The 72,089-nt window shown below is 36.2% G+C and overlaps 2 long non-coding RNA genes across 3 annotated transcripts; both read left to right on the plus strand.

Moving 5' to 3' along the window:
- Positions 1 to 7,542: 7,542 nt before the first annotated feature.
- LOC131146730 (uncharacterized) lies at positions 7,543 to 37,223 on the plus strand. Of its 2 annotated transcripts, none has more exons than XR_009134447.1 (2): positions 7,543 to 8,130; positions 36,605 to 37,223. It is a non-coding gene; the product is annotated as an uncharacterized LOC131146730 (long non-coding RNA). The 2 variants fall into 2 exon arrangements; XR_009134446.1 differs by having other exon boundaries at positions 7,559 to 8,130; positions 36,612 to 37,223.
- Positions 37,224 to 44,404: 7,181 nt separating this feature from the next.
- On the plus strand, positions 44,405 to 45,116 carry LOC131146731 (uncharacterized). The gene is made up of 2 exons (XR_009134448.1): positions 44,405 to 44,739; positions 44,870 to 45,116. It is a non-coding gene; the product is annotated as an uncharacterized LOC131146731 (long non-coding RNA).
- Positions 45,117 to 72,089: the final 26,973 nt, after the last annotated feature.

Raw genomic sequence — 72,089 nt, forward strand, 5'->3', positions numbered from 1 at the left:
AATTCATTACATGAGGCATGTTTAAGCTAACCCAAAAAAATATGTGAAATTTAATTAATTGACTAATTGAAAGTTGAAACATAGAAAAATATAAATTATATGTTCACAAATAGGAAGGGATCTTAAATATACCTCCTATTTAACACAAGAAAGAAACACATTCAAGCAAGTTTATACTAATAAAAAAAAAAAACATGTGTTCACAAATCTGTTGATTACAATGAAAATAAAAAATAAGTCACATTCAACTCACTCCATCTACACATTCAACAGACTCAACACATTCAAGTATTCAACTCGCTCCATCTACATCACATTTCATATGAGATTAACATGAACAAATTTACATAGCCCACTACATCCAAAAAGAAAACATATAAAACTTATATGTGCTCTGAAGACATGGGAGGGAGGTAGAGCCGCAGACGCCAGGTAGAGGTGGTGGCAGTGGCGCTAGACCGGCTGGTACAGCTCGAAGGCTGAGAGTCCGAAAGATACTGAGATCCTTAGAGAGGCAGAGTCAAAGTGAGAGAGACGACTATAGACAGAGAGTATATCAGACGAAGAGAGACCTACCTAAGCCTGAGATTAGATCCGAGAGGCAGAGAGGTCGATTCAGCGTGCTGCGTGGCTACTGCTCCTGGCTACTTGGCTAGCAACCTAGTAGGGGGTGGGCAATTGCAGAGTCACAGATGAGACCGAGAGAGTGATAATGAGATACGAGTAGACGACGATAGCGAAGAGGAGAGTGTCAACTACCGACCTGAGATGGAGATTCAACGTGGCTAGTGGCTACTAGTGCAGGTTGCTGACGTTGGGTGTTGGGCTCAGTGAGCTGGCTAGCTGGCTAGTAGAGTAGCGGAAGCAGTAAGCGAGTGAGAGTCTGAGAGACGACTTAGACGAGGTCGTATGGCAAATGCACGACGCAATGGAGATGAGAGAGTGAGACTGTGAGAGTGACGAGTGAGAGTCTGAGAGACGAATCAGACAAGGTCGGACAGCGGACGCACGGCGCAACGGAGTCACAGACTCACAGCGAGAGCTGAGAAGAGAAGAAGAGAAATGAGGAAGGTGGAAGTGGAGGCGGGTGGCACGCACGGCGGACGACGCAACGAAGTCACAGTGAAAAAGAGAAATGAGGAAGAAGGAGGAGGCAGGAGGCGGCGTGAAGGTGAAAACGTGAAAAGTGAAAACTAAAAAGTTAAAAGTTTAAAACCTTAAAGGTCCCTAATCCCGTAGGGCCGTAACCCGTGCCGCCATGCCACCTATATGGCTAATTGGTTATATTTCATGCTATATTTTTAGTAGCCATATTATATATATATATATATTATAAATCGATTTTTCAATTTTTTTGGTTTGGTTTCAACATAAAATCGAAACCAACCCCAAAACTGACCATTGTAATTTTTGAAAACCGAAACCGAAATTGAAAACTGAAAAATCAAATCGTTTATGCTTTTGGTTCGGTTTCGATCCGATTTTCGATTTTTTGGTAATTTTGGTACACCCCTAGTCACATCAATCCACATGAGTGTAAAATTAGCATATTTTAACACACAAAACCGATCAATACTTTTTATTTTTTTTTATATATTTCCAAATTTTCCAAATGTCCATGATTAGAGAAAGTATGTTGAAAATGTAACATTAGCCAGTTAAATTTCTGAAAAACCACCCCCCATCCTTTAAAAAAAAAAACAACATTTGTCATTGCAATTGAAGCATGACAAAATATATTGTAAAAATATCAACACTACTAATGATATATATAGTTGTTGCAGGATAAATGGTGATGACCTGCGACATTACTCTCTGACTTTTGATGACCTGACAAGGATGAAAGCAGAACAGGCTTGGAGGACCCAAGGTGTACTCCAGGGGATCACTCTAATGCCTAAGTAAGGGAACACTTTGAAGAGGTTAAATGCAACAGTAAGATGGGGTTCAAAATGACTTACCTTGGCCTCTTACCCAAGTCCATACTTATAGTGGCCGAAGTTGACCCAAGGGTGTATGGCCATTTATTGGTGAGTTATGGCGCGACCGTGAATTGCTCTGGCTTTTAAGGAGCCGATAACAACTGTTTGTGGCATGGGCGTGGATCACTCTGGCCTGTATAAGGTTGACCCCTTTAGAGCAGCTGTCTTTGAGCAATAATGTCCTTGATTGCTGCTACACCTTAATGCTCCTTTATGGCATATGAACTGTTTTGACCCTGATATATATTTAGGGTATATCAATTGTCCCCCCTTAGTTTCAAATTTTTGGAACTTGTTCTTGAAAGTTCAAGAGTTGTCCTATCTTTCCTTTTTTTTTTTTTTTGGGGGGGGGGGGGGGGGGGGGTACCCAGCCAAAGTGAAGGGAAATGGCTGATCTGAGCCGATGCTGAGCTAAGTTTGGCTAATCTGAGCCAATATTAAGATGCATTCGACTTTGACGAGCCGGATTAGAGGAATATGGTTGATCCGAGCCGATGCCGAGCCGAATTGGAGGAAAACGGCTTATCCGAGCCGATGTCGAGCTGGATTGGAGGGGTTGGATTCAGCGGATTCGAGCCGATATTAGGATGCATTTGGCTTCACTGAGCCGAATAGGGGGGATACGGCTTTTCCGAGCCGATGCCAAGCCGATGTAGAGCTGGATTCAACTGATCCAAGTCGATGTTGGAACGTGTTCGTCTTCACTGAGCAGCTTCTCTGGGGAACTTTGTTCCGAGTAGCTTTTCTTGAGTACTTTTTCCAAGCAGCTTCTCTTGGGAAACTTTGTTCCGACCGACTCTTCTCGATAATTTTGCCAAGAAGCTTCTCTTGGGGAACTTTGTTCCGACCAGCTCTTCTCGAGAATTTTTCCAAGCAGCTTCTTTTGGGGGACTTTTGTTCCGACCAGCTCTTCTCAAGAATTCTGCCGAGCAGCTTCTCTTGGGGAACTTTGTCCTGACCAACTCATTTTGAGAATTTTGTCGAGTAGCTTCATGGGGAACTTTGTTCCGACCAGCTCCTCTTGGGGAGCCTTGTTCCGACCAGCTCTTATCAAGAATTTTGCCAAGCATCTTCTCTTGGGGAACTTTGTTCCGACCAACTCATCTCAAGAATTTGCCGAGCAGGTTCTTTGGAACTTTGTCTAATGAGTCGTGCCCATCTTTTAGGCATTTGTTATGGCCTCATGAGCCTTAGCTCATTAGTTGGGCCGTTTGTCTTTTCCTAATGAGCCGTACTTATTTCCTTGGGCATCTTCTTTGGGCCTCATGAGCGTTGTTCATCAGTTCGGCCAATCTTCTTTGCCTAATGAGTCGTACTTAATTTTTGGGCATATTTTGTGGCCTTATGAGCCTTAGCTTATCAGTTGGGCCGGTCTTCTTTGCCTAATGAGTTGTACTCATTTTTTGGGCATCTTCTTTAGAGCCTCATGAGCGTTGCTCATCTGCTCGATCGGTTTCAAGATGAGTTTGCACGCAGTGGTATACTTTTGAAGTTCCAAGAGTCTCCATAATTTCGCTTTCACCTGCAAAGTTTCAAGATTTTTCATTAAGTGAGCCATACCTTTGGGGTAACACAATTTTCCTCGGGATTACACATCTCTTAGGTGTCCCATCTGATTGGGAGGTGTGCATGTAAGGAGCCATTGCCAGCACGCGGGTGTTGGGATGATATCTTCTTCGGACTGTGGGCTCATATGGGGACTTACAACCTTCTCCTCGAGACGTGGGATAATCAATGATCCTGAATCCTCTAGATTCACATTCTTATAGAGATTTAGGCCAACTTTTATCTATAAAAGGTGCTTGCTGGCTCATTTGCTCCCTGTCTTAGTGGAGAGAGGTTCCCTTGCTGCTAGGTACGCCCTCTTTCTACCCTTTTCCTTGCGTCTTTTCATTCTTTTTCTTGGCGTTGTGTGCTGATTTTTCTGCTATGTCCTCCATATATTCTTAATGTTCTTCACATATTATTTGAATGTTCTTCATGTTCTTCATTTCCCTTGGACGTGTTCTTAGCAAACTATTGGAAATATGCACATTTGATCCAAATCTTTGTATTGTGTAAGTTGTTTGTCCTTTTGACACTTTAAAGTTTTGGCTCCATGAATTCTTACGAGGCTCAGTCCATATCTCCCATAACCATTAGGAATACTTGGTCTGACCTTACCCTAGCAGAGCTGTAGATTGAACGCCGTTTATTCGTTATCCCTGACACCATCCACATTAGGCTACCCACTAACTCTGAGTCAGCTCAGCAACTCGGTCCAAATGAGATCAGTCTATATACTAACTACCTTGACCTAGGTCTTAGGCTTCCCTTCTTAGCTTTCTTTTCCAATGTGCTTCGTTTCTACAATGTTGTCCCTTCACAGTTGGCCCCCAATTCTTGTTTGACGTTGATGTGTTTCGCCATCTTTCTCCCAAAATGAGGTCACCAACCCACTGTGCCTCTATTTCGGAGCTGTTATCAAATGAGGAGGCATACTGTAGAGAAGGACTTGTACTATTTCAATGCCCTCCCTAACTACGAGTTGTTTATCCCTGGTAGCTCTTCCATTCAAGATTGGAATATTCGGTTCTTTTTTGCATCTGGGAAGTTAGATTATCATGGGCCCCGTGTGTGGTCCACTCCTTTAGATGGTGATGTTCTTCCCTTTATGTTTTATTTATTTTGAAGATGCCTAAGTTATATATATACATTATTGTATAACCATACCCTTTGTTTTAGCCCGATTGCGACACTTGGCTCCCACTTTGTCTCGGTTAGAGGAAGCTATCCTTCGAGAGCTGCGGGCCAGTGCTCAGCAGGGGCATATCCGGAGCGAGTCCTTGTGTAGTGGGCTGAGTCGCGTCTCTCCTGGTCTCTGCTTTTCTTGAGCTTTATGCATATTATATGTGTACAATGCTTTATTTAACTTTCCTTTACTTCTCTCTCTTTTCTTTTCATAGCTATAGACTTCAGAAAGTACGAAGTTGTAATGGCCTAGGCCAAAAAGCAGAGAGCAAGTAAGAAGAAGAAGAAAAGGCTAGACTTACAAGGTGACTCTTGTCAGATGGAGGAGGCCCCCGTTGCCCACAACGAGCCTCCACCTATTCAGCTGGCTCCTCCTGTGGCCACTTCTTCTGAAGGACCTATCTTTTATGATCCTACTTTGTCTGATCCTGCCCTTCGTCATGCAACGCACGTTGAAAACCTTGTGGAGGCGAAGCTAACCCTCCCCAAAAACCCACTCTCCAGTATTTGGCACACCACTTATCAGGTATCTTGGTTCATGAGATTTGATTTTACTGCTCATTACTGTGTGTTAACTTCAATTTTGCTTGTAGCTAGCTACTATGTCCCTAGCTGCCGAGGACAAGGTGGCTGAGATGTACCGACTCTCCACAGAGTTGCGTGAGAAATATGTTGCTGCCCAGAATGAGCTGTTTGAGGCTAAAGCTACTGTCGATCGTCGTGAGAAGGCTTTGCAAGAGGAGATAGCGAGGATTCAGAATGAGGAGATCCCTACTACTGCTACTGCTGCTGCTGCGGCTATCAGCGCTGCAGTATCCTACTACCGAAGCTCCAAGAAATTCATCCTTGACACTTCCAAATCTTATCGCACAATCTTTCGGAGATGCCGATAACAGGTTAAGACAATGCACCCTGACGTTTCTCTAGTCGGGGTATGCTCATACAACTACGACAATGAGAGCCTAGAGTTAGGGGATGAAATGGATGAGATTTAGGAGTATGTGGAGGAAGGTAGAAAAGGAAGCAATGCTGGTGATTAAAGATTCTGGGTTCGATATTTTATTGCTTTTGAAATTGTTCTATGGTTTTTGAAGCCTTTTTAAACTGATTGTACAACTTATGCAACGAAATTTTATGAATAGTACTTTTTCAACATATTAGAGTTTTATGTGTTTTTTATCTCCCCTCCCCCTAAGTTCTCCAAGGTGTATGTTCCCAGCTGGATTTCTTACGCCACTCAGTATGGTCCCTCTCAATTCGGCTTCAACTTGATGGGTCCAAGCTTTGTTGGGTTGGTTCGTATCTTCCCAAGGACCAGTTCTCCTAGGTGGAATGTTCGTGCTCTAACACGAGTGTTGTAGTACCTGGCCATTTTTTGTTGGTACGCGGCGATTCTCATTTGTGCTTGCTCTTGTCTCTCCTTAAGGAGGTCTAATCTCGCCCTTAGTTCTTCACTATTGTTCTTTTCGTCAAAAATGTTGCCTTCGTTAAGAAGGGATCCCGACCTCGGCAAGAATGACTGCCTCTACTCTGAAAGTGAGCATGAATGGGGTTTCATCTGTTGCTGCTCGTCGGGTCGTGTGGTAAGCCCAAATTATGGACGGGAGCTCTTCCACCCATATGCTTTGTGATGTTTTGAGCTGCGTCGTCAAATTGTGCAGTATCGTACAGTTCATGTTCTCCACTTGACCATTACTTCGGAGATGTGCAACTGATGCAAACAGAAGTTTTATGGACAGGTCATCACAAAATTTCTTGAAGCGCTCATCGTCGAATTGTCTCCCGTGGTCCATGACTATAGCCCACGGGATTCCAAATCGGCAAACAACTGAAGCCCACACGAATCAGGTAATGTTTCGCTCTGTTATGTGAGTTAGGGCTTCCACTTCTACCCACTTGGTGAAGTAGTCGATCGCCACCAACAAAAACTTCCTGTGTCTAGTCGCTTGAGGCAGTGGTCCCAAGATATCCAGTCCCCATTGGGTGAAGGGACAAGGACTGGTCAAGGAGGAGAGAAGGTTGGACGACATGTGTGGTGTTCCTGCGCACCGTTGGCACCTGTCGCACCATTTGGCTATTTCGATTACATCCTTCCTCATTGTGGGCTAGTAGAATCCCTAGAACTATCTTGATTTTAACGATTCTATCCCCTATTCCTTTAAAATTTATCACATTATCTTTTAGGTAATAATGATTCCCACTCCATTTTTCTTTTGCTATGTATCGAAGTTTAAATTTTGATTTTTCAATTTCTCTAACTTTCTTCCCTACTTGCTCAGTCTCTTGAAGGCAGATTATGTTAGTTTTTCTTCTAATCATCGTGTTCACATTCTCCGTACTTTTGCTCGTGAGTGTCCCTATATTCCAAGTTGGTAATATAATCCTAGTTTCCTATCCCGACTTCTTAATTATAGTAAAATCAAATATTTTTTCAACAGTCTAAAATCAAATTCTTAGTTAATTTTCTAAGCATAATGAACTTAGGAGACATCATCACCCAAGTTCCTAACATAACCTAGTTAGAATCCTTCGATGGTACCAATTACAAGAGATGGAGTTCCAAACTGCTTTATTTTGGAAACTATGAAAGGTGGTGGACTTTTTGCTTAGAGTGTCCATGCTTTGTGTTGAATTCTATCAACAAAACTTCTGTCCACTTGTGTGACAAAGCTAATCACCTATCCATTTCATATTCAATGGCATGGCCAATGAGTCCTATGATATTTATTTCACCCGCAAAACAACCAAAAAGCTATTTGGGACTGCATAGTGACAAAATGAGGATGTGGGGTCTTAAGAAATTCGCAATAGACAATTTCTTAGACCTTAATTTTCAATCTTGCAACAAATCAATGAGTGCTGGTACATGATGTACTGAAGGAAGGGATCAACACAAGTGAGAATTTCCAAGTTGAGGCCCTAATAAAAAAATTGCCCTGATAGTTGAAGGATTATAATAAGATGACTCTATACACAAGCGTACGTTAGGAGACGATGATCTAAACGTGTACATTAGGAGACAATGAAAACCTGAGAAGAGCAAGGACAAAACATCCAAGTGAAATTTGGTCGAGTCCAAGGCCAAGGAGGAAAAGTCCTACAAAATGGAAACGGCCCTAGAAAAGGTTTCTTGCAAGGGACCCCACAATAATTTCAAGGGTCTAGGCAACTAGGAGTTCAAGAATAAGAAAAGATACTGCTTTGTCTGCGGTAAGTATGGACACCATCTCAGCGAATGCAGATTCTGAATACCTAGAATTCAACCAAGCTGCATGACTACTTAACACAAGCCGAGGAAGTCCTGGTTTTGGGTGGAAAAGAGTGGGTGGCGGACAATAGAGCCACCAAGCATATCTGTAGTCAAAGAGAGATGTTCATTTCGTGTATGTCTACCTAGAAGACACAAGAACCTCTCCAGGTAAAGCTAAATGCATCTAAAACTTATATCCAGTAAAACATTACAATTGAATGATGTTTATCATGTCCTTGATATCGTATGCAACGTGGTGTTTGTATCTGTAATCAATAAAGTAGGGGTAAAACTAATCTTTGAGTTAGATAAGTTAATCCTCACCCGTAATGTGATTTTTGTTTGCAAATGGTACTGCAGCAAGTTTGTTTGTACTCAACATAGTATTTGTTCTTAGTGAGAATGCAAGCAGTTCTAATTCTGCTTATTTGATTCAATCTTTTAATTTATGGTATGGTAGAGTAGGTCATGTGGCATTGATTCTTTAAAAAATTGGAAAATTCAGGATTAATTCCAAAGCTTTTAGCAAAAGATGTTGAAAAATGTCAAATTTGCGTAGAGCAAAGTTTACAAGAAACCCTTTTTATGACAAAAAGCCGATAAAAAATATTGCGGTTGTAGATGATTTTTCAAGATTTATTAAATTATATCTTTTGAAGTCTAAGCACGAGGCATTTGATTATTTTGTAAAACTTAAAATTGAAGTTGAAAAATAATTGAGAAGATTAAAAGGTTAAGGACCAATAAAGGCAGTGAATATGATTCAACTATCTTCTATAAATTTTGTGAAGATAATTGTGTAGTCAATGAGGTGATGGAACCTTATCCACAATAACTAAATGGTGTTGTTGAAAGAACAAAAAATAGGACATTGAAGGACATGATGAATGTTTTGTTAATTAGTTCTTGGGGCACCCTAGGTGACATGGGAGGGAGCCATTTTATCTGAATGTCACATATTGGATTGTGTCTCAAATGGAAGGACCACTAAAACTCCATATGCATTGTGGGAAGGCTTTCTTCCAAGCTTAAAATTTTTCCAATGTGAGAGGTGTTTAGCTTAGGTGAGACTATCTGAAGTCAAAAGGAAGAAAATAGGTCCTGAAATGTCTGATTGTGTATTTATTGGTTTTGCTACTATTAGTGCATCTATCATTTCCTAATTCCTAGTAATTGAATCTGATGTGCATGATGCGAACAACATAGATGCTGAATTTTTTGAAAGTGTTACTCCTTTAAAACTGGTTTTGAAAGTAAAATTAAAAAAAAAAATCGTTTTATACTTGAGATAAATCCGTTAAACAAAAAGATGAACCTGAGTTAAGGAGAAGTAAGAAATCCAGGAGTTGGTTTGTCTTGGAAGCCATAGGACTGGTTTAAATAGCAGCCTTTAACCACTTTTCGGGAGTGTTTTTTTTTTGGGAAGATTTTTCTGCAGTGCTCAGCTTCAGACTAGCTAGGGTTTGAAGATTTAGAGGCTTGGGTTGAGGATTCGACCCTGAGGTGCCTATCAGTCCCTCCATTGCTGCGAAAGGTGTGAGAGGCTAGTAGAAAGCTGCTGTTCCTGTTCTGAAACAGTGCCAAAACATGAATTAATCTGAGGATTAACTTGCTGTTGTGCCTACAAAAAAATTGCCCTATCCTTTTCTTGTGCCTAAAAACTACTGTAATCTCATTATTATTTTGAGGATTCTGTAGTTACTTGAATCAAGAAAGGTTGCTAAAACATTATTCTGAAATCTTAGTCTTTATTTGTGATTTTTTTTTTTTTTCTATTCCTACACACTGCACCTGTTTGCATCACACTCTTCAACCATTGTAGTCCTCCAAAATGGGCTAAGGATTCAGAAGATTGAGAAAGAGCAACAAAAGTGTACTAACAAAACAATATTGCGAGGGTGACAAGAAATCATAGCAAAAAAATTTAGAGGTAGGATGTATGTACATATGCATTTACCTTTTTTGGACAACAATGGGAGGATCAACATTGTGGGAAATGGGATTATTAGATGAGGAAACGAAAGGCATAGCAGTGAAAGTTGGAGGGGATTCTCCTCCCTTGAGCAGCCATCGTGTATACACCTACTAATTAGGATGATTGACGCGACAAGGACTCAAACTATATGAAGATGGTGGTGAATGACTGCGTGGAGATAATAAGCTTGAATAAGGAAGATTAGGTAGAGGAAGAGACTTATTGAGGTTAGAAGCACAGAAGAACTCAACATAGTATCGTGTAGACTCAGAGAACTTAAGATGAACAAAGGACACACCTAAATATACAAGGATGTAAAGAGAAGGAGCATTTGGGAAGAGAAGAGAGTAAGGACTTTTACCATTGAGAATAGAGGATTTCATTATATTGATAAGGGAGCAAGCTATGAGCGCAACCGAAACATTTTAGGAACATGCATTTGATAAAGTGAGGGATGAGTGACTTCAACGATATGTCTATTTTTCCTCTTTGCAATCCCATTTTATTGTGGAGTGTGGGCACAGGATTACTATGAATAATACCAGATTTGGTAATTTAAGTAATGAATTGGGTATTGATGTATTCCTTAGCAATATGACTATGAAGTATTCAAATAGGTAAATTAAATTGAGTCTTTATTTCAAAGCAAAAGGTGCTAAATATATTAAATGAAACCAAGTCATCTTCGAATAATCATCAACAAAGTAACAAAATATTGGAAAGTGAAAATCCAACTTGGACACAACCCAATTAGGACCCCAAACATCATAATGGACTAACATGAACGGGCTTGGTGCCCATTTATTGACTTGGTAAGCAAATGGAACATGATGATGCTTTCACAACTAACAAGATACATTGAAGATTTGATATAGAAACTAGTTTAGATTTTTTTTTTTTTAATTTATTTTTCTAATGAAGGATGGCCAAGGCAACAACGGCTTTGGATTGGTGTAGTTATAGCAATGCAGGCGACAGAAGGAGGTAATGACTAAAAGTGGTAGAGTCCACTAGTTTCACGTTCTTCGCCAATTGTATTCCTCGTCTTCAAATCACGGATGACGACATAATCTGGGAAGAATGTGACTGAACAATTCACTGATTTTGTAATCTTGCTATTATATAAATTGAATGGGAATTTAGTATACAAAACAAAAGAAAGACAAATAGAGTAAGTGAGATTTAATGTCCCTATTCCCTTAATGGTAGTAGTGGACCTGCAAGGGTAACTTGAGGTAAGCTTTTAGAATATTGGGGTGGAAAAAGAAGTTGTACTTGTTATGTGATTAGTGGCAGCTAAATATCAAATCCGAGGACTAGTGCAAGAAAGACTGGATGAACAACAAGCTGTAGGGCTACTTGTTTGAGCAAGAGATGCAATAGGATGAGAAGCTTGTTGGGATTCTTGAGGTTGTTGGAACTTATAATACTCTTCCTTTGAAATAGATCTAGTATGGTGCACTCAATCCCAAAAGTGTGGAATCTATGGTGGTTATTTTAGTGATGCGTGGTGGTTTATTGTGAAGGTACCAACATTGCTCAATACCTCCGTGTCCTCAATGAATGCACTTGCGAGGGTGGCCATCCCTTCTAGCATGATTGAACTATCTTGAAAACTTCAACGACTGTTTGGTTGAAAACCAGAATCCCCTTGTGTAATCTCAAAGCCAGAGGTTGAAACACCAAAAGCAGGTGTTGAGCAATGTGTGCTGAAGGTAGCATGAAGAACGCAGGAATAAGCATTAGCAAAGCATGAGAACTCTGCACTACCTAGTATTTGGAGCCATATTGCCTCAAAGTAGGGCTTCAAACTTGCTAAGACTAAAAGAACTGTTATATGCTTTCTTTGCTTTTGCATCTCGCTAACATCAACCTTTAAGGGTGGCACGATACTAAGTTCCTCATGGAATGCACTTCTCCGCAAAGTACTAAGTCACTCTCTTTTCTCCTTGTTGCTTCTGAAAATGCTCTAGGAATAGATGTTGCATGCGTGTAATGTTATTAGAATATAAGAGCTTGACATAATCCCAAATGTCCTTTCATACATGAAATGCATGCAAATTTGGGCAATCTAGGGTTCCATTCATTTAGTTCCAAAGGGAGACAATTGATGCATTTTCTTGAATCCTTACTTCTTCTGTTTTGTCATCACGCGGCCTAGATTGGAGCAAGTGTTCAAATTTAGGTGAACTTGTCAAATAGATTTTGATATCTTTAGACTGCTGCATTATTCTTTTTGTTGAAACAGTAAGAATATTGTTTCGTATATTAATTTAAAAAACTGTACAATATGCCCTACTATATAACATGTAACCAATAGCTAAGTTAAGGAAATAAAATCCTAGAATAAAGGAATGTACAAGAATCATGGAAATCCCTATTGACCAGCACCCCTTCTGTACATGCCCAAAATAAGACAGTCAAGAATCATTTCTTAATTATAGAGATCACGCATGACTCCTAAACTCTAGGGATTTCTACACTCCCCCCCTCAAGTTGGATCATAGATGTTGATCATATCCAACTTACCAATGAAATCCTCAAAGAGTTGCCGAGGTAGTCCCTTGGTGAATGTGTCTGCGCTCCTTAGTAGGGACATATGTCATGCAAATAGTTCCTTCTTCCACTATTTCTTTAATGAAGTGTCTGTCAACTTCCATATGTTTGGTTCTGTCATGCTGGACAGGGTTGAAAGAGATACTGATAGCTACCTTATTATCACAGTACAACTTGATAGTTAACTCTAACTCAGCATGTAGTTCTTCCAATAGCCTCTGCAGCCATAATCCTTCACATATCCCCTGAGCAACAACTTTGAATTCTTCCTTTGCACTGCTCCTTGCTACAACATTTTGTTTTTTGCTTCTCTAAGTGACCAGATTTCCCCATACAAAGGTGCAATATCTAGTCGTGGATATTGCCACTTCCTTTTGTTCACTTCGCTTGAACAATAAGCCTTTCCCTAGAGATCCCTTTAGATATCTTAGGATCCTGAAGGCCGCTTCTTGGTGTGCCACTTTTGGAGATTGCATATGCTGACTTGCTACACTTACTGCAAAAGCTATGTCTGGTCTGGTATGTGATAGGTAGATTAGTGTGCCGGCTAATCTTTGATATTTCTCCCTATCTACTGGCTTCCCAGCATCTTCTGTTCTTTTTCCAGCTTTAATAGGCGTGTCGGTTGGTTTGCAACCTAGCATGCCTGTTTCGGTCAGGAGATCAAGGGTGTATTTTCGTTGGGAAACATTAATTCCCTTCTTTGATCTAGCTACTTCCATCCCTAGAAAGTATCGCATTTGCCCCAATCCTGCACTTCAAATTTTGTGGCTAGAACTTTCTTCAATCTTTCCATTTCCTCAATGTCATCTCCGGTGAGGATAATGTTGTCTACATACACAATCAAAATAGTCTTCTTCCCATTTTTTTGTTTGAAAAACATAGTATGGTCGGACTGTCCTTGACAATATCTCTCTCCTTTTATCACCTTTGTAAATCTATCAAACCATGCCCTGGGAGATTGTTTGAGTCCATATAAGGACTTTCTCAATTTACAGACTTTGTTTTCCTCGCCCCTTTTACTGAATCTAGGGGGTAATGTCATGTACACTTCTTCTTCTAGCTCACCATTTAGGAATGCATTTTTGATGTCGAGTTATTGAAGTGGCCAGTCTAGATTGGCTGCCAGGGATAGGAGCACTTGGATAGTGTTCAACTTTGCCACGGGTGCAAAGGTTGCTGTGTAATCGATGGCATAGGTCTGAGTAAATCCTTTTGCAACCAATCTGGCCTTGTATCTTTCAACTGTCCCATCTGCTCGGTATTTTATAGTGAATACCCATTTGCAGCCTACTGGTCTCTTTCCTTGTGGCAAATTCATAACCTCCCATGTTCCATTCTTTTCCAATGCCCTTACCTCCTCCATTATGGCCTCTCTCCATTCTGGAATTTCAAGTGCCTCCTTAATGTTCTTTGGAATTTTGACCCTGTCAAAGTTAAAAGTAAAGGCACAGTATCCCATGGACAAGGTATTATAGGACACAAAATTTTCAATTGGATGAAGGGTACATGAACGAGGATGTTTTCTGAGAGCAATGGGCAGATCAATATCATCAGATTTATTAGGAGTAGGTTCTATTACTTGTTCTGAGTTGTTGGGAGGTTCTTGGTTGGGCTCTTGGTTGCTTAGAGCTGCCACCAGTTCTGACTCTTTTGGTGCTTTGAGTATAAGTTTTTCATTACCACTTAGCTTCGGCCTTCGTGAGTAGACTAGTGTCTCCTTGTTATTCTATTGTTCTATCTCTCCCCTTGAGTTTAAGTTTCCTTCTGTGACTGGCAAGGAAGTGGAGGAGGATGGTAGATTGGTGAGAGGAAAGTCTAGGAAAAACATGTCACCATTGGAATTATTCCGAGTTTGAGATTCGCTCACATTCTCCCCCTTAATAGAAGACTCGGGATAGAATGGAGGTGGTCTTGAAAAAGGTGACATCAAGGCTGATAAAGAGATGACGAGAAATAGGTCATAGCACTTGTAACCTTTTTGGGATGGAGAATACCCAAGGAAGACACACTTCGTGGCCCGAGGATCTAGCTTGGTGCGCTGGTGAGGATGGACATGCACAAAGGTAGTGCAACCAAATAAATGAAGAGGGAGATTGGAGTCCAGCTGAGAGGTAGGGAAAAATTCGAGAAGAGTGTCAAGGGGTGTAGCATAGGACAGAACACGATTGGGCATTCTATTGATAAGGTAAGAGGCTGTTAGAACAGCATCACCCCAAAACATTGTAGGCATGTGTGTAGTGAGCATTAAGGCTCGTGCTATCTCAAGAATGTGTCTATTTTTGCGTTCGACAACCCCATTTTGTTGAGGGGTGTCAACGCATGAGCTTTGATGAATTATCCCTTTTTCTTGAAGGAAGACACCCAAGATGTGGTTGAAATATTCGGTGCCATTGTCAATACACAAGATTTGAATCTTGGTGTGAAATTGTGTTTGGACCATGGCATAAAAGTTAATAAACACCGAACGTACTTCAGACTTATCTTTTAAAAAGTACACCCAACAAGTACGAGTATGATGATCAATGAATGTCACAAACCATTTTGTGCGAGTGCGATTAGAAATCTGGGAAGGTCCCCATACATCACTATGAATGATTGTGAAAGGTTTTCTGGGTTTGTATTTGGATTTTGGGAATGAAGTTCTTCGGTGTTTTGCGAGTTCACACACTTCACATTAAACATCAAGAGACATTTTATTCGAACATAGCGAAGGAAATAAATGACACATGTACTGAAAATTGGGGTGACGCAACGGAGAATGCCATAACATTAGGTCACTATTCTTGGGGATAGAGACAGAATTACAAATAACACTATGACACTTTTCACTCATTTTGGCTTCCTTGAAGTAGTAGATTCCCTCATACTCCTTAGCACTGCCAATCATCATCCCCGATGACAGGTATTGAAAAACACAATGGGATGAAATAAATTTAGTAGAGCAATTGGAGTGTTTAGTGAGTTGGTTGATAGACAAAAGATTACAAGATAATTTTGGAACATGAAGAACAAACTCTAAAGTAATCGAGTCAGAAATCCGAATACTCCCTTTGCCAGCAACAGGAGCAATAGATCCGTCAACAATTTTGACTCTTAGATTAGCAGCACATGGGGTATATGATAAGAAAGGGTGATAAGAGTCTGTCATATGGTCAGAGGCTCCAGAATCTTTAATCCAGGGTGTATGGTTACGAAAGGTGTATAGGGCTTGTGAGAAATTACCCCTGTGTGCCAAATTACCAAATGGAGTATTTTTTGGTGACTGACCCGAGGCTTGGAAAGTAGATAGCATCTCCAATCTCCATGATTTTCTATAGTTGGTCATGGCTGGAGGTGCTGTTGCTGCCACTGTCAGAATGGTTCCTTGCCACTTGTTGCCTCTCGGGTTGAGTCTTAGAACAAGCTTGATAGCCTCTGGTTTTGGTGCTCTGCCGTGGTTTCCATCAGCTGGCTTGCCATGAATCTCCCAACAATTATCCTTGGAATGGCCAGTCTTTCGGCAATGTTCACACCAGAGGTGGCCCTTTGGTACCGTGGCTGTAGCTTCCTTCAACATGACTTTGCGCCTTGCCTCTTCACGCCTCACTTCTGCAAACACTTCTCGAGTGGATGGTAGAGGTCTGCGGCTGAGAATCCTTCCTCGTACATCATCTAAATATCGATTAAGGCCTGCAAGGAATTCAAAAACTCTCCCCTTTTCCAATCTCTTCTTGAACAGCGCACTGTCCTCAGCACAGCGTCATTCTTCTTCGCTGCTTAAATCCAGTTCTTGCCATAGTGCCAGCATCTCCATGTAATAGTCTGTCATCTCCCTCTCGCCTGGTTTCATCTGCCATAGGCGTGTCTTAAGTTCAAAGACTTGGGAAGCATTCTCCTCGTCAGAGTAGGTTTTTCGGACTGCATCCCACCCCTCTTTTGCTGTGGGCAGGAACATATATGTTTTCCTGATAGTTGGCTTCATGGAGTTGATAAGCCATGAGGTAATCAAGGAATTCTCCGATCTCCATTGCTGGAGTGCCACAGCATTTGTTGAATCAGGTTTCTTTGAGTCGCCGGTAAGATACCTGAGCTTTCCTCTGCCATTGACTGCAAGTTTCACGGACTGGGCCCGTTCTCGGAAATTCTTTCTGTTGAATTTTTCTGCCGATAGTTGGACAGAAAAGCCATCTAGTCCATTCGAACTGATGATGGCATTGGTTTGACTCGTTTGAGTCTCTGAGGTTGTCGACTCCCGACTGTTGATGGAGTCGTCCCCCATAGTTAGCTTGGTTTAGGAAAAAACCGGCTCTGATACCATGTTGAAACTGTAAGAACAGTGTTTTGTATATTAATTTAAAAAACTGTACAATATGCCCTACCATATAACCTGTAACCAGCAGCTAAGTTAAGGAAATAAAATCCTAGAATAAAGGAATATACAAGAATCACGGAAATCCCTATTGACCAGCACCTCTTCTGTTAATGCCTAAAATAAGACAGTCAAGAATCATTCCTTAATTATAGAGATCACGCATGACTCCTAAACTGTAGGGATTTCTACACTTTCCCTCTAATTTTTCAATTGAACATGCTTTTGGGATTCATGGACTCCATCCCGACACTCACAAACGAAATCAACAATAAATAAGGTTAATGGCTGGAACAACCACAAACAAGGTGCAGCTGAAACAACCATGAATGAGTCGTGAATAAACTAACATAACACTACCACAGCCCTAACAAACTAACACATGGATACTGCCGCAGCCCCAAGGCACTAACTGATGACCCTAATGGTACCACACAATCATTAATGAAGTCCGTGAGTGAATGGTCAAAAAAGGTTGGATCTTTGAACAAAATAAATGGCTAACAACTTGATATTATGGTGTAAGGAAGGATATAAGACATTCTGGAGGAAGTTGGAGCAAAAAGATTACTCAAAACACTCTCACGTGCTGGCTTGTGGAGTCAGGGTTGCCAGCTTTTGGTTGCTGCCTGAGGGCTCCTAAGTCCTCTGGCTTTGAAATTTTACTGGCTAGCAGATTGGCAGGTTTTGTGGCTTGTTATGTGGTTGTTTTTGCAAAATATGAAGGGTTTCTTGATATTATGAAAGGACAGCAGCGCCCGGGATTTTTCCGGAAACTCCTGAATCTGCTTTGGTCTTTGGTGGTGCGGATGATGTTTGTGTAGGATTATGAGGTCTAGGGTTTGGTTGGTGGCAGCTATGCACTTAGGATTTGTTTCGGATCTTCATCTGATACCATGTTGAAGTATATACATCAAGTACATAACTTTGACCATAATACCTCTACTAACTCATGCTTAATAACATGACAATAAGACATAAATAATGCTGAACAACCAAAATAACCAGTAACATTATGAACTGGATGTTCTTCCCCATTTTCAAATCTGGGCCTACTAAAAATTTTAGTGTTGAATTTTTTAGCTTTGATTATCTAGGAGATTGTGTAGTTTCTTTTCTTTCTTTGAAAAGACAGCATCAAAACCTCCACATCCCTGGATACTGAAGAAACTCGGATCAAATATTATAACCTCATGCAGTTGCATTTACAAATATTATACCACATCAAAGGGACCCATGCATATTTTTTTTTCTTAGATAATAAAGAAGCTATATTAAATAGAAAGAAGAGAAGGTAAAGTTTGTGGGGACAAGGAGTCCGCCAAATAACAACAAAAGACCATCAAAGAAAAAAGAAAAAAGAAAAAAAGAAAAAAAGAAAAAAAAAAGAAAAAAGGAAAAATAAAAAAGAAAGAAAGCAAAAAGCTCAAGATCACAAGGGACAAGTGCATAAATTTAGGGCCTTGGTTTGTCCTGGATTAATTTAGGGTCTTGGTTCATCTGAAATAAGTAAAGGTGATAATTAAACCTCATTTTAACCCCTTGCACCCCAACATGAGCTTATATACATAGAGGAGGAAGTGAGGTTGAATGAAAGCATGATGGGGGTCACCCAATTATGCACATGTTCTTCTTACTCCATGAACAAGCACAGTAGAATTTAACATATCGAATTCAATAGAATTTTAGTATTGAATATCTAAATTGTGAGTGTTTCTCATTTATTCACGATGTTCCCACTATCACTTTCCAAAAAATTTGTTAATTTATTGACTGAGAGAACATTGAAATTTCAGTTCAACCTACTAATTCTTTTCTTGTGGTTTTCTCTTTGCACCTGTAGTATCTTCTAGCAGTTTTAATGATGTGAATGATCCTCTCAGGCTTTGGGTTTTATTCCTCTATCCATCTAATGAGAGTACACCACAAAATAATCTGTTGCAAAGGGATTACACAGACATTGGATCCTAATGTGTACTGCACATGGCCTTACAAGAGCTGGCCCATGCTTGTTAAATCCCAATAGAAGGCATCTTATGCTTATAATGTCATCAGACCTACTCTTTTTTCAACTACTTTTCTCTGCATTGATAATGAAAGTATTTTGATCCTGGCATTGGACCTATTGACAGTGTTATTTTAGTTAACCCAAATCCTAGTTGATAATTGGGTAGGATACAGTGGGTGATAAAATATCATCTCGATATCGTTTAATGCTGAAACTGAACAAGTTAAATACATTATTATGTAGCAAGCAGGCAATTTCCCCAAAATTGAAGAAATTACTCAAATCTTGTTTTTAGCTCCAAGTGGCTATGGCAAGTTAATTCAGAAATATTCTCTTGCATGCAGGTTCCTTTTGATTTTAAGGAGATTTGAGGTATGAAAAATATGGAAAGGCATATCATCCAGCGCATAAGGCTCCCCATGCCAGTGGTCAAGGGAGGGCATGATGTATGCTGTCTTGCCTCTGTTGAACTTGGTTGGTGTAGCACTTTTACCACGGGGCCAATACTCGTACTATCAATTAAGAGTATGAACAATAGATAAAATATATATATCCAAGTTGAAGTGATCTTAAGAAGATAACAAGCTCTATTTTTTACTGCTGTATGTGTGAGTGGTTTACTGATGCTATTGAGCAGGATGATTAAGAGGGCCATTGATAGGGGCTTTGTTCATGGTATGGCTGTAGGTAGGGATGGAGTGATTGTGTCTCATTTGCAGTTTTCTGATGATACAATCCTTTGAGCTCTTGTGGGTGAGAATAAGAGGGACCATTAGTTAGTTGGGATGTTGTAAAGAGGCCTACCTCGGAAAGGGGGGGGGGGGGGGGCGGAGGGGTTGGGGCTTGGTCATGTTGTTTCAAAGAACATATCTTTAACAGGGAAATGGTTATGAAGGTTGTACTTAGAATCTAATTCCCTATGGCACAAGGTAATAAAGAGTAAATATGGAATATATAAGAATAGATAGGATTCTAAAGGGAGTGGTAATGCCACTCATGCGAGTTCGTGGAAGTTTGTTTCCCAGGTTGCTAGTTTTTTCTTTCCTCACTCATTTTTAAGCAGGTAGTGGGGATAAAATTCAATTTTGGGAGGACATTTGGGTTGGCGAGTCTTTGTTGGAGCTGTTGGTGCCACATTTGTCTAGACTTTCCACTGTTCACAATGCACCAATTTCAGATTTTTATTCTTTTGATGGGGGCTCTTTATCTTGGGATTTTCATTTCTTTAGAAGTCTCAATTGAAAAAGAGGTTGGTGAGTTAACTCTTTTACTGGGTGTGCTAGATTCTTCCATGCCAAATTTGTGGTGGGATAAAAGGCTTTGGATTGGGGATGCTTCAGGCCCAGGCTCTTTCTCCTCAGTCCTCGGAGTCTTTCTTTCCTGATCTCCTAAATTCCACAAATCCTAGCCCTTTCCTCTTACATAAAGCTGTTTGGAAAGCAAAGATTCCTTTTAAAATTCAGGTCTTCATTTGGACCTTAATTCTAAACAAGACAACACAAATGATATGCTACAAAAAAGGAGGCCTTACAAAGCCCATAATCCAGGTACTTGCATGCTGTGCATTGAGTCTAATAAGACTATTAATAATTTGTTCATTCATTGTATGGTAGCAAGACGCATGTGGAACAATTTGTTTTCGTAATTTGGTGAGTATTGGGCAGCTCCATCTACAATTAAGGATTTTTTGAAAGTGAAGTTTTGGGGTTTGGGGTAGGAGAGAGAGAAAATTTTGGGACTGAGCTTTTTCTTCAATCTTGTGGTTGCTTTGGCTGGAAAGGAATGCTAAAGTTTTTAAAAAACAATAGACTTCTCCAAGATTGCTTTGGGAGAAAGTTGTTTTTCTTGCTTCTTCTTGGGCTTACTCTTTTGGGGTTTTCGGGGGTCTTATGCTGTCCAACATTCAAAGGGAGTGGAAAGCACCTTTTATTATTTTTTTCCCCTTTTTTTCTTTTGCACTTTTTATTATGTGCTCTTTTTATTGTGGGATTTATTAGCCTTATTTCATTGTAATTATGTTTTCTTTTCAATAGATTTGTTTTATTATCAAAAAAAAAAAAAAAAATCTCAAAATTTTATTGATATGGAGGTACAGGAACTTTCTTCCCCGCTGAGATTGTTAGATTCCTTTTTCTAAATTCTCATCCTAGGGATGTTAGCAGTGTTTTTTCTTGAAAATAATTTCATTATCATCTAAGCAGGTCTTTTCATCTTTTCCTCTTGCCAATATTTTGGAGTGGACTGCTATTCTTAATAGAGTTAGCACCAAAAATGGTTGTAGGTTCAAAGAGCATATATGGTTCTTTCTTCATGTGTGTGTGTTGTGTGTTATGTTAGTAATGAGGATCATGCTCATTTATTTCTGCACTGCCCCATAGCTTGGTGCTCATGGAACAAACTAGTTGGTTTGTTGGGAGAGTGTTGGGTGTGTTGTTCATTAGAGGCTTTCTTGTTGATTTATTACAGATGTTTTGAAAGCCTTAAGAGCATTAGGATTTTGTGGTTCTGTGCAAATTTTGTTGTTATTTGGGTTATTTGGTTGGAGAGAAATACCTGGCTTTTTGAAGATTGTCGTCCATCTTTGATTTTGATTTGGGACATGATTGTCTTTTTTTCACGTCCATGTTAATGTTCCTACTGGGTTTTTGGAAATATGATTTCTTCTGATATACAATATGATTTACTGGCTCTTTTGGCTTTGTATTGGGTTTTTTTTTTTTTTAAAGCTTCTTTTGTTTCTTTTTTGTTTATTGATGTGATGTTTTTGTACATTCTTTTTCCTTCATAAATTTCTTTTTCTATAAAAAAGAACTTAATGGGTGTGGTGATGTGGTCATTAATATCTGTTGACTGATTTATTTCTTTAGACAGTGGAGAGTTATGAACAATTGTGGTTAATGACTGGTATCACATTACTTGCATTTCCATGCATTCTAGCTTAAATTGACATCTCACTTACATCTATTTACAGTTGAGCCACTGATGAAAGAGTTTTTGCATTTGTCCCTATTGGTAATTCTGGGAGAGACAAAAGTGAGTGGTGGTTTTTGTAGCATTCAGTGCTATTGTTGAAAAGTAGCTTGCTGATTTTGGCTCAAACTACATCATTTTTGAGCAGCTTTTACGTTTGGTAATGGTCTAATTCAAGGATTGATGACTAAAAAAGATTAAAAGTACAGGCCACACCATGTTTGTGCTTATCTGTTTTGCAGGAGGTTTATACAATTGTATTTCTTTCTCTGTGTGTAAGTTTGGACACATATTCATGAACAATGCTTGAGACACAAAGCCCCTACGCCTGGATATACTAAATCCCACAAAAAAGCAAGCTTAAAATGCTTGGCAATGAACCACAAGCCTTTAAGCTGCTTAGATTGTTCATTTGCTAATTTCGCACAACATGGGTTTTGAAATCTTTTTATTATGCTGAAGCTTGTATAAATATTCCATTGCACGTTGGCACTAATTAGTATATTTAGATTCTAACTTACTGAAGGGCTGTGCAATCTATAAGACAATTTCATGACTGTAGTTTTACCAGCAGATATAACTTCTTTATGTGCACTCCCTGTGAATTGTCCAATCAGTATTGCAATGTGCTCATTACTTTGTTAACTTACCTTCATCTTTACTTGTTTGAGAATATCATTTAAAGGTTGATTAACTTTTACTATCAACAGATGCAACAAAAAAGAAGAGGACGTGAAAAGACAATATGTCTTGCTTTTCAAAATGTTACACTTACTACAAATCACAATAGAGACAGTTTTTGCTTCAGCTTGTAAAATTCACTTGCTATCACTCCATTTTGTGCTACTTATCTACTTGATTTTTTTGGCTATCTTCCCTCTTGAAAAAGAAAAAACAGAAGTATATGTTTAGATTTTGATTAAAATGAATGACCTAACTTGAAGATAGGTCTCTTCCCTCTATTTATACTACAAATTAAATACATTCTAATGACAATAATACCCTAACGAACTCTCACTAATTAACATACTAACACACTTAATAATTATTTAAGACATAAATAACCTCTAATACTTCCCCTCAAGCTAGAGCATAAATTCATATGCTCGTAGCTTGTTACAAATAAATTTAACATGAGCACCCCCCAAAGCTTTGGTAAACAAACCAGCAAGCTGCATATCAGACTTCGCATAAGCAGTAGTAATGAGCTTTTGCACTAGTTTCTCCCAAACAAAGTGGCAATCAACTTCAATGCGCTTCGTCCGCTTATGAAAAACCAAGTTGGAGGCAATATGAAGAGTAACTTGATTATCATACATCAACTTCATAGACTGAGAATGTGAAAAACCTAATTCTTCTAGCATGTTCTTCAACCATACAAGTTCACAAGTAGTGTGGGCCATGGCTCTACATACTGATTTAGCACTTGATCTGGCCACTACAATTTGTTTCTTACTCCTCCAAGAAACCAAATTACGACCAATGGAAGATACAGTATCCGGTTGTGGATCTCTGGTTAGAAGGCGACCCAACTCAATTTGCGTTTGTATATCCATGGATATAAGTGTGACCGTGATCACGATATAAAAGACCTCTCCCAAGTGAACCTTTGAGATATCTCAAGATGCGAATTACTGCCTTCCAGTGACTTATCCTTTGAGAATCTAAAAATTGACTCACAATACTTGTTGCAAAAGGTTTATTCGACCGAGTGGCTGTGAGATAACTGAACTTTCCAACAAGTCTCGATATTGTCCAGGATTAGGTTGCAAATCACCCATATCTAACACTAACTTGTTGTTGGGATCCATGGGTGTATCAATTGGTTTAGGTCCCAACAATCTAGTTTCATCCAACAGATCAAGAACATACTTCCTCTGTGACAAAACATTTTCCATACGAGATCTAGATACTTCTATACCCAAGAAGTATTTCAATGGTACCAAATCTTTGGTTTGAAACTTAATAACAATATCATCCACATAAACAACAAGGAGGATCCTACTTGATGAAGTATGACAATAAAACATAATATGATCCATTGCATACCCTCGAAGACCAAATTCAAGTACTATAGCACGGAAACGACTAAACCATGCTTTGGGAGACAGTTTTAAGCCATATAGTGCCTCCTTGAGCCAACACGCTAATCTTGACTCCCCTTTGAGCAACAAACCCTGGTGGTTGCTCCATATAGACCTCCTCCTCAAGGTCAACATGCAAGAAGGCATTCTTTGCATCTAGCTGATGCAAAGGCCAGTGACAAGTAGCAGCCAAGGACATGAACAAATGTACTGATGTAAGTTTGGCAACCAGAGAAAAAGTGTAAGAATAATCCAAACCATACACTTGAGTATACCCATAATAACAAGACAGGCCTTTAGACAAGCCACAAAACCATCTGGGTTGAGCGATAACCAACCACAGACTTGTTAGGAGAAAGAGATACCAAGTCCCAAGTGCCATTGTCTTGTAAAGCATTCATTTCAACCATAGCATTCCTCCACCTAGAAAGGCTTTTGAAACAGATTTAAGAAGGGTAGCAGATGATAGAGCAATAGCAAAACAAAAATAGGAGGGTGATAAGAAGTCATAACATGGTTAGAAATGGGATGTTGAGTACATGTGCATTTACCTTTTCGAATAGCAATGAGAGGATCAACATCATAGGAAATATGATCATTAGACGAGGAAACCAAATGTGTGGTAGTAGAAGCTAGAGGGGACTCTCTTCCTTGGAGTTGCCATCATGAATACACTTGGAAATTAGGATGATCAAGATGATGAGGACTCGAAATACATGTAAACCTAAATGTTTGGTTGGGTACGGATAGTAAAGTAGAATCTAAAGATTAGGTAGAGTAAGAGACTCATTCAGCTCAGAAGCACTCAGAGACTTGGTGTAGTTAGTGTAGACTCAAAAAGGTCAAATCGGCAAAAAATAGGAAGCGATGCAGCATGGGACTATAACAACGATATCCCTTTTGAGTGTATGAGTAGCCCAGAAAGACACATTTTATAGCACGAGGATCCAACTTATCCATCCCAGGAGTTAGTTGATGAACAAAGTGATGGGGATCAACATGCACCTCAAGTATCTTTCGTGGATATTGTGACACGTGGACGACCACCCGAAGTCCACCATTGGATGTGAACTTTATTTGCAGCAATTGAAGCTTCTCTTGGAAGCTAGATTGGAAAGAGGATGACAACTTGCAAGTCAAAGGGTCTTGGTTTTTCAAGAAGCATGAAAACTTGCAAGTCAAAGAGTCTTGGTTTTTCAAGAAGCGTTTATTTCTTTTTAAGTTCCTAGACTTCACTATCATAATTATTCTAATTCCTGGGTGCCTATTTCCTATGACAAGCTATTTCCTTGGAACCTCATTACCTATGTTTTAAATGTTTTATTTTCTTTAATCTTTTAAGAAGCCATGTGCAAGTCATGTGCATGTAAAGCTATAAATATGCCATCACTTGTATTGTAAAAGGGATCATTGCATTATCAATTAAAAAAAGGAAGCCTTTGCTTGAACTTGTGAATCTTGTTCCTCTCCTTGTGAGTGAGTAATGTGAGGCTACGTTCCGTCTCCCTGGAGATTGGGTGGTGAGAGACCACGACAACATCAACCTCATCATCAACGCTACACGCTCACTCCTCTTTCATAGCTCACAGCCACAACCTTCCGCAAGCTTCATTCTTGTCTCAAGATTCCTAAGGATCAACAAGCTTGTTCGTGGTGCGATTGAGTACTCGTGTGTCTTGGTGTTTGTCATTGTGAACCTTTTGGTAATCTTGTTTCAATTCTTTGTTTGTAACCGTCTAAAACAGCCCCTAAAAGTACCGTGTAAGCCTTGAAACTCTACCTGAATCCTTGATTGAAAAACCTTGTTCATTTTCTTTGAATCTTCCTAGATTTTCAACATGAACATGCTTGCTAGTACTGTACTTAGGGATATTTGATTTGTACGCTAGGACTTGTGATCTAAGACTTCTAATATAACATCTTTTAAAGTAAACTTGATTTATTTGAATGAAATGATCAACTAAGGGATTTTAAACCAAGTCATATACGTTTTCAAAATCTCAACAACTTGTGATCATTAGAATATGTTTGTGATGTTCATGCTTGATTAATTTAATTCTTCCCATAGATTGTGATATTGTGTGTGTGCTACAAAGAGGGTCAACCGTAGGACTAGGGCTACTTAGAACCGTCCTACATCATATTGGTATCAAAGCCTAGGTTAGGTTCACATATGACCTTACTTTGTGTGACCAAACACCATTCCAAAGGGCTGCCCTAGTGCTGGCCGAATCCTTTCCCAACCCCTAGGATGTCTACTTGAGTCGGGAATCCTTACCGAGGTCATAGGATTGATGTTGAGAGAGATGCCTCAATAGATGAGCTTCAAGATCAAGTCCGTGACTTGAATCAAGAGCTAGTTGAGACACGCCAAAGACTAGATAGGTTGGAAGTCCAGCTAGTCCATAACCCACCCCAAGACAATTTAGAGCCGCCCTTTGAGCGAGGCAATGATGATGAACAACCTAGAGAGCCACTTATGCCTCCTAGAGAAAGACCTCCTCTTCCTTCACTAAGGCAAGTGAATCGACAAGATGACTTTTTAGGAGACCCCCACGTCATGAGCCCTATGACCAACATTGGGGTGATGAAGACCATAACGTTGATGACTTTCAAGGTAGAAGACCTTACCGTAGGGACCATCGTGACCCTTACGAGGATGTGACGAGGCAAGTGAAGATAGAGGCGTCCACCTATGATGGATAGATGGATCCTAAAGTCTTCCAAGATTGGTTGACTGAGATGGATTCCTATTTTGACTAGTATAGGATGACTGACCCTCATCGGGTTAAGTTTGCAAAAATGGGGTTGACGGGGCAAGCCAAGCTCCATTGTTTGAATGTCGAGAGGCAAGAGGCGAGGTTAGATCATAGGCCCATTGAGCATTGGGACCTAATGAAGGATAGGTTGAGGGAGAAGTATGTACCCCTTAGCTATAGAGAGCACCTTATGGATAAGCTCTATAGTTTGCGTTAGGGTAGCACGACCGTGTCAGAATATATGAATCAATTCGATGAGGTGTCTTTAAGATCTGGTGTCTATGAGATTGTCAGTCAGCAGATCTCCCGATTTTGCATAGGATTAAAGCCTGAACTGAGGAGAGAACTGTTTTCCCATCACATTGAGTCCCTTGAACAGGCCTATAATTTAGCTCATGACTGAGAAAATGAATAAAGGACCCATGGGAAAATGGTTTGGTATCTCTTCAAATGAGCCATACTCTCGAAAGGTACAGAGTTATGACAAGTCTCGACCAGTGCAATCAGGTCAAGTCACCCCCCGAGGGAGCAATCCCACAGTCTAGCAGCCTATGGACAAAAGAAAATCACTCATGACTAGATCTTCTCGCCAGAGTTCTGGAAATGCAGTGTGTTTCAAGTGCCATAAACAAGGACACTTTGCCAAACAATGTCCCACCAACAACTTGGCACTTGAAAGGGAAGATGGTGAGGATGAGTCTCAGGAGGATCAAGTATATGTTCCTGAAGTTGTACCTAGTGAGGATGAGTTGTCAAGTGAGCTAGATGAGAGTGCCTAGTTGAGTGTGATGAGACGCATTATGATCATTCTGAAGGATCAGAAGGATTGGAGTTGCACTTCTATTTTCCATACTTACATCAAGTGTGGGAGTAAAAGTTGTAAGATGATCATAGATGGTGGTAGCTGTATGAATGTTGTGTCTAAATCGACAGTTGAGAAGTTGGGATTGAAAGTTGAGTCTCACCCACAACCATATTAAGTAGCTTGGGTTGATGCCACCGCCATGCTTGTGGGCCATAGATGCCTAGTCCCCATTAAGATTGGTGATTATGAGGACGAGATTTGGTGTGATGTCCCTCCTATGGACATTGCCTATATCCTGTTAGGACGAGCTTAGTTGTATGATTTGGATGTCTCACACAATGGGCGTGCCAACACTTATTCCTTTAGGTGTAATGGCAAGAGAATTGTTTTGAGTCCAGTAAAGCCAAAAGGTGAGAAAAAGAAGGAAAAGACAAAAAATAGTAGAAAATCATTGAATATCATGAATAAAAAAGTAGTTTGAGCATGTGAGTCAAGATACACAGGTAGTGTATGTGGTTGTTACTAGGGAGACTGAGGCGCCCCTTCCTGAGGATAAAACACCATTGGAAGTATCACCCATACTTTCTGAGTTTGAGGATGTCATCTCTGAGCCACCTAGTGAGTTATCTCCAATGAGAGACATTCAACATGTCATTGACCTTGTTATTGGTTCATCTCGGCCTAATTTACCACATTATAGAATGAACCTAAGGGAACATGAGGAGTTGATGAAACAAGTGAATGAACTGAGAGAAAAAGGCTTTATTTAGGAAAGCATGAGTCCATGTGCTTGCCCTACTCTCCTCACTCCCAAGAAAGATGGCACTTGGAGGATGTGCATCGATAGTAGAGCAATTAACAAGATCACCATCAAATATAGGTTTCCCATACCTAGACTAGATGATATGCTTGATCAGATGGTAGGATCCAAGATTTTTTCAAAGCTAGACCTTAAAAGTGGATACTTTCAGATTAGGATCAGATCGGGTGATGAGTGGAAAACTGCCTTCAAGACGAAGGATGAATTATATGAGTGGTTAGTCATGCCATTTGGGCTAACTAATGCACTAAGCACTTTCATGAGAGTTATGACTCAGGTATTAAGGCCTTTCATTGGACACTTATTTGTAGCCTACTTTGATGATATATTGGTCTATAGTCATACTAGTAAGGAGCACCTTGTCCATTTGAGGAGTGTGTTCAAGGTTTTGAGATAGCAGAAGTTGTATGCCAATTTAAAGAAGTGTACTTTCATGACTACACACGCCATCTTCCTTGGTTTTGTTGTGTCTGAGCATGGCGTTTCTGTAACTCTGATAAGGTTAAAGCCATTAGAGATTGGCCTACTCCGCGGAGCATACATGATGCAAGGAGTTTTCATGGGTTAGCGACATTCTATAGGAGGTTCATTAGGAATATTAGCATCATCATGGCCCCCATTACAAACTGCCTCGAGAAAGGAGAGTTTACATGGTCGAAATCTGCGACAAAAGCCTTTTTGGATATAAAAGATTTGATGACTAAGGCACCATTGCTACACCTCCTAAATTTTCAGAAATTATTTGAGGTTGCATGTGACGCCTTAGGTGTAGGCATTGGAGGAGTACTTAGTTAGGAGGGACACCCCATAGCCTTCTTTAGTGAGAAGTTGAATGAGGTAAAGCGGCGGTATTCTACCTATGACAGGGAATTTTATGTTGTAGTACAGTCACTGCGACACTGGAGACACTACCTCCTTCCTTAGGAGTTTGTCTTGTACTTAGACCACCAGACCCTTAGGTATTTACATACTCAGAAGACGCTAGGTCATAGACATATGATATGGGTTGAGTACATAAAACAGTACACCTTTGTACTTAAAATCAAGCTGGTGTTTAGAACAAGGCTGCTGATGCTTTGAGCCAAGTTATAGCCACCATATAGACTCTTCAGGTGAAAGTTGTTGGCTTCGATAGCATCAAGCAACAGTACTCTCAGTGTAAAGATTTCTGTGATATCTTTTTTGATTTGCTTTAGGGAGTTCCTAGATCTCACATAGACTTTGTGATTCATGGTGGATTTCTTTTTAGAGGGGCTATACTATGTATCCCATCCACATTTCTATGTGACCAGCTGATTTGGGAATTACATGCTGGAGGTACTGCAGGTCACTTCGGTAAAGATAAGACCATAGTTATGATTGAGGATAGGTTCAACTGGCCTAGTCTAAAGAGAGATGTTGCTAGGATTGTTTCACAATGCCGTACTTGTTAGAAAACAAAGGGTAGGAAACAGACCTCAGGATTGTATACCCTTTTTCTCGTGCCACACATTCCATGGCAGGATATTAGTATGGATTTTGTGTTAGGTCTCCCCAGGACTGTGAGGGAAAATGATTTAGTGTTTGTTGTTGTGGATAGATTTTCAAAAATGTCGCATTTTATTCCATGCAATAAAACACATGATGCCTACATGATTGCCACTATATTTTTCAGGGAAGTAGTGAGACGTCATGGTCTTCACAAAACCACTGTTTCTGATAGGGATGCGAAGTTTGTGAGCTACTTCTGGAAAACCTTATGGGCATTACTAGGTATCAAGCTCTAATTTTTTAGTGCATATCACCCACAGACTGATGGGCAAACTGAAGTGGTAAATAGGAGCCTTGTGGGCCTATTGAGATGTTTGGTAGGTGAGAACATCACAACTTGGTAGTTATGCTTTCCTATGGCCGAGTTTGCATTCAACAGTTCAATGAATAGGACCACAGGGCTTAGCCCATTTCAGGTTGTTACAAGATATAATCTAAGGAAGCCTGTAGATCTCATTGCATTACCACATGAGTCTAGAGTGAGTGAGTAGGCTGATACATTTGCAAAGCACATACATGATTTACATTCGTAGATAAGAATGAAAATTAATTTAAGTAATGAGCATCTATTACTAATGTACATCACAGGTTGCAGGAATTTTTAGGAGGTGATATGGTTATGGTTTGATTTTGCCCCAAACGGATTCCTTTAGGAAAGGTAAGAAAGCTTCATGCCAAAAAGATGGGACCATTCAAAGTTCTCAAGAAAATAAGTTCTAATGCTTACATGTTAGATATTCCTTTTGATTTTGGTATAAGCAATATATTTAATGTTGAAGATCTAACGTCATTTCTAAAAGCTAATTCTTTTGCCGAACCTAGCCATACTAACCTTGCAGATGAACCTACTCTATTCATAACTCCAGTTGCACCAAAAAGCCAAATTTACCTTTATCACCACCATTAGTCCCACCAAAGAAACTCGAGCAAATTGAAGACATTATGGATGTTAAAAAAACAAACACACGAGTTGGAATGTACCAAAAGTTTCTGGTCAAATGGAAAGGGAAACTACTATCATAAAGTAGTTGGATTCTTAAAGATGATGTCCTTCGTCTCAACCCGGAGTTGTATACCAAGTACTATCGACATAATTCTCCGGAGGAGAATTCTTTTCGACCAGGGAGAGATGATGGGAATCAACATCCACCTTGAGTATCTTTCACGGATATTGTGACATATGGACGACCACTCGAAGTCCACCATTAGATGTGAACTTTATTTGCAGCAATTGAAGCTTCTCTTGGAAGTTAGCTTGGAAAGAGGATGGCAACTTGCAAACCAAAGAGTGTTGGTTTTTCAAGAAGTGTGACAACTTGCAAGTCAAAGAGTCTTGGTTTTCAAGATGCATTTATTTCATTTTAAGTTCCTAGACTTCACTGTCATAATTATTCTAGTTCCTAGGCACCTATTTTCTATGACAAACTATTTCCTAGGAACCTCATTACCTATGTTTTAAATGTTTTATTTTACTTTTGTATTTTCTTTAATCTTTTAAGAAGCCATGTGCAAGTTATGTGCATGTAAGGCTATAAATATGCCATCACTTGTATTATAAAAGGGATCATTGCATTATCAATTAAAAAAGGGAAGCCTTTGCTTGAATTTGTGAATCTTGTTACTCTCCTTGTGAGTGAGTAGTATGAGGCTACGTTCTTTCTCCCCGGAGATTGGGTGGTGAGAGACCACGACAACATCAACGTCATCATCAACACTACACGCCCACTCCTCTTTCATAGCTCATTGCCACAACCTCCTCAAGCTTCATTCTTGTCTCAAGATTCCTAAGGATCAACAAGCTTGTTTATGGTGCGATCGAGTACTCGTGCGTCTTGGTGTTTGTCATTCCGAACCTTTTGGTAAGATCGTTTCAATTCTCTGTTTGTGACCACCTAAAACAGCCCCTAAAAGTACCTTGTAAGCCTTGAAATTCTACCCGAATCCTTGATTGAAAAACCTTGTTCATTCTCTTTGAATCTTCCTAGATTTTTAACATGAACATGCTTGCTAGTACCGTGTTTAGGAGTTTTTGATTTGTACGCTAGGACTTGTGATCTAAGACTTCTAATATAACATCTTTTAAAGTGAACTTGATTACTTGAATGAAATGATCAACTAAGGGCTTTTAAACCAAGTCATGTACGTTTTCAAAATCTCAATAACTTGTGATAATTAGAATATGTTTGTGATGTTCATGCTTGGTAAATTCAATTCTTCCCATAGATTGTGATATTGTGCATGTGTTACAAAGAGGGTCAACCGTAGGATTAGGGCTACTTAGAACTGTCCTTCATCACAAAGGACACACACACACAGATATACGTGGAGGTAGAGAGAATAAAGGTGAATTAGGAAAGAGAATGGAGTAGGGAATTTTACCACAAAAAGCAGAGGATGACATTCTGGTAGCAAGCAATAAGTGCAACATCACTCCAAAACACTTTAGGTATATGCATTTGATAAAGTAAGGTGCCAATGATTTCAAAGATATGTCTATTTTTCCTCTCTGTAATCCCATTTTGTTGAGGAGTGTGGGCACAGGATGATTAATGGACAATACCAAACTGAGTCATGTAAGTAGTGAATTGTGCACTGAAATACTCTCTTGCAAAAACACTTCGAAGTAATCAAATTGGAAAATCAAATTGAGTCTTTATTTCATAACAAAAGGCACAAAATACATGAAATAACTCGGAACGATCTTTTATTAAATATTGCCAAGTCATTCTTGAATAATCATCCACAAAGGTTACGAAGTACTGGCAGCCCAACTTGGAACCAACTCTACTAGGATCCCAAACATCAAAATGAACTAACATGAAAGGGCTTGCAGCCCGTTTATTGATGTGAGAGTGAAAGGGACATGATAGTGCTTTCTCAACTGGCAAGACTCACAATTAAGACTAGTCACAAAACTTAAATTAGGAACAAGATGTTTTAACTTTTCCAATGAAGGATGACCAAGATGACAATGAATTTGGAGAGGTGCTGCAGCAGCAGTGCAGGCGGTAGAAGGAGATAGCGGCTCAAAGTGATAAAGTTCGTAAGCTTCACGCCCTCGACCAATCGTCTTCCTCGTCTCCAAATCCTTTATAACCACAGAATCAAGGAAGAATGTCATTGAACAATTCATGGATTAGTAATATTGCTAACAGACATAAGCTTGGAAGGAAATTTGGGAATATACAAAACCGAAGGAAGAGAAATAGAAGAAGTGGGATTTATAGTCCCAATTCCCTTGACTGCAGTGGTGGATCCATCAACAAGAGTTAGACAAGGTAAATTTGTAGGATATTGAAGAGTGGAGAAGAAGCTAGGTATACCCGTGATATGATCAGTGGAAGCGCAGTCTATGACCCAAGGACTAGGATGAGAAGTACTAGATGACAGGCATATTGTAGGATTACCTGTTTGGGCAAGAGATGCAATGGGAAGAGGAGCTTGTTGTGACACTTGATACTGTTGGAACTTGGAATACTCTTCCTCTAACATAAATACATTATGTTGCCTCCCACTCAGCTCCAAAGGTGTGGAGTCGATGGTGGTTGCATTGGCAACACGTGAAGTTCTACCGTGAAGATCCGAACATTACTTAATAGTATGATTACTTTGTCCACAATGAGTGTATTTACGAGAAGTGCCTCTACCTCGTCCATCTCTACCACGACCGCTCAAACCACCTCGATAACTTTTGCAGTTGTTTGGCAGAGAACTAGAATCACCCTATGTAGCAAAGGCTATCCTCTTTGAGCCAAATGCAAGAGTTGGAGAATGCGTGCTAAAGGAAGCACGAAGGACACAAGAGTAAACATCGGCAAATGATGGCAGCTTGATACTACTAAGTATCTAGGACTGGACTGCCTTAAACTCGGGTCTCAAGCCTGCTAGAACCCGAAGGACTGTCATTTGCTCCCTTTGCTTCTACATCTCACAAAGGTCGATAGTTATAGGTTGCACAACGTTAAGCTCCTCATGAATACGCTTCATCTCTCCAAAATAATTTGAAATGCTCCTACCTCCTTGTTGTAACTGAAAGTACTCCTGGGATGAATCATATGTACGTGTAATGTTACTGGATTATAGAAGCTTGGCATAATCCCAAATCTCCTTGCATGTATCTAGATGCATACACATCTGTGCAATCTGTTGCTTCATCGAATTCCATAAGAGGGAAACAATCAAGGCATCTTCTCGAATCCACACTTCTTTTCTCTTCTCATCTGAAGGATTAGATTGGAATAAGTGGTCATATTTTCCTAATTCTGCTAAATAAACTTGAACAACTTTAGACCATTGAACATAATTCTTTCCATCCAACTTTTGTGTCGTTGTCTGTGGCAGCGATGTAAGAAACATAGTTTTGGGATTCGTAGACTCCATCCCGACACTCACAAACTTGTAGCCACACCAATGTCAAATAAGAAGGACAATCAAAACTAATCGGGACTATCACAAACTATGTGAAGCACCAACACAACCACAGACAAGGTGAACGACTCAACTACTGATATAACACTGCCACAGCCTCACAACTTGACTTACGAACAGTGCCACTGCTCCAAGAAACTCACAAAGAAGCTTTTACAAACACCGGACATAAATTAAGTGTTTACCACGAGTGCATTGTCAAAAAAGGTTGGATTTTTGAGCAAAAAAAAAATGCCCAACAGCTTTATAATATTGTCTAGAGCAGGAATCAGAACATGGCGGAGGGAAAAAAAAAGAGGAAAAAGGTGGCCGGAAACTCTCTCATGCTCCGGTTCGTGGGTTCAGCACTACCAGCAGTTGGCTGGCGCGTGGGGCCTTTTCCAGCGATGGGGTTTTGTGGGGGTAGGCTTCGGAGGGTTCTGTGTTCGGGTGTATGGTTGGTTTTGTGAAATAATGATGGATGGAGGTGGATCTGAGAAGGGCAGCAATGGGAATGTGTTTTAGGGTGACGGCCGAGTATAATAGGGTTTAGGTTGGATCATGCTCTGATACCATGTTGATATTTTGATTAAAATGAATGACCTAACTTGAAGATAGGTGTCTCCCTCTATTTATACTACAAATTAAATGCATTCTAATGATAATAATACCCTTACTAACTCTCACTATAACACACTAATACACTTAATAATACTAAAAGACATAAATAACCTCTAACAGTATAAAAAGAAAGAAATTGCAACTCTCAGTGTCGCTGTGCACAAGGCTCCAGTTCCATGTCAAGGTAACGCGTGGGGGCATGGGACAATATGTTCACAGCCTTGCCTCTGCAGTTGTGAACTTTCAGGTCCTCCACATTTGGATGGGGACTTTGAGGTTTTGAGTTTTACACGCTTGCCCTCTCTCTTCTTGTGCCCCCCACCCCCAGGGTAATTTAAGTGTTCATTATTGCTACCAATGATGATTGTCTTTGGTACTCATTGTCATTGGGGATGCATATCAAAATCCAAAGTGAATGTGTGATAATGTGGGGCCTCCATATCTCCCAGCCATCATGATGGCATATCTGCAACTCCAGCCAAGATTTTAAACTTTGCTTGAGGCCAAACTTTAGTTACTTCAAAGTTGGATTAGGTCTCCAAAATTTTAAAGAATTTCAATCCCAAAATACCAATCTGAGGTACACCAAGAGGACATTTAGTGTGGTTTGACATTCAGTTATTCAAAAGTGAATTAATTCACAAATAGAAGTTTAGTTATGCTTGAGAATGTGCTTGTTTCCATGTGCTCTCATTAATTGAATATGCGATTTGACTGTGTTGATGATGGAATGCCAAGCAACGGTGGTATATTGCGTGTCTCCCATTTTTACATTCATTTGTCTTGCTCCGTATTCTTCAAAAGGTGGTCCCATTTTTCAGCCCCCATGTCATCACTAATGCTCAATGGTGCAATTGTTGTAAGGCTTCATGTCTGTCCTGCCTGAGGAAGTGCAAGTGGCAGCTAATCTGACCAATTTCTTTAGGTTCTCCTGTCATCACTTGTGGGGGGAAATAGGGTGATTTTGAAAGTATCTTTCTATTTTACATACCAGTTAGAAGCATAAATCATCATGAATTTTTGAGGGAAAGATTTATGAAAAATTCTGCATTTCTTTGATTTTTGAGGGAAAGATTATGAAAAATTCTGTATTTCTTTGATTTTTGAGGGAAAGATTATGAAAAATTCTGTATTTCTTTGATTTTTGAGGGATGATGCCTTGGTGAAAAAATGAAAATTGCTTTTCACAAACATTGTTATTGGCAGACAAACTTTGCTATCATTTAATAATATGTTTAAGCAACGTCTAGACACATTATGTTCCTCTGATATTCCACCAACTATTCTTAGCTCATGTATCTGCTGCAGCCTGTAGCAAATAAGCTGTAACTGATATTCTGTTCCCTTTTCCTCCTACTCCCTCCTTGCCTAGAAAAAAAATTGCATTAGTTTTTCTCCGTTGATGAAGGTTACAACACTTGCATTGAAGCTGATGTAACTCATTGAAATCATATTTCTGACCTGGAGAAGTTGTGGAAAGTATACAGCAGCTGGAAGCACCTGAGGGGCATTATACTTGTAGTCTACATTAGAACATTAATGGTGTATAACTCATCTTTTGATAAACATTCCATATATGTTCAGAGCAAACCAATTTACTGTCTACCAAATGTTGCAATCCAACAGTGAGCTCTCTACAGTGAATCCTTCCTTATTAGTGTTTTTTCCCCTTCCCATTACGCTGTTACTTTTTCTTTGCTCTATCATTAGTTGTGGTTTAGTCGCATGCTGTTCTGGTGAAAAATTGAACTTTCAGTTGGCAGGAATTGGTCCTCTGCAGCCCAAAGCATGGGTGAGAAGGCACTAAAATGCATGGTGAGAAGAGTCAGATGACACAGCACTGCATCGACACTTTTGTAATCAGGTTTGTACTAAATCTACTTGCTACCCTTGTTTAATTTTGTGAAATATGTACAAAATATAGTGACTGAACATCCTTTAATATGAAATCCCCCATGTTGATCCTGTGAACTGCTTTAAATCTCTTATACCTCTATAAAATGCCCATGTGATGGGTGGTCCCTGAGGGGTACTGTTCTTTACATCATCAGATGTTGGTCATGGAGTTATTGGCAGTATGCTGACACTTTTCTTGGTATTTGATGGCATCAATGGTCCTTTAAATAAAGGCAAATCTGATGGCCCAAAACCCTTGCCAAGCTGACACGTTTTGGGTATCAATAATCATACTGTTGACAAAATCATCTTTTTTTTTTCCTCTCCCTCAAGCAGAAATTATGGTTCTCATTCTGTCTAACCCGAAACAGAAAGGAACACTGTATGCCGTTACCTCAAAGATACTCTTTGTCTATTAATTGACAAATGCTGGATGATAATGATCTCTAAGTAATGATAATCGCTTATTTTTCCTTTTATTTAATTTTTGTTGGTGTGAGAATCATTCTAGGCCTAGAAACCCAAAAGTCAGTAGCAGTTTTTAATTGAGGAGAAGAAAAATCTTCCTAGCTGATATTTAGCTTGATGTCTCTGCTTCGTGAGAACGATTTTTATGACCCATATTCAGTTCCTCGTCTGGGATATTTTATTTTCTTTTTGTAAAGTAATGATGGCATGAAATCTTCATTATAATGTGGGATGATAAATCAGAAGAGTTGACAACCTAGTAAAGATGGAGACGAAAAATAAAAAAATATAACAAAAAAAGAAGACTTGGAAGTTCTTTAGAGAAAGGGGAGAGCAGGGTCGCCCACGGACCCCACGTGTGCTGAATCGAGGAGACATACTGATGCAAGTGCGTAGCTACGGGATCATGCGGGGCATGCTTGTGGGGCAGCATTTGCATTAAATCTGCTCATGCTGGTTTTTAACGCTTCTGGGATTACTCCCAGCACCTCACATGAGAGAGAGAGAGAGAGAGTCCAGGCGTGTGGAACACTTGCCTGTGGCCCTGTGAATCTGTATCTTATAATGAATGGACATGACTGAGCACCTGTTGGATTCTTACAAATCATTCAAGACAATTTCATGCAACCGATAGTACTATAGTGGTACTGCAGTAGTAGTGAGAATTAATGGCTTTATTTTGTGTTTTCCCACATCTTTACTGGTGGCTATTTTTTTTTTTGTTGACATCCCTGTGTTCTAATAGTTTATGTGAATTTAGATGAAATTTAATATAAAACTCGATACAAATTTATATTTGGTAAGATCTACAGAAATTCAAATCTAATATGATAGTTTAATGTCTCAAACAGATGCTTGATTTGTGTTTGGGAGGTTTAATTTCAGTTTTTAGGTTTAAATTTGTGTGGATTTGATCAAAATTTAACATAAATGTATATAAGACGAATTCAAATTTAAGATTTGAAATGTAGGCTGTCAAACATTGGGGCATTTGTCTTTCGGCATTTGGTTATCTACTCAGGTTTGCCACTCAATTTGACCATGTCTATTCATTTTCACCTACTTTTTAAAAATTATCTTTTGAAAAAATTTGGGAACAAGGTGAGGATGCTTTAAGGTCTAAAAATTTGTACTATTATCTCTTTTCGAAGTTGAATATATATACATATATATTGACATTTTGGTAGTATTTTGAGTAGAGTATAGTTGGAATCTATGCATAATGAAAATTTAACCTGTTTTGGTGAAGGTGGGTATGCTGGCAAATCACGTAAAATTATTGTATTCTCTTTTTGTCCTGTTCTAGTTTCTTTTGTCTTTACGCATGATTTTACATTTTCTATTTCGCTATTAATAATTGATTGGTAGTGGAACTTGTGGAAGCAAAGCGAGGTAAGGGGATTACTTGGGAGGAAGTAGAAAACACAAAATATATAGGAGCAAGAAGATGATGAAAGGAAATTCATATTAGCTCTTGTGTGTTTTATTCAACATCACGGGCTTGTTTGCCACACGAAAAACTTCCCCGCTTGAGAATATTTGGAGAAAAAGGTTCTGAAACTCTTTACCACCATGTTTATTTGTGGGTGGTTGAGTGAACTTAAATGAATTGGGTTTAGAATCATAGAATGTGGAGGAATTGCTCTCCTTTCTCAATCCTATTAATGGATGGAATATGGACGAGTAGAGATAATAAAGAAGAGAGAGAGAGAGAGAGAGAGAGAGAGGGTCAGAGTCTTGGATGGATGAGGTGCTGATTTTCTTCCTAACAGCAATAGCTGTTTGATTGCAACTCTTACCCGCCTTGAAACCAATGGGGAGTCCCATCAGCTTGCCCATCACACCATAATACCTACCATGCCCTTTGATTAATGCATGAGGAGGATTATTTTCTTCAACAAATGGTTTCAATGTCGAAAAAAAAAAATAAATCTTTAGTTGTTAGTCTCTTATTGTACCCAAAATAATGGAAAAAAAAAAAAATTATGGTGAGTGGGTAATATTTAGCACTTTAAAAAATTTATTGGCACCACTTATTATTATTTTTTTTTTCAAAATAATTCAAATGCATTTTTTTTTGAGTCTTCACTTTGTCGGAGAAAAGCCAAAATATTAGAGAGTTAATTTGTTATTCCAATGTGTGATAGAAGCATCAACAGGTTTTTAAGAGTACTAATAGTGTTTTTTTTGGGATTACGCACCGGATATCCACGCGTCCGTTTTACGGTTCACGTGACTAATCCTGTGCCCCTTGAAGTTGACCCCACAACTCCAAAGGGAGGGTAAATTCAGGAGTTCAGGGACGGAAATGAGCCCAAAAGGGTTTGAACATTTGATCTCGTGAAAGACACTCCTGCAACCCGCACTACCACCTGAACCGCACCATGGGGTTTACTAATAGTGTCTCTTCTTAAGGTGCAACTTTGCATTGAATTTTGCAAAAAAGAAGTTGAGTTTTATGATAAGTACGAGAAAATTTGTTGTTATATATATATATATATATATATATATATTTTTTTTTAACAATTAAAATGATAGGAAATAGTTGAACTTTAGATGATTTCAAAGTTAGCGTATAGTTGGTAGGAGCCTAATTATAGGCATGACTACAACTTAGATGACCAAAATATTTGGTAAGCATAGAGAATTGAATACAATAGCTAACTTTAGGTGGGAAATGAGTATTGAACTTTGGAAAGCATAGAGAATTATTTGCAATATATCACTTTGGACACGAAACGAATATTGAACTTGAAACCTTTCGGTTCCTACCAATAACCATAACTCGTTTTTAGTAGTCATCGGATGCAAGATTAATTAATTTTTTTTACTTGTTTATTTTTTATTAACTTTTATAATCAATTTAAGTATATTTTTTATGTTAAATTTTAAGGTATTAAAAGTAGGCAGACAAAAATATATAAATAGCTGTGAGTTAGTTATTAGTTGTAGATTAACTAGGGATGTTTATGTATGAGATATAAACATGTATGGATCTGTCATGAAATATATGGCACTTGTTCATTTTGCAATTGTCTTTTTCTATTCACTAACATGATGTTTGGTATTCAAGAATATAATAGAATGAGATCAGTTAGTTTATTTTTTTTATATGACCGAATATATTATTCTATTTCACTTTTAACTCATTCTATTCTATCATACAAGCGCTGCGTAATACTTTTAATTGGATAGTTCTAGGGAAAAAAAGAAAGAAAAAGAAACACGCATTAAAGTGGAAAAAATTTCTTTCATATATGTAATATGCAATAGAAGAATTATCAACTGGGTTTGCTTAAAAGGTGAGGGCAAAGTTGGATTTTAGTGAACTCGAGGTCTTAGGTTTGATTCCTCACTTTTGGTTTGCCTAGTGAATTATCAGGAATGTGTCAATAGGCGGGCAGGATTATTTCCTTTTTTGGGATATTGTGATGCTTGGATGGATCTGAAGGGTTTGTTCATGTTGAAGTTTCGATAATAAAAATAAAAAGCAATTGGAGAAAGATAAAGTGGAGAACTATTTTAGATGCTTGCCCTACCTTAGGTGTTGAATTTTAGTCATAGCTTGCAAGGATTAGGGTTTAGGGTGAGTAATGATTTCTAAAAATGATGATAGCTCTCTTGTTCGGGTTAATAACATCATTTTTGAATATGCAATGAATGTGATTCATGATTTGCCAAACAGTTGGTCTTATTGACTGTCCCATTTGGGCCCTGCAGGGGAAAAAAAGGTCATTCCTTTTTGGTACAATTTATTCTCTAGTATGTGGTTTCCTCCTCCAAATTAAAACTTAGATGCTTTTATCATTTTAAACATGTTTGGTAATTTACACAAATGATGGAGACCATTAGAAACTGTTCAGCCCATCATTCGTGGAAAATAATTTTTATATTTTGTAGTTATTATAGAACTATCACATTAATTTTTTTAAAATTTTTAATATTTACATAGAGTATCTAGAAAAAAAATAAAAGTGCTTTCTAAATTTTTGGCTCAAATATCAAAAAGAAACTGAAAAGGAAATTATAATCTTGCAATTCTTTAGAAAATTTTAAAATATAAATTAAAAACTATTTTCTATAACTAAATAGATCCTTAAAATTTTTGTTTGTAGTTTTATATATTTACTTAAGTATTTTTTTAAAAAAATAAAAAAATAAAAAACTTGTCTAATTAGTGTCCACCTTTGTTATCTTAGGTCTCATTCTCTAATAGGAATGAGTGAGATTAGAAATCTCAGTTTATCATTCCCATTCTTAGTTCATTTACATTCATGTGTTTGGATTCTTTAAGTTATTAAGAACTATTTCTCTCACTGCATTCTCACATTCCTATTTGGCTTTATTAATTCAAAGGTTTAAGAATGATAATTGAGCTAGTCCTACAAAATGGTTTTCAATATGCAACTCCTAAAATGTTGAATTCATTCTTATTTTTAGTATATTAGTGTCATAATTCAATCTCGATATTCTGAACATGAGTTTAATATATGCATAAAAAGTTAAAATGTTAGCTAAATTTGTTGCAATAACTAGTTCTATAAAATTTTTATTATAACTAGCTCAATATATAAAAGCTTGAGATATTATTATAAGAATTTTTTGACTTGATCGTCAATGATAATGGGTATCACCATAATGAAGAATTATTAGAAAACTTTAATATATTCATGTGAAAATTGTTGGGAATTTAATAACAAATTTTTGAAACCTGTGAGAAACAAAATAGAGAACGAGTATATGCCAAAGAAAAATCAATCACATACAAGACAATATTTATGTGGTTCGGCAATTTTGCCTACGTCCACGGAGTTGTAGGAATTTCACTATTATTAGGAAGAAAATACAGAGAGTGTGGCGATACAATACTCTCTTTCTTTCCTCCATGGACTAAACTTTAGGATAGAAATATCTCATTAAAGAAAAGTCGGGTCATCATTCAGATCGAACGCAACTAGGCTCCACCAAAGCCCAACTTAGTGACATGAAATTTAAGTTTTGTTCAAATAAAATCCAAAACTTATAAATAAATTGATTTAGATATAAAATATGAATTTTATGCTTTTAAGCAGTAAAAATGGTTGTTTGGTTCATGAGAAAAAAAGAAAAGGAAAAGAACTTTAAAAAGCGTAAACACTTTCTTTTGGAGGGTCCACATGGAAAAAGCAACCTCTTGGTTGTCAAATAATCTACAAATGAGCCTTGTTTGCGTATAATGTTGATCATGCTTTGGCCATCTCTTTATCAAAGTATTTATCATGCCAACGTCACGGATTTTTTCTTCCCAATTTTAATTTTTTATGTATGTGTTTAGGTGGTGGTGCGTGTGTATATATATATTTTAATTAATTAATCCAAGAAGTTTGTAAAGAGAAGTGGACTTTCGTGAAACGTAAGGGAAAATGTGAGATAAAAGATAAAGTTTGCTTGTCATTTCTTTTATATCCAAATCAATAAAGATTGCATTATAATTAATTTGATCCCTTTAAAAGAAACTTCTAAAAAAAAGCCTTACAAAAAAGAATTAGTTTATGATGCTATTAAAATTGTTTATTTTTTTGGCAAAAAAAAATTATAGGAAAGAAAAAGTTGACGTTTAAGAGGAGGCAGAAAGAAAAAGAGACATAAGTTGGCGAAGATGTATAAAATGACTAAAATGGATATGTCAGGAAACATATATAAATGCATGGACAATTGTTAGCTCTTAAAAATATTGATGCTTGTAAAATCAAATGATAGAAAAAGTGTAAATTTTAGTTTTTGAGAAGGGTTCAAATTCTTAACTTAAAAAACAAAAGTTAAAAACTAGCTCTATAAACTTAAACAGTTTGTGTACGAACCAAATGTGTTCCATTTAGCAGTGCGAGTAAGTCAACTTTATACTTACCCGGATTCAACTTTATACTTTAGTTTAAGTTGGGCTCAAGCTAATTGAGTAACTTGACAAGTTAAGTTTGATTTTTGTAATGTTGGTCGCAAGCTTAGTCGAACTTTTGTAATATTATTAATTCATATTATAAAAGTGAGATTTTATATATTACATATGTTTAATATTGATATATTTTAATAATGCATAATGATTACCTCCCAAAGTTTTGTAAAGTAACTTATCCTTGTTTAGAAGGAGAAAAGGAATAGGATCACATTAGACTGTGGGTAATGTCGACAATGCAAATTTCTTTTTTTCTGAATGAGGTGATGGTTGTTCATTCATCAACTTCACTTCTATCTTTTTTGCATTCTCCTAAATTTCTTTCTTTAAAAAATCTCATAAGAAAGTGTCTTAAAAACTTTCGGATAGGAATGTTTAAACTTTATATTTTAATATTTACTTTATTCAAAGCAAAAAAAAGATCCTTTAAAATTATTATACCTAGTTCAATCTTGAAATCAAAACAATAAAATTGCAAATAGGTGTTTAAGGATAATGAACGGGTTAAAGTTGGAATGACTTGTTTTCTCTTGGGTCAAGATGCCTCTAAATAGAAATGAATTTGATATGTAGTACTCACTGAATAGTAAAAATAATTATAAGAGAGAGCAAACTATTTTTAAGGATTATGAGCCATTGAACCACCCCTCTTAAATACTTAATCATTACTTTCTCTTCTATTTTTTTGAATTAGATAGAAGACAGATGCTCTCTTACCATTAGTTTTGTAAGTCTTTATTATTAAAGATTTAGATATAAAATATCTCATATCATATTCTAACTAATTATTTGAAAAAAAGTAAAAAAAATTATATAATAAAGAAATTTTCAATTCTGCGTAAAACAATATTTTCTTAAGTCTAATTACTTAATATGTAATCTTGGTAGTTGTCACTCGGTGTAACAAATTCAATATAATATTATGGTAGAGACAATGTTTATTTTTAAAATTCAAAATGAATGTTAAAAAAATAATAATAATAAGGAAAAAAAAAAAAACACTTGGGAGTGTCATGACTCATCATGTGGCCCGGCACTATAGCGTCACGGCGCAAATAGGGCACAAAAATAAATTTTTTTTTCATAAAAAAATACAATTATAATAAAAAAAATTAGCAAATAATTCAGAAGGATACAACGGTAGTTTCATTTGGAAAAGACAAATTAGCAAGTAATTTCTGATGGGTAGAATAGTAATTGAACTTGGAAAATTCCTCTTTTAGCATATTATTTCAGGCTGCCTAACCACCTCGTCACACCAAACGCGTTCACATATAAAATCAAAGGCGTAACAGTAACGTAAAAACAACCAATCTTTCTTCTGTTCGATCTCTTCTCATCTCCTATAAATCAAAACCCAATCCACCACCGGTTTTCGGATCTTTATCCTCCCCGGACCGCAGCGCAAGACGTCGCCACGGCGGTTCTAGCTTTTTCTTGGGCCGGTTCGGAATTAATTGGTGCAGGTGGAGAGTTCCAAAGGGATCGCATTGATCCGATGCTCATGGCTTTGAGTTTTATTCGCTCATCGGATCATGCGATCCCTTCGGAATTTTCCATCAGTGGCTCCAAATTGGCGCACTAATCCTTCCCAGGTATATGCGTTTTCTCACGATGTTTTCTGAATTTACTTGATTTTATGCTATAAAATTGCACGATGAACTCTACTGTTAGTTAAAATCTAAAATCTTGTTTGTCATATTTTCTTCTTTTTCTTCTTTTCAGAGGTTCGATCAATTTGAGCTTTTACAGGTCTGTTGAGATTTCTGCTGATGCGATTTGTTTTCTGTAGTTTCTCCCCGTTTTTATTTTAATCACAGAAAAAACTCGGCGACTGGTTTCTGAAAATTCATGATTTGTGCTGTATAACATCAGATCGATAAATTGGGATTTTTTTTTCAGATTTTATGCAATTTCTGGCAGAAATATATTCTGGATTTAATTATTATATTTTCATCATGGATCATCACCAGTCCCCATCGCGGTAAATTGCATGGTTGTTAAACTCTAGTGTTGATGTTCCCAATGACTTCATTTACATTCTAAAACATCTTCTCCTCCTCATTCTATCTATGGTATGCATGCACTATTTGCACCGATGAAAGTATGAAACCACACTTTGAGCATCTTCATGTTGTTATTTGTGCACTTAATTTTTTGTTTCTGAAATTGTTTATTAATTTTGATGCTTTGGGTTAAGCTTTTTGCGCTATATATCAGGCAGATGCCTGAATCAGCTGCATGAGTTGAATTCTGTCTCCATCCTGCCATTAATTTTCATTGGTTAATTGGAACGGCCGGTTTAGCTCACTGTCCACTCACTTAGACTCGAGATCAACTCGATCAATCAGCTTCCATGTATATCATCACTACATTTTTTTTTTCTGCGTATTGCTTAATTAGGGTATTTCAGAATAGTTAGTGCCCGGCGTTTTTTTCCCAACAAAATGATTGGTTCATAGGCAATAAACTCATAAACAAATCTAATCAATCATAATCAGAACCTTACTATTCATCAAAAGAAAATCTTATATATTGCGAACTGATGTGTCACCTTAAGATTTGTTAGAAAGGGGGTCACAGTCACACACCCATTGCGTTTTAATAAACGAGATGTCACATGATCGAGTTATACCAAATCCTTATTTGGTGATATTGTGATGAATATAGTTTCTGTTGTTATTTATAGGCTAGCTAGTCTAAGTACTATGCGTGGTTCATGCATTAATTATAAGAGGTATATGTATAATCACTATCTATTATATATCCAAAATCTAGAACATATCAACGACATATGTATGGCATGGTGTCTATATATATAAGGAGATGACTATTTCTGATGTTAACGGGGACCAAACCCAGAAGTTCAAGAGCTTGCAGGTAGATCAAATCAAACAATTCCAAATTAAATGCTTAGCCCAAGTTGTCGAATTAGTAATTAACTGAGGTTTTGATCTGCTATAGGATGTGTTTCCTTTCACAAATCAAACTTACACAATTAAGCCACTCAAATCTTTTCCTCTCACAATTAATGTGGGATTGGGAACTGGAGTTTTGATTGTACTTGTATATATATATTGAAGATGTCACAGGTTGCTAGTAGTAGAAGTTCATGTTTCATGAACCATGTTATGGATTCATTTCACGCTCTCACATTTTTTGCCTTGGAAAAATCTCCACACTTTGATGGCTATTCCCTTATACCTCCAAGGCTCCCAACACTAGTAATTAATGTCACACACTATTCATTTGTAGTACAGAAAATTAATACATGCCAACTGCGATTGCTTCCATTTTGCATGCATTGTGGAAATGATTTTTTTTCATTTTAAAAATGCATTTGATTTGTTAATTGGTTTAATCCAATTTACATTTGTGATCTATCATAGAGTTTATTATGTAAAAATTGCAAAAAGAATAATTTAGACTGCTGGCAAGTTGAAATTTTCTGTGTGTGTGTGCATGCATGTTACCAATCATTTCAAGCTTGTATGTACTATTAATTTATCTGAATATTGTTTTATTGACTCTTGTTCCATTTACCTAGATTTTAGATTACTTATACTAGACCTAACTAGCTCATCTACGTAGATAATATTATCTGTGTCGAGTAATATAGTTTAGTTGGAATGGATCCAAAGACCCAAATTAGGCTGAATAAATTTTATTTAAATTTTTTATAAAATTAAAATTAAAATTTGAACCCTAAGCTCTCAAATGCAAATAAATGATTTCCCCTTAAAATTTTATTTGACTAGGTTTTAATATGCTATTCTTTCTTTCTTTCTATTTTTCTTTCTTCTCATTTATCTTTAATCAATATGCAACATACATATAAGATTAGCAGACATACTTTGTATCCTCTCATTCTATATCCCCTACCAGCTTTAGCTGGTTTTGAAAGTTCAATGCTTCATTGCATCACATACTACATATAGTATTGCAAATACTTGTGATATATGAGGGTGAAAGAGACTGGAGAGGGGATAGCATATATATCAAATTGCACAATCTTCATTTGCCATTTCTAACTTTACATTTATAAGAATTTAAATAAAATACTATACTAACACTAAATTTTCATATAAATCTAAATTAAATCTTTAGATTCATACTTTCAAACATTACCATATAGAAAATTTAGAACAAAGTAATAATAGAAGCAATTCTTTTGCTTATTCATTCACAGAGGGAAAAGAAAACAACACCAAATTGCATCAAGCCACTTCTCATATACGAGCAGATGTATATGTAATAAATCAAACATTAAGAAGAAATAGTAAATAAATTTTGTTCTTTATTTTGTGTGAGAAAAAGAGGTTGGATGTAAATGAAAGCATTTGTGATATGAAATATAAGTGCCATTGGTTTTCAAAACAATGGCATTCACTAATTATCCTTTTAGATATATATAGAGTGGGAATCTTAAAGATCCCCACTTGGATCTGCAATGTCAAAAAAGCAAGAAACATGAAAGGACACAAGGTATACAACTTTAGTTTTTCCATCAAATCTCCTTATAATGCATTTTGGAGCATATTGCAGTAGTTGTTTTTTTTTTTTTAGACCCAACTCATCTCAATTTAATTCTCACACTACTAAATCATGTTTTTTTTTTTTTTTTTTTAAACTTTTAAAAAATGTAAATTGCTAAAATTTCGTATATATGTACATAGATGCCATTTAAATTCAGGGTCGTTTCATTTTGATTCACCTTCCATAGAATCTATATCTTTATGTCGGTTTGTAATTTTTTTTTTAGAATGTAAAATTGAAATTATTTAATAGCGCTTAAAATTTATTTATTTTTTAAAAAATCACACATTATGGACCTTAGATGAAGATTAATGAGTATTCAATAATGTATATTAATAATTAGGCTAAGATATTAAATTTGGTAAAAATTTTAGAACAGGGTCATGTTTATATATATATATATATATATATATATATATATTAAAGAATAATATTTAATAATATGTCTGTGTGAGTTGCATGCGTGTGACAATTATAATATAGTTGTGCTCGAACATATTTGAGATTGAAACTAGTTATTACCTCCTTTCTAAAATAGCATAGTTGGAAAGAATGACTTTCTTAAGCAAGTTGTCAATTCAAATATTTAAGATTTGATTCGTTTCAAGACCAAATCTTGGTATATGTGATGGAGAATTAATGTACCAAATGTCTATGTGATGTGAAGATGCAAATTATGTTGTATTATATCATTTTTTTATCCCATCCAATAAAATTCCTCTCCTTATGCAGTGAAATGAAAATCTCCTTCCTCCTTCAAGTTAGCCTCCCATGTTCTTATATTCAATCTCACATACACGTGCACCTAACATTTTCTAATATATATTATATTGTTTTTTTATTATTTTAATTGATCATATTTTTAATTGTTTATTTTAATTTAAAGACAAATGGGTATGAATTCAATTAGGTTTTTAATTTATTTTAGTTTTGAAAATGCTAACTAAACAAGTTATTAGTTTTAATTTTTTTTTTTTTTAAAATTTGTAGTTCTCATACTATTCAACTCAAATACCAAACAATTCCTAAAAGAAGAAAATAGAGAGAGACAAGTGTTTTGTAATGGTTCATTCTCAAACTTAGTGCTCGTTTCTTAAGCTTTTAATTAAACTCAATCTTCTTCGTGATAAACACTAAACCAAACTACATTATCAATTCTCCATAAACCAGCAAAGAGAACATCCTCATATGATGTACTTAACCCTGCATATCACGTGGACTACTTTTAGACGATGTACTAAGCTCATAAGAATCAAAGTCATATTAAAAGAATTAAAATCTCTCAAAAGTTTTTTAATTTGCAAAAGAAGGGCAATACAAAAAAGATCAAATTAAAGAGAACTTTTGGACAACTTTGTTTGTATAACTCTCACTAATGTCTTTCTTTCAATTTGAAACAAGTCAATATGTATAATTACTTAATCCTTAGAGAGAGATTGAGATGGAGAGTTGCTTCAACATTTTTTTTTTTCTTAATTTAAAAGGTTTCTTTCAATCTTCTTAAAAAAGCAATCAAATACAGTTTTATAGATATTGTCAGTCCCACTTTTTTTAATAATAACTAACTCTCCTTTAGTCATGATTTTTCTTATGGTTAATATGGGGAATGATAGGTGAATTCGATTGTATATGCATTTGTTCCAATTTTAGTAGGATCTCTAGGCATGAAATTTTTTTTATCATTAACTAATATTTAATTGTGGCCATTGTCATTTGCCCCTATTAAGCCCCCACCTTACTCAATGTTGGTAGCAATACTATGTGGATGATATATCCACCCTTAAGCGGTATTATAAGAAGAGTAAAAGATAAAGAATTTGTGATAAAATCCTAACTAAATTATAACCCAGTTCAATCTCTATCGTATAAGTAAAGTTGACATGATAACACAAGAGTGAATTATTAACTATTAAAACTTTATTTTAGAATATTTTCACTTTTTCAATTACTTAAAACATTCATCCCCTTCCTTGACCCATCTATTGGCATGCGTGTACATAGGTAGAAACTTATAATCTATGTGATTTGCTAGATTAGCTCATGCCTAGCTCTTAGCATATTTATTATACTAGTTTGGTGCGTGTGCTTTGTACGTGGTGACCCTTTTATGAATGAAATTTTAAATTTTACATTCCTTTGTGTGGATCATTATTGTTGAAATATATAAATATACATGTGTGCGCGAGTGTGCGTGTGCATGTATATACGAAATCAATTGAACATACCAAATACCAAAGAAATTTTAAAGCAAACATGAGTACTGGACAAAAAATAGTTAGAAACATTCCATAAAATAAGGTAATTAAGAGGACCTAACATTAGATATTAGGCAAAAGAAACAAGAACATGTTTATTATCATTGTAAGAAGGTAATTAAACTCTTTAGATTTGCTTCATCCTCTTCCTAGTACTATTTGTCACCTAATAATTATTCAATCTAATGATTATTAGTTATATCCATGACATTCTAAAGTTAAGCATAAAATCCTATTCTTGAATGTATCACAATTGGACGTGATTCCCTTTGTAAAATACAATGGGATAAAAACTTTCAAATGACATTGTCTTCTAGTTCTCATATATATGATACTTAAGTACTTTCCTTTTTTTTTTTTTTTTCCCCAAGATTTTGTTCAATTACTCTATAATTGTATGTGACTGCATATTTTGCGCATTTGGAGATGAAGTAATAACTCTCTTTCGTTGGAAAATAATTCTAATTTTAATTTTATTAGTGTAGAACAATTACTTTTGGTGACCCATCAAGGTGTTATCTAGATATGCAACATTCACAACTTCATTGAGATCTCTGTTTTTGTCCTAATTTTTAGAAGAATATAATATTTTAGTATAACAGTCAATTAAATTTGAGCACAAAGTACTTGAATAAAGTTAACGATAAATACTAATAACATATCCAAGAAGACAAAGATTGTCATTTCAATATATCAAATAAGGTGCTTGCATTTGTGTTTTTCTTCTTTTTATTTAATAGTGGCATTAGATGAGGATGGGGACTTGGGGCAACCAACAACACAACTGTAGAGACCCAAACCCGTATAAGCTGGGTTCGTCGACGTAGGGGTCACATTCTTCGACGAAGTCCTTCAGAGCCTCGTCAACGAAATTCAGAGACTCGTCGACGAGCAAATACAGAGCGGGTAAGAGAAATATTTGGAACTTGGGCTCGGCAATGAAGGGATGGCTACGTCGATGAGCCGTGTGGTTGATTCGTCAACGAAGATGCCGTCTCATTGACGAGTTTGACTCGGTCAAAGACCCTATAAATATCCATTTTGGTTACTTAGAAGTTAAGTTTTTTTCTCAAAAGCTCTCTCTCTCTCTCTACCAACGAAATTTTTTTCTCTCTTTAAGAATCTTCGCTGTTCGACGCCCGTTCCTAAAAATGGAAGTTCTTGCGGGGATCAGAGAAGGAAGTTCTACAACTTTAGCGGATCAGATTGTTATTTTGAGGATTTTTGGGCTTTCCCAAAAATCGGGGTAAGGATCTGATTTCAATTTCGATTGAATATTTGGATAGTAGTCAAAATTATAGTAAGATTATATATTGTGGTTTTTTAGGTTTTGAGGATTCCAGGTTGTCGGTTTGGATCGTTTTCGTACAAAGTTTCGTTTCGAGTTTAAGGTAAGGAGAATTTGATTACAACAACATTTTTGGAAAACTAAACCACTAAAAAACTAATTTATACTTATACGTATGATTTAACTGCTTATTTGCTAAATTCTACCGAATAAAAATGTCAGTTTTACGATTTTTTGATTTTGGGTAAAAACAAGAATTTTGGCGTATGATCTCCAAATCTTACGAAAATCATTTATTTGCATTTATATTGTAATAGGGGATGCTTGAATCCTTTACTTTTCCTTTAAAATGATGTTTACTAGATTTATATCATTTAGCAGATTTTTGGACTAAACTCGTGTGATATATGTTGAAATGGAAATGTATGAATTTTCTATACTATTGATATAGATTATGGGAACGGAGTTCCAATTTGTTATACTGAGTATGTGAAAAAAAGAGGCCGGTGATACACCGAACTGTATCAGTGAAACAAAAGGGGTAAACTGAGTGGATAGGCACCAGTTTAACCCAATGTGATTATCTGAAATTGTGAAAATATTGGAATTGCACAGGTTACTATATTTTGCTATAAATTGTATATATGATACTGAAACCACAGCTTGTGACCAAAAGAAGTTGAAAGAAACTTCAGTAAAAGGGGTTGAAAGATACTTCAGTTCGGGGGTTGAAATAAACTCTTAGGGCTAGGTACCGATGCTGGCAGTACGGTGCAACCATACATGAGAAATCAGTATGGGTACGTTAGATGGTCGACCTATGAGGAGTTAGTAAGCTACTGGTAAAAATAAATTAGGGGGCTGTCGGACTATAAAAGATGTTTGGCTTTGTCTGCACGAATAGGATATTGTCAGAGGCAATGAGTGCACAACTTGTGCCACGGGGTAAAAAGGCAAATTGTTATATCAAGCTGGAGTTCTAATCATATGTATGATTTAAATACTTGATGTGCAGATAAATGTTCTATGTTATAGTATTATAAACAAATGTTTCAAACGTATGAGTTTGTATGAAAATGTGCATATATGCAGTCACACACTGTTGTAACACTTTCTTCCTTATTGAGAGGTGTCTCACCCTATTATACAATCTTTGTTTTCAAGTGCATCAGTACGTCGGTCCTAGTAGCTAAAGGGACTGGGAAGATTGTATTTTGGTTTAGCTTACATAAGCATTCGAATCATGTATTAAACTTAGATGAAGGTCCTTTCTGGAGGATTGTAATAACAGGATTTATTCTATGTCTGGATTTATGTACTTGATGATGTATTAGTAAGCTCTGGTATAAGTCTAATAGAAATCCCAATGAATGTTTATGTTTTTCCGCTACATTTACATTGTAATTATATATGGTTTACACCCGTAGGTCCTTGTTTCGGGTGGGTTGTCTATGTATCTTGAACAGGTACAGGTATTTTGTATTTGGGTTAACGGTGCTGGTCCGTATAAAGGGCCGGGTTGTTACAACAACAATTGAAAATGACTCAATAAATGAAATTATTCTAATCAAAGTTGAGAGTAATCTTCGAGTATTATAATTGGCAGCTCTCTTGTATCATATAAACTTCAATTAGTGTAATTAATTATAACTTGAAGATCTACTATTTTTTTGCCTATATTTTAATCTCCATCTTGATTTATGTGGATTAAAATTTTATGTACTATTTTTTTAAAATCATATTTAAAACAATATCGCACCTTTCAAGTTGCTGTTGTTTGGTGGTCCTTAAGAGTTTTTGCTACAGAAAATAAGTGAAGTGCATTATCAATAGTTTGAACAAACTAAACAACTACAACAAATAGAAATGGTTATGTAGAAACATTTTGATGGAATATTTTGTCATACAACAAAGGCAAACCTTAAAGGTGTAGCTAGTGTTTTTATATGCAATGAAAAACTTTATGAAATAGGTGATTTGATAGATGTATTTATTGGTACCAAGCAAATCTGCCACTCTAGAAAAGTTATATTATCATAGGCAGCAAAAAACTACTTACAAAATTTCAAATTTTAGATTGAGATGATTGCATAAGCAACATAATTAAAACAATAACTATCAAGGGATATTCAAATAGTTTGGCTTTAGGAAAAAAATAAAAAAGAGTTACATGTGATCCTTTGATTTTACTCTGTTAAAATATGCTTTTGAAGAAGAGTGAGGGTTATGGAATGGATGGTTGAAAGTGTAGAAGACAACACTTAATTCTTCAATGTACATTATTTAAGGTATTGTACACAAACAAGATGAGGGCTAAGCTTCAGAGGTATATAAATTATATTTATGGTGTGAAATAATGGCAGCAAAATATCTAAACATTTGAAATCATAAATGTCACAATTTTTATACTACATTAAGGTAACAACTAACATGTATAAATCTAAACTTTGAACCTATTATCCAATGTCAAGCATTGGAGAAAGGGTCCAATTGTTTTTTTTTTTTTTTTTTTTTGTGCTTGTAAAACATTTCATAGAACCAGAAAAACTATAAAAGCCTGAAATTATTAATGCTTCCATGAACTAATGCTTAGGGTGATTCCATTGTTTATGAGTGCAAATTAAAGAAATCCATCTACAGTAGAAGGCTTGAAGCAATTAGCTCCTACATGGTTTGGGAAGTTTAGTGATCTATGTTGACATTCAGGATGAAGTAAGGTCAATATGAACATACAACGTTTCATGCAAGTACTTCTATTAGAAGAATTATTTTACTTGTTTATGCGGATGATATGTTGATGCCTTGGAAGAATTATTTTGCAATTTTTCAAGGTCAATCCATGTTGATTTTCAAGATGAAAGCTCCTAGTCTTATCTTGCTATACATGTCTTGTGTTAATATGCACTTGTTTGCTTTTCAAATTCTGATTGGGAAGGTTTAGCAGTTGATAGGAGATCCAGTACTACTTGGTATTAAACTTTTCATGGGGGTAACCAAATTTCTTGGAGAGCTAAAAAGCATACTGTGTGTCCTAAATATAGTATAGAAGCATAATATAAAGTCATGGCTCACACCACTCATGAATTGATGTGCTTAAAGCATTTAGGCAGACAAACTTGACTTTATTGTCCGCTTACAACGAAGCTATATTGTGACAACCAAGTTGCAATGCATATATCTTTAAACCAGTTTTTTCATGAGCAAACCAACCATATGGAAGTTGATTGTTATTTTGTGCATGGTGAAGGAATATATTTTGCATCCCATGCATCTCATTTGGGATGCAACTTGCAGATTTATTTACCAGGGAAATAGTTGCTTGTTGTGATCAATTTTTTGATCGTCGGCACCCGAAGACGTAGGTAATTCTATACCGAACCTTGTTAATTTCTTGTCTTGTTATTTTTACTATTTTATTATTAGTTTCTGCATTACTTTAGTTTCTTATATATTCAATAGCAATAGTTGTAGTATTTGTGTTTGGCACAAGTAGATTGCCCGACACACAATTGGTATCAGAGTTAGGTTGAATAGTGTCGATACAGGGGTGTTCCTATGTTAGGATCCTTGATTCCATGTTTGATGCCTAAGAAAGACCTTGTCTAAGCGAGTGCTCAGAGATCATTACAACTCAGTCGCTCCCTAGAGGTCGGCCTAGTCAAAGTGGAATTTCATACGATAAAATAGAGTAGATACAGTTGGTACGTACTATTCATCCTAGGCCTTTTGATTTGTTGGTTGCTATTGAATATATAGAAGATGGTAGAAACTAGTGTAGTAGTAGAAAAAACTCTGTCTACACGAACTCTAACCCCTTCGGCTTCGACATCATCATCGAAGACGATAGCTAATTCTCGGTTTGAGGTGGAGAAATTTGATGGTACCAATAATTTTGGTATATGGCAATGTGAGGTGATGAACATCTTGTATCAGCAAGAATTAAATATTGCTTTGGATGATAAACCAGTAGATATGGGTGACTGAGATTGGGAAAAGATTAATCGTCAGACATGTGGTACGATTCGTCTGTGTCTCACTAAAAATTAGAAATATTGTGTTATGAGAGACATCTGCAAAGAAATTGTGGAAGACATTGGAAGATACATTTATGACCAAAAGTCTGGAAAATCGGCTTTATTTGAAAAAGAAATTTTTTCGCTTCCAGTATCAACCAAGTATTTCGATTAATGACCACATAAATACTTTCAATAAAATTTTGTTCGATTTGTTAAATTTGGATGAAAAGGTGAAAGATGAGGATAAAGTCATATTGTTACTGAATTTTCTCCCTGATGATTATGAAAATCTGACCATCACTTTATTGTATGGGAAAGATAAAGTTATTTATGATGCTGTTTGTATGACATTTATTAGTGCTGAATGTAGAAAGAAGGATCAGAGGGTCCATAAGGAAACAATTGAAACACTAACAATAAGGGGACGTTCTCAAAGTCGTGTACTTAGAAGGAGGAGTAATCTCATGGGAGGAGTAAATCTCGTGGGAGACCAACTAAAGATGAATGCGCTTTTTATCGTGAGAAAGGGCATTGGAAGAAAGATTGCCTTAAATTATAGCAGAAGAATAAAGACAAAACACATTCTAATGCCAATATAGCCAATGATGATGGAAGTGAGTCAGATTTTTCTCTTGTTGGAACATCTTAGTCATATTATTTTGGTGAGTGGATTTTGGATTCTGATTGTTCCTATCACATGTGTCCCAATATGAAATGATTTTCTAATTTTGAAGAATTAGATGGTGGGGTTGTTTTTATGGGAAATGATAATACTTGTAAAACAACTGGAATAAGATCAATACAGTTGAAATGTCAAGATGGAACTAGTAAGAACTTGACTGATGTTAGGTATGTTCCAAGCCTAAAGAAGAATCTGAGTTCATTGGGTGCCTTAGAATCTAAAGGGTTCACTATCACTTTAAAAATAGAACCTTAAAGATTAAATCAGGTGCACTGGTGGTGATGAAAGAAATAATGAAAAATAACTTATATTATTTACAAGGTAGTACAGTTATTGGCTCAGCAACTGTTGTTTTTGAGAAAGATGCAGGTTCAGATACAATTAGGTTATGACACATGCGATTAGCACATGCAAGAGAAAAATATTTACAACAATTAGCTAAGCCAGATTTGTTAAAGGGTGCAAAAGTGTGCGAACTTGAATTTTGTGAGCATTGCATTCTGAAAAAACAGATTAGAGTGAAATTTGATATTGCAATCCACCAGACTGAAGGTATTTTAGACTACATTCATACAGATGTATGGGGGCCCACAAAAACGGCTTCGTTGGGTGGTATGCATTATTTTTTTACTTTTTTTTATGATTTTTTCAGAAGAGTTTGGGTGTATTCTATGAAGCATAAAAATGAAGTGTGTGATATTTTCTTTAAGTGGAAAAAATTAGTTGAAACTTAAATTGGCAAAAAGATTAAACAACTAAGATAAGATAATGGCGGTGAATACACAAGTGACCCGTTTATGAAGGTATGTCAGGATGAAGGTATTGCTTGACACTTCACAGTTCGAAATACACCACAACAGAATAGGGTGGCAAAGTGCATGAATCGGACTTTGTTGGAGAAAGTTTGATGTATGTTGTCTAATGTTGGGTTAGACAAAAGGTATTGGGCTGAGGTTGTTACATATGCGTGTTATCTCATCAATCGTTTACCATCATCTACAATAGGGGGAAAAACATCCTATAAGGTATGGTTTGAAAAGCCTGCTAGTGATTATGATTCTTTACATGTATTTGATACTATGACTTATTATCATGTTAAAGAATCTAAGTTGGATCCAAGAGCCAAGAAAGCAATATTCTTGGGGATAAGTGCAGGAGTCAAAGGATACTATCTTTGGTGTCTAGAGATGAAAAAAATGATTTTAAGTAGAGATGTGACTTTTGATGAACTTGCGATGATGAAGAAAACAATACACAAGGAGTCACAAGTTGAAGAAAAGACTTGTGGTACTCAACAACAGGTGGAGGTTGAGACAATTTTGGGAAACCCAGTGAGAAATGAGACTATACAAGGTAACTCTCTAGTTATGATGGAGAATAGTGTACAAGAAGAGGATATTTTAATTCGAGAATCTTCACAGCAACAAGAATGTTCTCAGAGGTTAAGACGAGAAATTTGAAAACCTGCTCGGTATACTGATATGGTGGCCTATGCACTTCCAATTGTGGATGATAATGTTCCTTACACTTTCAAAGAAGTAATGAGGAACTTTGAATCAGACAAGTGGAAAAGAGTGATGGATGAAGAAATGCAGTCTCTTCATCAGAATTAGACTTGGGAGCTAGCCTAGCTGCCCAAGGGTAAGAAAGCAATCGGTTGCAAATGGGTTTATGTAAAGAAAGAACGATTTCCAGATGCAAATAATGTTTGCTTCAAGGCTAGATTGGTAGCTAAGGGCTATGCATAGAAGGAAGATATTGATTATAATGATGTATTTTCTTTAGTTGTTAAATATTCTACCTTTCAAATTTTGTAAGCTTTGGTAGCACAATTTGATCTTGAACTATTTTAGCTCGATGTAAAAACTGCATTTTTACATGGTGATTTGGAAGAGGAAATCTATATGACTCAGCCAGATGGATTTCAGGTTACTGGAAAAGAAAATTAGGTATGGAGATTCGCAGAGATGAAAGATCTTGGTGAAGCAAAGAAGATACTTGACATGCAGATTTGCAAAGACAGAATGAGAGGAAGAGTTAGTTTGTCTCAGAAACAGCATTTGAAGAAGGTAGTACAGAGTTTTGGCATGTCAAAGCAGTCAAAGCCAGTAAGCACTCCTCTTGCTCCTCATTTCAAACTTAGTGCGGCTTTATCTCCTAAATCAGATGAGGAACGTAAGTATATGTCACAGGTTCCTTATGCAAGTGCTGTTGGTAGTCTGATGTATGTAATGGTTTGTACTAGACTTGATATTTCACAAGCTGTTAGTATGGTGAGCAGGTATTTGCATGATCCTGGTAAATGACATTGGCAAGCTGTGAAATGGATTTTGAGATATATTATGAATACGATTGATGTTGGTATAGTATTTGAAAAAAAATAATACTATTGATCAACGTGTTGTTGGATATGTGGATTCTGATTTTGCAGGTGATTTGGATAAATGTCGATCAACTACTGGATATGTTTTTACATTTGTTAATGGTCTAGTGAGTTGGAGGTTTACCTTATAGTCTACCATTGCCTTGTCTACAACAGAAGCAGAGTACATGGCAGCTTTAGAGGCTATTAAGGAAACTATTTGGTTGCAGGATTTACTTAAAAATTTGGGAGTTGTTCAGAAGCACATTTTTGTGTTCTGTTATAGCCAGAGTGCTATTCATTTGGCAAAGAATCAAGTCTACCATGCACGAATGAAGCATATCGATGTTCAGTTTCATTTTATGTGGGATATTATTGATGGAGGTAAGATACTTCTTCAGAAGATTGCTACAACTGAAAATCCCGAAGATATGTTGACCAAGATTGCGACAACAATCAAGTTCAAACATTGTTTGGACTCGATTAATATCCTGCAAGTCTGAATATTTTTGGAAGACGCCGATGATGTGGAATTCTAGAAAATGTTGGTGACTGAAAAAATTATTGAATTTATTGTCAAGGTGGAGATTTGTTGTTTTTTGTCTCACATTGATAGAATAGTTCCACATTGGTATAAAAAGTTGTTTGAATTTTTTGTATTATTTGTCCCACATTGGAGAAGTATTTTTTGGACTTGAGGTTGAAACTATATAAAAAGTTCAACTCTCCATTTGTAAAACATACCTCAAAGTTGTACTTTATAAAGAAGTAGTGGATTGATTGTCGGCGCCCGAGGGCATAGGTAATTCTATACCGAATCTCGTTAATTTCTTGTCTTGTTCTTTTTACTGTTTTATTATTATTTTTTGCATTGCTTTAATTTCTTATATATTCAATAGTAATAGTTGTAGTATTAGTGTTTGGTACAAGTGGGGTGCTATTTGTTGTTTTTGGTTCCACATTGGTAGAATAGTTCTACATTGGTATAAAAAGTTATTTTGAATTTTTTGTATTATTTGTCCCACATTGGAGAGGAGTGTTTTTTGGACTTGAGGTTGAAGTTATATAAAGAGTTCAACTCTCCATTTGTAAAACACATCTCAAAGTTGTACTTTATCAAGAAGTAGTGGATTGATTGTCAGCGCTCGAGGACGTAGGTAATTCTACATCGAACCTCGTTAATTTCTTATCTTGTTATTTTTACTGTTTTATTATTAGTTTCTGCATTACTTTAGTTTCTTATATATTTAATAGCAATAGTTGTAATATTAGTGTTTGACACAAGTGAGGTGCCTGACACAACATTTTTATGTTACAATCTTTAACTCTTTGATATTTATAGTACAATATGAGTGTGTTGTTTCTCTCTCTCTCTCTCTCCCCAATAAATAGCTACTCTCTCCCAAAAACTATTATACCTTGAAGTATAAGAGATCAAGGGAAGGGATATTACGACAGTTTGATAGTGTAGTTAGAATGAAGACAAACACAATTAATAACGGTTGAAGGAAGGTGGAAGGTCATGAGACAAATAAGTTTATTAATGACTAAAAGAAAGCAAAAAATAGGTATCCACTTTATCAGGGATAATTTTGGTATTTTTATTTTTGACATCTAGGTGACTACCAAAATTTCCCCTTTCTGCTTTTAGAAGTAGTTTAATTGCTAGCTAGTTTTTTTTTTTTGTTTTTTCCAGTTCTTGCTAGTTGATGGAGAGTTTAGGTGCAACAGTAAAATTGTTGTTGTGCGATTTGGAAATCATGGGTTCAAGGAGTAGAAATAGCCTCTTGTAAAAATGCAAGCTAAGATTGCATACTATAGACCTATTGTGATTCATCACTTCCCAGACTTTATATACTTAGGAGTTTTATGCGCCGGATTGCCCTTTTATTATTTTTGTAAATCCTTACTAGTTGGTGAAATTTTTATAGTAGTATGACTTGCAATTCTTTGCTTGTTTTAATACATATACCCGCCGATCTTGTTAGAAGTTAGATGATGAAAAGAATGAATTAAATTTGAACCCAAAATCTTAATTTTGTTTATAAATTCAATTTCTTTTCACTAACCTTTAACTTATGCCCATCATACAATCTACCTCAGAATCAAAGAAGATGTTATATTACCCTCAGGGCGTGGTTCAGGTGGTAAGGTTGAATGCTGAGAGTGCCTCTCACGAGGTCAGCAATGCGCCTCCGGGGTCTGATTCTTCCCCTGGGCTCTTGATTTACCCTTCTCATGATGCTGTGGGTCCACTCTATGGGGCATGGGATTAGTCACGGACCGTAAAACGGACGTGGACACTCAGGACGTTACCTAAAAAAAAAAAAAAAAAGAAGATGTTATATTATTATATGCATAAATTAAGTTTATTATATAATATATTCTATCTTAATTGATGACATCAATTTATACATACCAAGCCCGGCCCATTACATTAAACCCAGTTTCCGGGGTACTGGAATGTCATAAGCCCATGTCCATCTATGACTATGAGGTATTACTGCCTTTAGATTTTTTTTTTTTTTGGGATTTGGTTCGTCTAACCCAAGCCCGGCCCATTTATGGCCCACAGCCCATTGTGTCCACTATCTAAAAGAGTTGGTAAGAGTTGACAGGTGACTACTAATTTCAAATGTTTAAGCAATGGGTGGTGCCAAATAATTTAAACCCCGCGGGCCTAGCTATCGGAGCCTGGGCCCAGCCCGGCCTGGATACAATTTATAATATGTATGAGAAATTGAGAATTGTACATCTTTCTGTTTTAACATTGTAAGAAATTTTTATTTTTTAATGTATTAATTGACAATTCTATAACATGATTCCCACTTACTAAATAAGAAGGAAAAATTTAAATAAAAAATAAAAAAATGATGTGGCAAATTGTGAGTAAATATGGTGGAAATAATTTTTTTTTTCAAGCACCAACATCGTCTCTCATATATACATGCACTTTTATCGAGTTATTCAATTTTGTTTAGATTGTTCTTTAATGAAATATATTCTAACTTGATTGGAAAGGAGAACAATATTATGTGGGCTGATAGGTTGAATAGGTATCTTCTAGAGGTGTATTTGAGTTGAATCGAGTTGCTACAGTAAAATACTCAAACTTAACTCAATTTGAAAATATTAAGTTTGAAACTCTACTCGAATTCAATCGATCTCAAAATTGTTAAACTCGAACTCGACACAATTATAAGATCTTAAAACTCGAGTTTCAGTTGATTATAAATTAATATTAAATAAATGTGTACATATACATATATATATATATATATATATATATATATATAAAAAGTGCAAGTAATATTAAATAAATCTATAAAATATATATTATATGACTTATATAATATAAAAATAATTAAGTTAAAAAGCTTAATTAGGCTTGAAACATGACTTAAATATTATTACCAAACTCGAACTTGACTTGTTAAAATATACAAGTAGAATTGAGTCAAATCGAGTTAATTAAAGGATGAGTCGAGTTTGAGTAGCTTGTGTTGAGAATTCCACTTGTGAAGTTTGTTCCACATTGGAAAAAATGAGTGTTTGATGGGTACTTATATAGATGGTGTAGCCCAAGATCCAATGAGCTTAAAGTTTTGGGTTAAGTTGGTGCTCACCCATGTGTATCAAGCACACCTTTGGACTCCTCCACTTCTAACAAGTGGTATCAGAGCCGACGGTTCATAATGCTGGGTGTGAGAGTGTGTGACCGAAGCTAAGAAGAATCATCTAAGTTGCCAAGATGGATCCAAATTGGGTCAAGATGTGGGAGGTAGGATTGGTTTGGAGGCACCATTTGGAATACAATCCGAGACACGTAAGACGACCCACTTGAGCAAACTGTTGGAGAATTTGTCCTGTGAGGGAGATGGTTTCCGTTCAAGGGGAGAAGTTGAAACTCACATGTGGTGGAACTTCCGTTTAAGGGGGAGTAGTTGGAACTCACAAGTGAGGGGGAAATTGTTGAGAATTCCACTTGTGAAGTTTGTCCCGCATTAGAAAAAGTGAGTGTTTGATGGGTGCTTAATTATATACATGGTGTAGCCCAAGACCCAATGGGTTTAAGCTTTTGGGTTAAGTTAGTGCTCGCCCAAGTGTATCAAACACACCTTTGGACTCCTCCGATTCTAACAGCGTGCGAGTAGACTTGACCCATTTACACCGCTAACTTCTTCTATCAAAATTCAAGATATTACTTATGTAGATGTTTAGGCTGTTAACTAAGCAATATCAAGGAAGAGAGATTCCTTAATTGGGTTCATCCTCCATACATTAAGCTGCGTTTTAAACCATAGATTTCAGACATTGGATATGGATTTGGGTGGATTTGAATAGATTTCAATATAAATTTGTATTACATTTTATTCAAATCCAATATAAATCCAAATCTTAGGTCTTTCCAAACATGAGGTTAGATTTTTTGAGCTCAAATCTAATGGAATTTAGAAAGAAAACTAGAGGTTAGTTGGGGGTGGATGGGTTATTAGAGATTTATTGGGGTTTTGAAAAATGGGCATTGTAGTTAATCTAGGAATTTGAAGCTCCCTCACTGCGAAACTTTGGCCTATAGTAGAAATTTGATTTTAACCTTTCTATTTAATATATTTAGTGCTAATAACCAAACTGATCTCATATATTCGTTGCAGACATTAAAGTATTGTTTGCTAGAAACATATATACAAAGTGGGTCGACAAGTTCTTTATAAATCTAGGCATTTTATTGCACATGAAACTACGAACTTGAATATTCAAAATTGCCAAAGCAACTCCATTTATCTAGTGGTTGATGACATAAATTTTTGTCACATCTCATAGTTTCTTGTTAATTAATTTTTTTTTTCTCTTTTTTAGGGTTTAAAGCTTGTAGATTATATGAACTGAAATGAGATATTAATTCAACATTTAATGAATCAATATATTTTGCATTTTTATACATCTTTTTAAAAATTTTTCCTGTATTATTTGATTCGATTTATTTTTGGCAAATTTATACCCAAATTTAAGATTCTTATTCAACCGAATAATAAGATCGTAGTATGTGCATTAGTGCATAGTGTACTCGGTTATTATTAATGGCTCATGTGCCAGTTTTTGAATTTTTTACATTATCAGATCAAGTCTTAATTCTCTTAGTCGACTCTCAAATTTTTTATTTTTTATTATTTAAAGATATTTTTATTTTTTTTTATCAACATGTACTCATTCATTTTTAAGTAGTGAAAAGAAATGATTATACAAACATTTAAAGAATTCAAAAATTAGATTCAAAGTAATCCCTTTGTACAGGTAATATATTTCTTAAGAGTTATATGAGTCATGAGACTCATAACACTTTGCAATAAGTCATTTGATCATCCTTTTATTCATTTTAAAAGCATCTCTTATATTTAGAATTTAATTCAATGATAATTAGTTTATAGTTAAACTTTTTCAAATAATGACCAAATTATAGATATACCAAAGTATAGATAAAGTACATGAAATTAATATGAATGCATGCATAATATACTAAAATTATTTCAAATAGAGCGAAAACTAAAGAGTGCGTGTAGTGGATTGAAAAAAATTTAACTATTAACAGTTGAATTTGAAACCTTTTTTCTTTAATATGTTATATTAATTTAATCTAGACATAATATATTTATTGGAATTCTGTAAGAAGAATGTCGTAAGAGAGTTTGAAGGGATAGAAAAAATATGAATAATTGGCCTACTTCTCATCACCCCCTTTTGAGACATTGGTTCTATTTCATTTTGGGAAAAAAAAATTTATTCCTCATGCATCTCACGTGCATCTCATTTTGAAAAAAAAATCCCGCTATTCATGTAATTATTTAATCCGATATGAGATATTGCATACTTTACATTTGCCAAACATCTTTTTTTTTTTTTTTTTAAATAATTATATATATTTTGTTTTTATTACTATAATCTCGTTGATTTAATTTGCAAATAAAACGATTACTTAGACATTTTTAGAATTTGAAAAAGCAGGGCCTAAGTAATTATATAGTTCGTATTGGTTATATATATATAATGAAGAATCCTCTTTATTAGCGATAGATTTCTTAATGCAAGTTATAGGATCAACATTTTTCACTACTTCATCTAACCATCCATTTTTTTTTTCTCAATTCAAGAAATAAAATAAATTTAGTGCATAAATTTAATTTGATGATAATAAGTACTTGATACACGATTCTATTAAAATTTCTTCAAAGGGAAAATACATTTATCAATTTAAACCAATTCTCCTCGTATTAAAATACAATTATCAACTTCAATACCGGTAAAATACAATAGTGCATACCCATCCAAAAGTCATGTACAAATGAGGCATAAAAGAAGAGCATGTGCAGTGGGTTGAAAAATTTTAAATTATTAATATTGAATTTAAATTTTGTTTCTTTAATATTCATTTCTAATATATTTAATTTAGAGAGGAGGTATTTATTAGAATCTGTGAAAAAAAGTATCATAAGAGAGATTGAAGGGATAGACAAAAACATTTTCTCTTTATTTTATAGTTTTTACGTACCGATTTCATGTTGATAGTATCAATAATTAGCGTCCTATTTGCTATTTCTTTTCTTTTTCCATAGACATTGACACTATTTTTATTTTGAAAAAAAAGAAAAAGGTAATTCATTGCACATGTATCTCATGTGCATTTTGTTCATGTCATAAATTTGGATACCATTAGCTACAAGCCACAAAAAAAAAAAAAAAAAAAAGGAGAATAGAGAAGGATACACTAATACAGAAACATATGACCCTATTTATAGCACTTGTTTTTTTAGAGCTTAGTGATGAGAGATCAATTGAGTTCAAGCTACACATTAGATGATAAGCTCCTTCTTATCTTGTTTTATGACCATCAAATCTTCAAATTTGAATGCAAGACCTTCAACTTGAATGCCAAATATGATCAAATATTTGATCTTTTCTTATCAAAAAGAAGTTTATAAATATTTGAATCATTTTCATTATTCTTTCGTGTTGGCCTAACAAGACTTACGAATTTTATTTTGATGATAACAAATCAAGGGAACTTAACGTATTTTGATTAAGTGATGATGTTTCAGGAATCAAATATATGAATTCAAGATCAAGTGCTCACAAGTTTTGTTGAAAGTTGAAAACTAAGGTATAGTCTCAAGAGGAGGGGGGGTGAATTGGGTTATTAAAATTTCTTTTAAATCTTTTTATGAATTCTTAACCTTTTGATGATTTATCAAACCTTCAGCAAAAACTTATTTCTTTATTCAATCTACAACCACACAATTAAACAAAAACTTAAATAAACAAGCAGCCCTCAAAATCAATATTCAATCCAACCAATCAACCAATCAAACCAATCAACTACAATATCCAAATTAAGATATAATACACAACTTCTTTTGACAATTCACAACTTTTCCAATAATTCAAGATATTTAGTTGTATGCAACCTTGTGTATATGATTATTTCAAGCCCTGTTAATTTGATTCAATGCAAACCAGAATTCAAATCTCAAACAACTTAGAATTTAAATAAACTCTCAGTTAATTTGTCTTTGGGTGTTAACCAGTCAACGTACTCTTTTTAAGGTTTTCGCAAAGTATTGATCAACCAACGTACTCCTTTTCGGTTTCTACAATCTTAAAACCAAATTAAACTTTAGTTAATTACAGGACTGACCACAACCTTTACAACCAATCCTTACCGGACTGGATTACTACCCCTTCCAGCCACGCTTGGAAATATTCAGATTTTATAACAATGAATATTGGTTCAATGATTATCCTTTCATGTAAAGCAGATATGTACCCAATTACGTGCAATCACATACACCACCAATATGATATAATATGTAAGCTCAATGTGGTTTAACATATGCCCTCAAATAAATATTTTCTATCGAAGTAATCAGTGCGTGAGAGTGCAATCAATATAATCTTTGTATCACTAGATGTATTCAATCTAGATGCTCAAACAAAGATATCAATCAAATCTTATATATATGTATTTCAATCAGCAAATTTTCTCAATCGTATAAAGGTCAAGTAATGTATATGCTTAGTTTGCAAAAAGAGTTTAATATTTGTATTCAGCAAATGATATAAATAAGTGAATTTTGCAACAAAGATTTTTATCACATAAACAAATATCTTATCCAATATTTTTCAAGATTAAAACGCAATAGATAATTGTAAATGATTTTGAAAAGATTTTGCAACCAAAATAATATACGAGCTTCTCAAGATGTTGCAATGGATATGCAATCTCAGAAGATCAAAAGAAGTTTTCTTAGGAGAGACTTATTAACAAAGTCTCCTAAGAATACTTAAGGTTTTGCTCTCAAGAAAAATCGGATTAATCAAGCACAACACAATGGAGAGCAAACCAATAGAGTAATCAAACACTCAAATCCAACTTACAAAATATTTTTGGCAATGAGAGAGGGTAAGTAAGAGTGTATGGAGCTTAAAAATGAATAGTAGGAGTTTTGAAATTGATAGAGAATTTTTAATTAGGTTTGCTAATCAAGTTACTAATTATTCCAAATGAAGGGGTATATATAGACTCCCCTTGGATTATACCCGTTAAGGACACAAGTAGAATTATTAGAAATATTTTAATATTATTTAATTAAATTAACCCTGTTTAAATGAGTTAACCGCGGTAAAAAAGTCGGACCAACTTGAGAGCACCAGTCGACCGAGGCAAGTTTGGTTGATCGAAGTTCTTGGGGTTCGGTCGACCGGGCGTGAAATGAACTGTGAGTTCGATCAACCAAACTCATATGTCCAAAGGCAATTTTCCAGTTTTGCGAGGTTTGGTCGATCGGGACCATTTTGAATTGAACCGGTCGATTGACCAGACAGTTGAGTTCCCACACGTGGGAACTTGGTCGACCAGGTTGGTGATATTCAAAATATGCTTGGTCGACCAGGAAGTCAATAAAGTTGACTTCGAGGGAGTTTGGTCGATCTGGGTCAAGTGAACTCATGAGTTCGGTCGACCAGGGTCAAGTGAATTGCAAGAGTTCGGTTGACTAGACTGTGGTCAACTAGTTGACCTGGTCCTTGGTCGGTCGAGTGGGGGCAAATTGTTCATGAAATTCCAGTCAATTGAGTGTGCACATTTAATGCATTTCGGTTCTGTTTCAGCCAACAAACACCCTATTCAAATGACTAACACTGACAAATGAGTGATTGAGCATCCTAGGGTTATTTCTAGGTCCTTTTTAGTTTATGTTTGGTTTAAACTTACTTATTAGATCATGCATGTGATGTGTGTGTGATTATTACAAACCATAGAACCTAATTATTATTATAGACCCTTTGGATAAAAATGAAATACAATACAACAGAAATTGGGTCTTCAACTTCAATCTCTCTTTGTGCATTATGATCTTTCAATTAGAGTTCTTGCACATAATCTCAAACACCCATTAAATATAATAGGTATTTGTCATTATCAAAATCGGGCGTGACCTATAAGGTCAACATTCCTAATTTATTCTTGTACTCTAGTATTGTTTCCACTGTACACTAAAGTCTACAGAACCTACCAACCTAGGCTTTAATACCAAAATATAATGCCCTGATTTTTGAACCATTTTTATTTTATTTTATATTATTACTCTGATAAAACTCTGTAACCATAATATATAGTCAAAGTCAACTAGGACTCATAGGTACCGGGGATTTACCTGTTTATATATACATATCACTTAAGTAGCGGAACCAAAATACACTTTACATATATTCAATAACTAGAGTTTCACAATTTCTACATATAAACATATGAACCCGAAAAATCCATAATGTCCCTGACTCATTTACTTACCCTGCTACTGGGTAAAATTAACGAACTCCTCAATCACGGAGCTCGCTCCACTCATCTATTGGGATTTCCTAAAATATTTGTAATGTTAGGGTGAGACACCTCTCAGTAAGGTAAACAAACTAATATCAGTGTGTGACAACATGAATTTTTGTCATATAATAAACATATACTACAAATAATTTCAGGGTAGTATAACTTAAGCTATAGCTTATAATACATGGAAATTTGTACTTATAACGTAATCATAATGAATTTATATAACACTTAAATCGTATGTTAAATCTGTATAATACTGAAATTATACCTTGGATGTCTGTGTATAATGACTCCACCCCTGATGATTTGGATTGTGCGGCTCGAAGGTTGGACCTAACGCTGGCTGGCCTACCAGGTTAAGTCAAACATAACATACTATGCACGATTGTCCACCCAACCTGGGCTGCCTAGCCTACTACACTGACAACCTCTAGGGGTCAGTAACATAGTGGGTATCCTGCTACACCGCCTACACTTCCGAGCTAATCGGCCACCGACCCACACGTCCTGGATAATGTGGTTGCACTGTTGACTATACCCAATCTGGTCCGCCCAGTCTACTCACCGACAACCTCTTGGGGTCGACACTTGGTGGGTATCCTACCACACCGATTTGAAAAACTAGCTACAGTACCGTGTTTTGTAACATACGTAACCATCAGGATTCTGTTACTATATAATACATTGCACATAGTATTTTTTCATTCATAAATAACATTTTCATAATTTTGTCATAAAATATGGCTTTTATGTAACTCTGAATAAAACTGTTATTTCATAATTTCTGAATCATAACATTATAATAATACTGATCACGGCATCTGCGTCGGTTATCATATCTCGGCATCTATACCAGCTATCATATCATAATGTACTGAAAAGTATCTAAATTTCTGTAATGATTATTATTTTTTCTAAAATCACTGTAAAATCATGTTTGTTCCATAAAATATAAACATATTCTGATATACTATTTATACATTCAATTTATACTCATGCCACACGAGTGAGTAATTCTTTATAATATTATTTGGCTCAGAGAACATAATTTACTGATAAAATATCATTAAATATAAAATCACGATTTACTTAATTCAACATTAGTATTTCTTAAAACTAATTATATCATACATATCATTTTTGAAACATATACTGAATAACAATAAACGTTAAATTTTCTGAAAAACCTGACTTAATCTATTCCCTTACTCGATTTCTTGAATTACGCCAGCAGGGACCCCAAAACTATCCTTGCGGCACTCACCTGAACCCTGATTCAATGATCCTAATTTAATCGAATCAATCCTAAATAAAATACTATTTTAACATTTCCTAAGCCCATAAATTTCAAATAACAATTAAACTCTCAAAAGTTACCAATTTCCTTAATTCCCTAAATCCTACTCTCTTTGGAGTGGTGCCTAAGACCCTCGAATTAAAAATTTGTTCCAGCCAAAATGATGACGAACCTGTGGTGGTGCCCGATCGTCGATTTAATTGAAGATTTAAGAAGAAATTTAGAAAAGAGAGGGAGTATACCTTTCCCTAGGAGTGGTGCCGACGTCGCTCGCACGACAAATCCGCTCTGGTAGAGATGTCGGTGGTGGAGATAGTAACCCAACAATATCTTCGGTTTTCCGATCAGCTGAATATGGGCCAAGAAAATGAGGAGAGAGAGAAGGAGGGACAGAGGGAAATGTGAGAGCTGGAGAGAGACATAGAGAGATTGCGTGAGATAGAGAAGCGCCAGATGAAGAAATGAATTCAACTAGATTTCAAATTGAAATCCAATCTACTTAATTCAATCATTATTTTATATTAACAATATATATATATATATATATGTATATTTATACTTCACTTATACATATATAATAACATTATATATATATATATGTATATTTATATATATGTATATATATATATATATATCTTTATTTCAATTAGTTTTTTTCTTTCATACTATTCCTTTTTATTTGTTTATTTAATTAATTAATTTAATAATATTTAATTAATTAATAATTACTCTTAATTTTTTTCCAGGTTATTACAATATATATATATATATATATATATATATATATATCATGATACTTTTATTTATTTGATTAATCAATTAACTAATTAACCGATTAATTAATTAATTTATTTTAATTTAGTTTAATGTAATTAATTTTAAATTATTATTATTTATTATTTATTTTATTACATATATATATTTTATTCACTATATCCTTCTGTAATAATTATTTTTGAAGCGTTACAACAAAACCTAAGTTTATATCTCCCCACTTGATGTCACCTCTAGGCTAGCAAATGCAAGAATAAAAGCTAATTTGACAAAGGGAATCCAGAAAAGAAAGTGAAGTTGAGTTTTATAAACTCAGAGTTTGATGTCAAAAACTCGAGCAATGAATGAATGGCTCAACAGTACCTCATAAGGTATCATAGTCGCCACGGTTGTTCTCTCAATGCTCTCAAAGAACCCTAAGTGTTACAAATCCCGTGTAAGTGTGTTTTTAAGCCTCATGAAGTACCATTGAATACAAGATGTCACATAACAATATTAACACAAATGAATCACTAATTGACCCTTCCGGAGCGGTATGATAGTTCATTAGGCCGTTTAATGTGACACCATGCACAAATGACTCACTTACATTGTTAGTGTGCATACTAGAATCATATAATAGATGCGTCTAGGCATGTAACATCGGAGTTATAAAGGTGTATGAAAAAAGGGTAAACTAGTTGTTATCATGCTATGAAGCACATACTATTCACTAAGAAATTTTTTGAAATGTATGAAAATTGGGAATGAATGTGCATGAAAGTGCCATGTAGCTAGTGCATTACCCCCTACCCCCAGCTTAGAATTTCAGTGTCCTCATTGAAGTGTGAGAAGAGAGAAGCCGGGCAAGGGATAATACAGTGCAATTTGCAAGTAAGAACCAACTGTGTACCCAAGAAAAATAATAACCAGAATAACATGCGTGCAAATACATTGTAGCACACAAGACAAGCAGGAACCAAAAGCACCAAGAAGTTTTCCATTAATTTTAAAAATTTGTATTATAGAGGCGAATAGGCTTTACAGGTATGGAAAAGGTCATAGACTCATGGTGTGCTAACGGAATGGAAAAGGGGGAAAAACCAAAAAAAAAAGAAAAGTGCCGCAGAAGCACAGTACATGAAGTAGGTAGTAGGTTGGTCTAGCCACTCTCATCGTCCAAGTTGGAGTTGGCGACAAGGAGAGGGTTGGAGACATAACTACCAGGGCTCTTGTACATTGAAATCACCATAATGATCTTGCGTAGTGCTTCCACTAACGCGTCCCAAATAATCGGGCCCAAAGTTGTTGGAGGTATATTGGTTTGTAACAGGTGGGTTTTTGGATGTGACTATGGGGTGGGTGATTGTGCACTTTGCCTTCTTCTCTAGCCCCGACTGTGGCGAGAAGTAGGGCGAGAGGGTTGGCTGAGTTCTATTTTTGTTTTCCTAGAACAAAGCTGCATTGTCGCAAGTGAGTTGGGACGAGGAGAAATGTTGTTGGTACGAACTGGTATGGAAAGCGGAGGTGCTTGAATGGATTTGGGGTCGAGCGACTAGGGCTAGAAGTTGCACAGTGAGGTTCAACCAAGAGACATGAGGGTAGGAATGGAAAAAAAAAATTTGATGCGTAACAGGGTCTTAAGCAGGTTTGACTGTCTCGACCAGGTCGCACCCATTCCTATTATTGTCACTCCAGTAGTTGAACCCCCAACTTATTCTAAAACATATGCTAACTAATCTGAAATCTAGTTGATCTACTACAAATAGTCTAGAAACCTAAAAAAAAAAGAAAAAACTATTGGGTTGCCTCCCAGGTTGCACCCATTCCCATTCTTGTCGCTCCAGTAGTTGAACCCCCAACTTATTCTAAAACA

Source organism: Malania oleifera, chromosome 13, assembly GCF_029873635.1.
Source record: "Malania oleifera isolate guangnan ecotype guangnan chromosome 13, ASM2987363v1, whole genome shotgun sequence".
Lineage (NCBI taxonomy): Eukaryota > Viridiplantae > Streptophyta > Magnoliopsida > Santalales > Ximeniaceae > Malania > Malania oleifera.